The sequence below is a fragment of the Carcharodon carcharias genome, chromosome 16 (genome assembly GCF_017639515.1).
Source record: "Carcharodon carcharias isolate sCarCar2 chromosome 16, sCarCar2.pri, whole genome shotgun sequence".
Lineage (NCBI taxonomy): Eukaryota > Metazoa > Chordata > Chondrichthyes > Lamniformes > Lamnidae > Carcharodon > Carcharodon carcharias.
Window position 1 is genome coordinate 34,731,547 of NC_054482.1, and position 72,089 is coordinate 34,803,635.

Here is a 72,089-nt window from a genome sequence, read left to right on the forward strand (position 1 = left end):
CCTTGAAGGCAGCAGGACAGATAAATAAAGTGGTTAAGAAAGCATATGAGATGCTTGTCTTTATTAGTCGAGGCATAGAATACAAGAGTAGGGAGGTATGTTTGGAGCTGTATAAAATGCTAATTAGGCTGCAGCACTGTGTGCAGTTCTGGTCGTCACATTATAGGAAGGATGTGATTGCACTGGGGAGGGTGCAGAGGAGATTCACCAGGATGTTGCCTGGGCTGGAGCGTTTCAGCTATGGAGAGAGACTAGATAGGCTGGGGTTGTTTTCCTTAGAACAGGGAAGGCTGAGGGGGGACCTGATTGAGGTGTACAAAATTGAGGGGCATCGATAGGGTAGATAGGAAGAAACTTTTCCCCCTAGTAGGGGGGTCAATAATCAGGGGGCATAGATTTAAGGTAAGGAGCAGGAGGTATAGAGGGGATTTGAGGAAAAATTATTTCACCCTGAGGGTAGGGGCTATCTGGGACAAACTGCCTGGGGGGGGGTGGTAGAGGCAGAAACCCTCAACGTTTAAGAAGTACTTAGACAACACTTGAAATGCCATAGCACACAGGGCTATGGGCCAAGTGCTGGAAAATGGGATTACAGTAATTGGGGCTTGGTCACTGGCGTGGATGTGATGGGCTGAAGGGCCTCTTTCCGTGCTGTAAAACTCTTATGACTCAAGGGCAGAATTTTGCCCTTGATGGGCGGGCCTGACCGATTTGCCCGTGGGTGGGCAGACGATTCCTGCTGCTGAAACAGGCCCCGCTGCCATTTTAAGTGGGTGGGCCAATTAAGGCCCGCCCAGCGTGACAACCGAAGGGAAGTGCTATGCGCTCCGTGTGAGCGGGTGGGGGGCGGGGGGGATTCCCCAACTGCGAGAGTGCGCTCTTTCATGAATGCGTGCGAAAGAGCACACATCTCCCTGAAGCTAAGTGCTGTCTCAGGGAGAGCGCTGAAACCTTTTGAAACTTTAAAAATAGAAAAATTTTTAAAATCATTAACATGTTCCCCTCATGTGACAATGTCACATGAGATGGGACATGTTAATAAATTTCACAGAAACTTTAAAGTGTTTTAAAACCGCCGGTGGATGAGGTTTAATGTTTTTTCAGAAGCCCGCTGGGGCTCCTGGCCTGCCCACCAGCCTTAAGGTTGGACGGGCAGGGCCTTTAATTGTTTTAACTACCCTGTCAATAGCCTCAATTGGCCATTGACAGGTTGGTGGGTGGACAGTTGATCGCGCTGTCCCCCTGCCTTCCTGAATATTTAAATGGGGCGGGATGACATTGGGGGTTCCACCCGACATCATCCCGTGTCATTTTCACATCGATGATTGGGCCCCGCACCCTTCCCACCAATGGGAAAATTCTGCCCTATGATCCCATTCAGATCAGCTCACCCAGCACCAATCAGAAATTGATGATTGAGCTTTTCTCTGAAGCCCCTCCAATTACCCTGTGTGGAACAATTTGGTAGATTTTTGGTTTTGGCATAAAGGGGATATAAATGCAGTGGCCTAGAAATTTATTGATGCTGTGTCCTTTTTACAGGAATAAATCAGTTACTAAGTCCAATATGGGGGTTGCGGTGGGGGAAGACTCCAGTCTAGGCAGTCAGCTGGTGTCTGAAATTGGTGTTAGGCCCTTTGCCTATGGAAGTGAATGGTCTCTGCACTGTCTGAAAGAGTAGTGCAAGCAGATTCAACAGAAACTTTCAAAAGAGAATTGGATAAATACTCAAAAAGGAGAAATCTGCGGAGGCTGTGGGAAAGAGCAGTGGAATGGGACTAATTAGTCTGTTCTTTCAAAGAGCTGGCACAGATACAATGAGCCAAGTGGCCTCCTTCTATCGTGTCATTCTACGATTAAATGATTTTAACAATCTAATAAAGCACAGTTTAATGGGTCATTATCCCAATGTTAGTGGAAATCCTGATGCTAGTGATATGAAGTAAAGCCATTGGGCTGAAATGTTAACTCTGTTCCTCTTGCCTGCCCTGCTGAGTTCATCCAACAATTTTCTATTTATATTTTTATTATCTCATTGCTGCTTTTAGGACCTGCGATGTGTGAATTGTCTGACTCACTTGCCTACTAGACAAGAAAAATAAATCATTGACTGCAAAGCGCTCTGAGACATCCTGTGGATGAGAAAGGCATTAGTTCTTTCCTTCATTCGCACTACTTCTCCCTCCTCCAATCCACTGCATGAGCTCATTCTCCCTGGTTAGCACTTGGTAGAATAAGGAATACCAGGGCTGGAGTGACATAAAGGCCAAAATCAGGAACCAGTATGTTGGGTGATTGTGGCCGGGGGGGGTGGGGTGAGAGGCTTCAGTGAAGATTTTGGAAACATTGAAGAAAGTAGCTGAGAAGAAATTGAAATAGTTTAGTGATCCCTTGTGGAGGGGGTAGAGAGAAAGAGGACACGTGGCAAGCTGTGCTGAGGATGATCCATCTCGGCCTCCTCTGGAGGTCCCCAGCATCACAGGTGCCAGTCTTCAGCCAATTCAATTCACTCCACATGATATCAAGAAGCAGCTGAAAATACTGGATACTGTAAAGGCTATGGGCCCTGACAATATTCCAGCAATAGCACTGAAGATTTGTGCTCCAGAACTTGCTGCTCCCCTAGCCAAACTGTTCCAGAACAGCTACAACACTGGCATCTACGCAGCTATGTGGAAAATTGCCCAGTTGTGTCCTGTACACAAAAAGCAGGACAAATTGAACCTGGCCAATTACCACCTCATCAGTCTACTCTCGGTCATCAGTAAAGGGATGGAAGGGGTCATCAACTGTGCTATCAAGCGGCAATTGCTTAGAAATAACCTGCTCACTAATGCTCAGTTTGGGTTCCACCAAGGTCACTCAGCTCCTGACCTCATTACAGCCTTAGTTCAAACAGGGACAAAAGAGCTGAACTCCCGAGGTGAAGTGAGATGAGTGACTGCCTTTGATATCAAGGCACCCTTTGACCGAGTGTGACATCGAGGAGCCCGAGCAAAACTGGAGTCAAAGGGAATCGGGGGGGGGAAACTCTCTGCTGGTTGGAGTCATACACAGCACAAAGGAAGATGGTTGTGGTTGTTGGAGGTCAATCATCTCAGCTCCAGGACATCACTGCAGGAGTTCCTCAGGGCAGTGTCGTGGGCCCAACCATCTTCAGCTGCTTCATCAATGACCTTCCTTCAACCATAAGGTCAGAAGTGGGGATGTTCACTGTGCAATCATCAATGTTCAACACCATTCACAACTCATACTGAAGCAGTTCATGTCCATATGCAGCAAGACCTGGACAATATCCAGGCTGACAGTGGCAAGTAACGTTTGTGCCACATTGTGTCAGGCAATGACCATTTCCAACAAGAGATAATCCAACCACCACCCCTTCAATGTCATTATCATAACTGAATCCCCCACTATCAACTTCCTGGGGGTTACCATTGGCCAGAAACTGAACTGAACTAAACACATGAATACTGTGGCTACAAGAGCAGGTCAGAGGAGCCAGGAATCCTGCAGCAAGTAATTCACCTCCTGACTCCCCAAAGCCTGTCCACAGTCTACAAAGCACAAGTCAGGAGTGTGGTGGAATACTCTCGACTTGCCTGGATGAGTGCAGCTACAACAACACTCAAGAAGCTGGACACCATCCAGAATAAAGCAGCCCACTTGATCAGCACCCCATCCACGAACATTCACTCCCTCCACCACCGACGCAAAGTAGCGGCAGTGTGTACCATCTACAAGATGCACTGCAGAAACTCACCTCCCGAGGCTCCTTCAAGAGCATCTCCCAAACCCACAACCCTCTGTCACCTGGGAGAACAAGGGCAGCAGATTCATGTGAACACCACCACCCGCAAGTTCCCTTCCAAGCCTCTCACCATTCTGACTTGGAAGCATATTGCCATTCCTTCACTGTCGCTGGGTCAAAATCCTAACAGCACCGTGGGTGTACCTACACCACATGGATTGCAGTGGTTCAAGAAGGCAGCTCACCACCACCTTCTGAAGGGCAACTAGGGATGGGCAATAAATGCTGGCCCAGCCAGTGAGGCCCACATCCAATGAATAAATGAAAAAACAACAGCTTTATCACTCCCGGGATCTCCTGTGTCAGAGTATTCTCATTCCTGTGTCAGAGCATTATTACTCATGGCTTTGCTGGGTTTGAATATTATCAGACCTGCAGTATTTTAAGATCCAATTTACTGAGAGCTGATGGCTGTATTTCACAGCTGTATAGCATCACGTTATCTGGCTACTACAGCTTGCAAAAAAGATCAAAACTGAAATTCTCATTCTCCCTGGTCTTCAGCCAAAAGTCTCACCTTCCTTGGTCGCTCCCCGTGGTCCCCAACATCACAGATGATAATCTGCAGCCAAGTTGATTTACTCTACATGACACATGACATTGAGAAACAGTTAAGTGCACTCTGTACAGCATTGTCCATGGTCCTGACAACATGCTAATTGTTGTGCTGAAGACTTGTGCTCCAGAACCAGCTGTAACCCTAGTCCATCTGTTCCACTACAGCTACAACATTGGCATCTATCTAACAATGAAAAGGGCAAGAATTAAAGAGAATTTATAATGGAGGAACTTTAATTACCTAGATATAGACTTGGATAGTAGTCATGTAAAAGGCAGAGAGGGGCAAGAGTTCCTAGAGTGACTTCGGGAGAATTTTGTACATCAGTGTGTTTCCTGTCCAACGAGAAAGGAGGCATTTCTCGGCCTGGCTCTTGGAAATGAGGTGAGACCAATGGATCAAGACCCATAGAAAAATATTCAGGAGAGAATGATCATAATATAAATAGTCGTTTGGTAGTATGGGTCTTTAGTATTGCTGAAAAAGAGACATGATGTTGAAGCTTTTCATCTTGCGCTCATCAGGACTGATTCACAAGAATATCAAATTGTAAAGGAAACAACAATTGATACCACATGAGAAGAGAGTGTTGATTGGTTGGCAAGTGGACTATGATTAGTAGAGGTGTTGTCATGGAGAATGCGCCAGTTAACTGATAACTGACCGTAAATTGCCAAGCTTTGTTTAAGTTCAAGCCAGGCAGGTTAACTCTAATGAGTCAAAGCATTGTCCTGGGGAATGAACAAGGAAATGGCTCTCACCTATTTTGTTTAGTTAAAGGCACAATATGTGTGCATGTTCTTTCTGTCTGCAAAGTGTATTAATATATGTAGCTTCTAGTACGTAAGCCACACTACCAGCCTGACTGAAAATCTTGAATTAGTTGTCAGCGTGATTCTGAGTGCAATCAGGATTGCTTTAGGTAATGATACCCAGAGTGTGACAGGAAGGGACAGAGTGTACAAACATTTTTAAAAAGCAGCATATGGGGTCAAAAGGGGAAAAATGGTTAAAAAGGCAAAATTAATGGCTCTTTACTTAAATATACGTAGCATTCGGAATGAAATAAATGAATTAATGGCACAAAAAGAAATTAATGGGTATGATCTTAAAGCCATTACGGTTATAAAGAGATCAAAGATGGGAACTAAATATTCAGGGATATGTGACTGTTTGAAAGCTCAGTCAGGAAAAGTGCAGTGGGGTAGCTTTGTTAGTAAGAAATGGAATAAGTATGATAGGAAGAAATGATCTTGGATCAGAAGATGTAGAATCCATATAGGGGGAGGTAAGAAATAACAAGGGGAAGAAGAGACTGGCGGGAGTGGGCAATAGGTCCCCAAACATAAGCTATACTGTAGGACAGAGAATAAATCAGGAGATAATGAGGGCATGTAAAAAAAAAGGAGTACATTAATCATGAGTGACTTTAATCTTCATGTCGATTAGGAAAATCAAATTAGCAGAGGTAGCCACAAGCAAGATCTCAGAATGCATTCAGGACAGTTTCCTAGAACAATATGTTGTGGATCCAAGCAGGGATCAGGCTATTTTGGATCTGGTAATGTATAATGAGGCAGGTTTAATAAATGATCTCAAAGTAAAAGATACCCTCGGAAACAGTGACCATAATATTGTAGAATTTAGCATTCAGTTTGAGAGTGAGAAAGTTAGGTTGGAAGCAACTGTGCTAAACTTAATTAAGGGTAATTACAAAGGAATGAGGGCAGAGTTCGCTGGAGCGGACTGGGAAAGGAGTTTAGCAGAAAAAACAGTTGATGACCAATGGCAGACGTTTAAGAAAATAGTTCATGACTCACAACAAAGATATATCCCAGTGACGAAGAAAGATTCAAGGAAGGGGTTAAACCAACTATGGTTAACCAAGGAAGTTAAGGATAGTATCAAAGTAAAAGAAAAAACCATATAATCTGGCAAAGAATAGTGGTAAGCCAGAGGATTGGGAAAGTTTTAAAAACCAACAAAAGATGACCAAAATATAAGAGAGAGAAAATAAACTTTGAGGGTAAACTAGGAAGTAATATAAAAACGGACAGTAAGAGCTTCTTTAAATATATAAAAAGGAAGAGAGAGACCAAAGTGAACATAGGCCCCTTGCAGAATAAGGCTGGGGAAATAATAATGGGGAACCAGGAAATGGCAGAGGAGTTGAATAAATACTTTGCATCAGTCTTCATATTAGAAGACACTGATAACTTCCAACGCTAAATACTCAAGGGGCAAAAGATGGGGAGGAAATAAATACAATAACTATTACGAGAGAAAAAGTACTAGGGAAACTAATGGGGCTAAAGGTCGAAAAAGTTCCCTGGACCTGATGGGTTGCATCCTAGGATATTAAAGGAAGTAGCTACAGAGATAGTGGGTGCACTGGTAGCAATCTTCCTAGATTCCTTAGATTCTGGATAAGTCCCAGAAGATTGGAGAACTACCAATGTAACACCCTTATTCAAAAAGGGAGGGAGACAAAAAACAGGAAACTGTAGGCCAGTTAACTTAACATCTGTCACTGGGAAAATGTTGGAGTCTGTTTATAAAGGATGTTATAGCAGAGCATTTAGAAATACATAATCTAATCAAGCAGAGTCAGCATGGCTTCATAAAGGGGAAATCATGCCTGACAAATTTATTAGAATTCTTTGAGAAGGTAACTAGCAGGATAGATATATATTTAATATATTTTGAATTTCCAAAAGATGTTTGACTAGGTACTGCACGTTAGGCTACTTAATAAGATACGAACCCATGGTGTTGGGTGTAGTATATTAGCATGGATAGAGGATTAGATAACTAATAGATGACAGAGAGTTGGGAAAAGGGGGGCATTTTCAAGATGGAACCTGTAACTAGGGGAGTGCCACAGGGATCAGTGCTGGGGCCTCAATTATTTACAATATATATTAATGACTTGGATGAGGGAAGTGAATATGCAATTGCCAAATTTGCGGATGTCACAAAAATAGGTGGGAGGGCAAGTGGTGAGGATGACAGAGTTTACAGAGATATAGACAGGTTAAGTGAGTGGGGAAAAAAGGGTCAGATGGAATATAATGTGGGAAAATGTGAGGCTGTGCACTTTGGCAGGAAGGATAGAGGAGCTGAATATTATTTAAATGGAGAAAGACTGCAGAAAGGTGCAGCACAGAGGGATTTGGGAGTCCTCATACATTAATTCCAAAAAGCTAACAGAAGTTCAGCAGGTAATAGGGATGGCAAATGGAATGTTGGCTTTTATTTCAAAGGGAATGGAGTATAAAAATAGGGAAGTCTTGCTAAAACTATACTAGTTAGACCACACATAGAATACTGTGAACAATTTTGGTCCCCTTATCTAAGGAAAGATATATTGGCATTGGAGGCAGTCCAGAGAAGATTCACTAGGTTGATCCTGGGTATGGAGGGATTTTCTTACGAGGAGAGGTTGAGTAGGTTGGGCCTGTACTCACTGGAGTTTAGAAGAATGAGAGGTGGCCTTATTGAAACATAAGATTCTTAGGGGGTTTGATGGGATAGATGCTGAGAGGTTGTTTCCCTTTTTGGGAGAGTCTAGGACCAGAGGACATATTCTCAGAGTAAGGGGGTACCCATTTAAAACAGAAATGAGGGGGAATTTCTTCTCTCAGAGGATAGTCAATCTGTGGAATTCTTTACCGCAGAGTGCTGTAGAGGCTGGGTCATTAAGTATATTCAAGGCTGAGATAGACAGATTTTTAATCAGTAAGGGAATCAAGGGTTTTGGAGAAAAGGCAGGAAAGTGGAGTTGAGGATTATCAGATCAGCCATGACCTCATTGAATGGCAAGCAGACTCGATGGGCCGAATGGTTTACTTCTTATGGTCTTATCATCTAATGTTGTCCAATCGTGGAATCACATCTAATGTTGGACACTATGTTTTGAATTTTACAAACACGGGCTGGTTGGGTACAATCTGTACCCTGCTCATTGTGAAGAGTGGCTGGGATATGCTGTCTGACGTCATCCACCAGCCAGGACGTACGACCTACATACCTAGCATTACACTGGCACTGAAATTCATACACCATATTACATATTTCTGCAATCGGCAGAACATCTTTTTGGCTTGACGGCAGCATCCTGTTGACACATGCTGTCACAATGTTTCATCCTGCACTCAGTGGGACCCGTGTGATGACAAGGGACTGGCAGCCAACATAAATGGGAATCCAAAAGTCTTCTATAGGCATATCAACAGTAAAAGATGGTAATAGGAGGTGTGGGGCCGATTAGGCACCAAAAAAGGGATTTACACATGGAGGCAGGGTTTTTAGAGATTGCTTAATCTCTAACAATCAAACCGCCCAGGCTTCTTGTCAGGCAGACTTCAGAACAGGTCCCCATGACCCCCTATTCATTTTATTCTAAAATAAAGACATAAGCCAGAATTTTACGCCCCGTGGGCAGGCACATGCCTGACCCCTCTGGCCGCCAAATAGCGTGAGATGATGTCGGGCGAGCATCCTGATGCCATCGCGCACTCGCGCAATATCTCGCTCGGCGGGCACACTCCGCAGTTGGAAGTGTGCCCGTCAACAATTAATCGGGCAATTAAGCCCATTAAGGAAGCAACTGAAAGCGATTGTTTTTTTTGTGGCCCGTCCACTTTTACAGCTGGTGGAAGGGCCAGTCGGCCTTCACATTTTCACTCAAACTCAATCCAGGGCGGGATGAAATCTCCATGGGGAAATAAAATGAAGGGAGATATCTGGGGACTGGTTTTTCAGGAGGTATGATTTCAGATGCTTGATTGTGATTCATGGGCATATTGAGCAGCGTTTTAGCTGTTTTGTTTATTCTGTGGAGGTCTGCAGCTCCCTGGGGCAACTGTCTGCCTTCAGGGAGCTGACTGGAAGCGGTCAGCAGCAGCCGTGGTGACATAAGTGCTCACCCTCTCCCCTCTCCCCTCCCCACCCCACTGGCGGTGCTGAGCCTTTCTCACGCCGTTAAACGGCCAGCCGGAGCGGAGCCATGGCCAGAGGCCCAACGCTGCCAGGGGCCCGTTTCCCGTCTGCTCCCGGAACTGCTGATCACGTGTGCCCAATGAGAGAAAAATCCGGGCCACGCTTCCAAAACATAGCAATCTTCTAAACCTCACAATTGTAACAATAGAGCCAACAACACTCACATCCCCAAAATGAAGAAAAATACTTACAATTTTTTTCTCTCCACCCCACCACCCCCCCCCCCCCCCCCTCCAAAAGTCCGCACTGCACATATCCCACAACTCCTGGCAAGAACTCCGCCTCCACTAATCTCCAGGAGGGTGGCGACAGGAACTGGATGCTAGCCCTCACCGTTAATGAGCGGCCTGGGGTGATTCTGTGCACGTTATACGTGCCCAGCGGACTCAGAGCTAAGTGACTGGATGGTTTATTGTTAACTGCCTGGCGCAGTCTGTGGATGCTGATGGTGTTTGTCCTGTCACTTGGTGCAACACATCTTTTCTTCTCCGCCGATGCTGCCGGACCTGCTGAGTTTTTCCAGGTAATTCTGTTTTTGTTTTGGATTTCCAGCATCCGCAGTTTTTTTGTTTTTACTTCTGATCAGTAGATGGCAGCAGCAGATCAGATCTGCCTGTGACACCTCATTGTGGCCATGAGCAGAGGATGTTAAGTCATCAAGCTTTTTCCTTTTTCACGCCCTTTAAGAACCCTGCTATGCATCCTTACTGGGGTAATATTTTAGAATCGGCAGTGCCGCACCGGCTTAGCCTTCTCCGAATGGAGCCTGAGCAGCGAGGGACTGCTTCACACTTTTGGCCCAGGGGGAACTGTAATCTGGACAGGAAGTATGAGTGGCTAAGCAGTCAGTTTACCATTCCAGCTAACAGCAAGAATCATCCATGACATCAGCAGGCCACTGGGCAACATGAGGCATCACAGCCAAGCCTGCCTTGCTCGTGGTCGGACATACAGGCTGTGCAGAATGGGCTGGGGCTCTGATTTGATATTCGCTAGTTTGATACAAGGTCACTGTCGCCTTCACTGATTCTGGCTCAAACAACAACCGGCCTCCTGCTATCAGACCCAATACTGCAATATTACAGGGGTTGGGGGGGGATATCAGCCAAGGCCAGGCAGTGACTACCCCAGTGAGAGTCAGCACCTTCAAGAGAGGAGGGGAGTGGGGTCCATGGAACTGTACCCCAGTGAGAGTCAGCACCTTCAGGAGGAGGGGAGTGGGGTCCATGGAACTGTACCCCAGTGAGAGTCAGCACCTTCAGGAGGGGAGTGGGGTCCATGAAACTGTACCCCAGTGAGAGTCAGCACCTTCAGAAGAGGAGTGGGGTCCATGGAACTGGACCCCAGTGAGAGTCAGCACCTTCAGAAGAGGAGTGGGGTCCATGGAACTGGACCCCTGTGAGAGCACCTTCAGGAGAGGAGGGGAGTGGGGTCCATGGAACTGTACCCCAGTGAGAGTCAGCGCCTTCAGGAGGGGAGTGGGGTCCATGGAACTGTACCCTAGTGAGAGTCAGCACCTTCAGGAGGGGAGTGGGGTCCATGGAACTGTACCCCAGTGACAGTCAGCACCTTCAGAAGGGGAGTGGGGTCCATGGAACTGTGTCCCAGTGAGAGTCAGCACCTTCAGAAGAGGAGTGGGGTCCATGGAACTGGACCTCAGTGAGAGTCAGCACCTTCAGAAGGGGAGTGGGGTCCATGGAACTGTACCCCAGTGAGAGTCAGCACCTTCAGGAGAGGAGGGGAGTGGGGTTCAGGGAACTGTACCCCAGTGAGAGTCAGCACCTTTAGGAGGGGAAGGGATTGGGATCCATGGAACTGTACCCCAATGAGATTCAGCACCTTCAAGAGAGGAGTGGAGTGAGGTCCATGGAACTGGACCCCAGTGAGAGTCAGCACCTTCAGAAGGGGAGTGGGGTCCATGGAACTGTACCCCAGTGAGAGTCAGTGCCTTCAGAAGGGGAGTGGGGTCCATGGAACTGTACCCCAGTGACAGTCAGCACCTTCAGAAGGGGAGTGAGGTCCATGGAACTGTGTCCCAGTGAGAGTCAGCACATTCAGAAGAGGAGTGGGGTCCATGCAACTGGACCCCAGTGAGAGTCAGCACCTTCAGAAGGGGAGTGGGGTCCATGGAACTGTACCCCAGTGAGAGTCAGTGCCTTCAGAAGGGGAGTGGTGTCCATGGAACTGTACCCCAGTGACAGTCAGCACCTTCAGAAAGGGAGTGGGGTCCATGGAACTGTACCCCAGTGAGAGTCAGTGCCTTCAGAAGGGGAGTGGGGTCCATGGAACTGTACCCCAGTGACAGTCAGCACCTTCAGAAGGGGAGTGGGGTCCATGGAACTGTGTCCCAGTGAGAGTCAGCACCTTCAGAAGAGGAGTGGGGTCCATGGAACTGGACCTCAGTGAGAGTCAGCACCTTCAGAAGGGGAGTGGGGTCCATGGAACTGTGTCCCAGTGAGAGTCAGCACCTTCAGAAGAGGAGTGGGGTCCATGGAACTGTACCCCAGTGAGAGTCAGTGCCTTCAGAAGGGGAGTGGTGTCCATGGAACTGTACCCGAGTGACAGTCAGCACCTTCAGAAAGGGAGTGGGGTCCATGGAACTGTACCCCAGTGAGAGTCAGTGCCTTCAGAAGGGGAGTGGGGTCCATGGAACTGTACCCCAGTGACAGTCAGCACCTTCAGAAGGGGAGTGGGGTCCATGGAACTGTGTCCCAGTGAGAGTCAGCACCTTCAGAAGAGGAGTGGGGTCCATGGAACTGGACCTCAGTGAGAGTCAGCACCTTCAGAAGAGGAGTGGGGTCCATGGAACTGGACCTCAGTGAGAGTCAGCACCTTCAGAAGGGGAGTGGGGTCCATGGAACTGTACCCCAGTGAGAGTCAGCACCGTCAGAAGGGGAGTGGGGTCCATTGAACTGTACCCCAGTGACAGTCAGCACCTTCAGAAGGGGAGTGGGGTCCATGGAACTGTGTCCCAGTGAGAGTCAGCACCTTCAGGAGAGGAGGGGAGTGGAGAGAAACCAGCCTTCTAATGTTGAAATGGAAATTGACTGGGAGTCCTGTTTTCCTCATTGACTTAAAGGTTAAAAGCTTTCCTTGGTGAAAGAACTACTGCTGTTCATAGGACATCAACAAATCCTTAAAGCTCATCACAAGACTGAGCAGGAGATTTTGTGCAGCAGGTTTTTGTTTCAATGTGTTTTTGCTTTGCGTGTTCAGCTGGCAGAGACTGACGATTTGTCAACTTTCACTATTATTCTGCAACCAGACATCCTCCGCTGTGTGAAATTGGCCTGACTTTAGCACTTTTATTACACTAATAAGTTTGCTCTTAGCAACAAAAGCAACGCTGTCAATTTCCTAGGGATGTGAAATTGTAAGCCCAGGGGAATTAAAATTGTCACGCTTTCAATGAATACTTTTCATAACTGAGGTATTGCTGGAAGATTGCCAGCCCTCAGGAATACCTGAGTATCAAGCATGGATTGAGGAAGTGGCCATGCTGGTGCCAGGGCGGCATGGGGTACCTGTCACTGTGCAGGGGTAGAGCATGAGGAAGCAGTCTCCTATGCTAGTTGGTGTCTTACTCCTGTTAAATCCATCAATGTTCGATAGCAATCCTTGCAAAAAAATAACAGGGATTCACATAATCAAGCAAGTAACTAACTATCTGAGCGTAACAGGTGAAATTTCACCTCTATGTATTTCCAGTTTGAGAAGGTATCGGGATTAGGTCTCAATATTGATTTACGAAGCATGGACTTGAATATGCAGTGGCCATCTCGATAAACTCAGCCTACATAGCACAGGAACCACATTAACCTCCTTACTCACAGACATTTTATAGTGACTCACAGGACTGGTGAAATTTTAGCTGCTGCTTATAACTCATGATTCAACAATTATTTCCCAATTATCATTTTAGATTTCCATAGCTAGACTTTTACTTATAAGTAAAATTGTGTGAGATCTCATATATTGTGGTAGGGAAATCTGAATGACAACTGGAATTGTACCCCAGTGAGAGTCAGCACCTTCAGGAGGGGAGTGGGGTCCATGGAATTGTATCCCAGTGAGAGTCAGCACCTTCAGGAGAGGAGGGGAGTGGGATCCATGGAACTGTACCCCAGTGAGAGTCAGCACCTTCAGGAGAGGAGGGGAGTGGGATCCATGGAACTGTACCCCAGTGAGAGTAGCACCTTCAGGAGGGGAGGGGAGTGGGGTCCATGGAACTGTACCTCAGTGAGAGTCAGCACCTTCAGGAGGGGAGGGAAGTGAGGTCCATGGAACTGTACCCCATTGAGAGTCAGCACCTTCAGGAGGAGACCAATACTGTATCTTTCTTTGAAAGGGGCGTTGAGAGGGAATCTTTTTCTTTTCCGCTTAGTCAAATGAGAAACCGATTTATATGGGAGTTTTTTGTTTGTCAGACTGGTGAATTAGTCATTCACAGATACTTGACCCACTGCTGTTGTGAAGTCACTTTGATGACGTTATGGCAATTGGTAGAAACAGTGGGGCTGATGAAGGAGTAGATATCTTCCTGTGGATGTATTAACTCCACCTGCTCCCCTTGTACAAAATGCTAGAACAGGCTTTGATATTCCTTTCCCCATCGCAGCCTGGCCCATCAACACATCATTCTCTATGTTACCTCCTCCGTTGGTGAGACAGAATTTGGTCTGTTGCATTGATATGATGTCATCCACAACCTCTGGATGTTGCAAAACACTTTGCAACCAATTCAATGATAATGTAAACGTTACAGGAAGAATATCAACCACTCTGTGCACTGCTAGGTCCCATCAACAATCATGGTCTATTACCACACCATCGGTTTTACTAATGTTTTCAAGGGGCAATTCCCCAGACACAAGAAGGACCCCCCCCCCCCACCCCCACTCTTCATTCAATCGTGTCACAGGATCTTTTAAGTCATCTTGAGAGGGCAGATTGGGCCACAGTTTAATACCTCATCCACACGACAGCCCCTCTGACAGCGCAGCGCCCCCTCAGCACTGACCCTCTGGCAGCGCAGCGCCCCCTCAGCACTGACCCTCTGGCAGCGCAGCGCCCCCTCAGCACTGACCCTCTGGCAGCGCAGCGCCCCCTCAGCACTGACCCTCTGACAGTGCAGCGCTCGCTCAGCGCTGTGGTGAACTGTCAGCCTGGGATATGTGCTCAGATCGCTGGAGAGGGCCTTGAACCCATGCCCATGACTCAGGCACAACAATGCTATCAATGAGCGAAAGTTGACAGAACGCTCTGTGGTCGTGGGTTCAGTCCTCACCGAGGCTGTGTCGATGCTGTAATCTGAGACAAGTCACTGATTTATTTGGTAACTGTATCTCTGCAACATTGTCTGTCAGGCAATGTTTTCTATGGCTGAAAGAGACTCCAGACCTTTTAAGCTATTTTTCTCTTTGATGCTAATGGAGTCCTGATCCAGTTCAATGTCCTGCATGGGAATGATAAAGGAAGTATTTTGGAAGTGAAATTCTGCTTGTGAATGTACTGGACATGATGGCAGACCTGTATTACCAGTGTGTGTGTGTGTGTGTGTGACAATCAGTGTAAAGTCATAGAGCAAACGCCTGGCAATTGATTTAATATCAGCCGGAGTTTAAAATCAATGAGGACCTTTAAAAAGCCGCGATTGAACCAAAGGTGCGTAGAAAATAACAGTATGAAAAGTGATTCTTTATAATTCAGCAAAGTCCGGAGATTAAAAAAAAGCTGTGTGTTGCGGAAAGTAAGATTAGTGGACTTGATGATCCCTCTCGGCTTGTCTTTGCCAGCTGCTGATGTATATATTTTATTTCTGATTCTTATGCAATGCAGCAGGTCCCCCTCGCCTTGTTTTTGCACAAGTCTCAGGCACCTACCGAACTGGGTGGGGGGGCGGTGTGGAGGAGGAATGGAAATTTCCCCCAAGTCCCTGCGTCCAATGATGGTTATTGCATGAGGCGGATCACGAAGAAATCACGTTTCCCTGGCACCAATGAGCGTCCTCAAGGGGGGCAGGCTCCACATTATAAATGTCTGCCCCTCGCCCAACCCCCTCTCTGTAAAGTCCAGGCTGAATGAAAAATCTGCTACAGTTCGAAGCACAGCAGCTGCGGAGCAGCGAGAGAGAAGTACACAATATCTACAGAGAATTCTCAAGGTACTGAACAGGACCAGCACTGTGCAACAAACCAGGCAACCCTGAAAGCAAGGGACAGGAGTGCTGCATACTAAACATGTTTGCTGAGTTCGTCTTATTACTGCCTTGTCTTTCAGGCTGTGGTCGCTTTTTTTTTTGTTTTTCTTACGGAGTTTGCAGCTTGTCTTTAGGTCCCCGTGTGTGTGTTGTTGTTGCTGCATTTCTTTCTCCTCCTCGGTCAGCAGCTCCCGGCGATGAAGTAAAAAGAAAATGTATTTATAATAATTGGGCATTTTGTTTTGTAGTCTATTTTTGGTGGAGGATGCGGATCTCTCGCTGTTTGCTGTTTCTGGTAAAAAAATGCGGCAATATCAAGCCGACGATTTGGCGGAGCCTACATGTAGGTTAACGAGTAGGGTTTAGGAGTTGTTGAGGATGGATGGATGGACGGATGGGGGAGGGGGATTCGGAGGAGGGGTGGGTGGGTTTGGGATTTTGCATGTTGCTGATTTGCATGTCGGGGGTGATCAGTGTCGGCAGGAATTGGGGGTGGGGGTGTTGCATGTTGTGAAGAGAGGGGAGGGAGCTATTTGATCAGAATGTACCCAGGGGCTGGTTTGCATGCTGGGCTTTAATCCATGTGGTGGTGGTGATGATGGTGATGGTGGTTATAAAGGGCTGGTTCTGCATGGCTCTCGCTCAGGGTTGCTGCCGGAGTTTGCATGCCCAGGGCTGGTTTCCACGCTCCCCAATGAGCCGCTCTGCCATGTGCAGGGCTGGAGGGCGCCAGCTCCTGGTCCCCCCACAATCTCCCACAACACACATCTGCACCTCTGTAAGTCGACATCACTGTTTTACTGAATCTATCCAGTGTGTGGTGGGGGTCCACATAACACCGATTTACACCCGCCGTGTAATTCATTATGTTCCACATTCAAAAGCCCCGCAGAATCTCTGCAGTTGGGGGCACCAGGAAGAGGGGAGGGGGAGAGGGGTGAAGCAATACATTGGACTTGCAAAATTTATGTCACTTCTCTTTTATTTTGCACCTCCTGTTTTTATTTTGGATTCAGCTCCGCAGAATTTGTGAACCTGGGGCTGGAAATTTTCATTTCGTTTCCACTTTTCTCTCTCCGTCCCGTTTCTTCTCAAATGGACATTCTATTGGGATTCTCTTTTTCCCCAGGTTGGGCTTTTATTTTATATTTGAGGAACAAGCAAACGCCGGCTAGATGTCTCAGCCCCTGTCCCTGGAGCATTGCAGTTTAAGATTGGTTTCTGTGTGTGTTGTCTGTATGTCTCTGCGCGCGGTTTTCATTTTCTTTTGCAATTGCACTGAGTGCCATGTGGCAACTGCTGGTTAATGTCCTCCATTTCTTTGCTGCTTTTTCTTTCTCAACCCCTCCATCCCCCTCCCCCCCGGCTTTCCCAGACGTACAAAATGGCCACTTCAGCCAGCGCCAATCTCAGCAAAATCGTCAAGAACAACTACATGGAGCTGCCCCTGGATGGCAAGATTCAGGCTATGTACATCTGGGTCGATGGCACGGGAGAGGCGGTCCGCTGCAAGACCAAAACACTGGATAAGGAGCCCAAGACCATTTCAGGTATGTGCAGCCCTAATGCCTGACTGGCTGGCTGGCTGGCTGGGGAAATTCCACCAGCTCTCACTAAAAGCATTAGTAACTTCACTAACGCAGAGTAATAAAACATGGACCTGCTGTTTGGATCCTGGATTGAAGTCTACAAATCCTGGAATGCAAAGTTCATGAAATAAAAAGTAACTGTTAATCCGGTCATTAGACAGTGGTCATGAAAGCCGAGGTAGTTTTTAATCTTTTGCCCTCCAAATTCCATTTGCCCAGTGATTTGACCTTTTTTTTTTGGAAAATGGCTTTTTGACTGATGCCCTTGAGTTTGTTTTCTTTGTGGTTTTTCTTTTTTTTTGTGCCAATTTTCACTTTGTCCAAGCAATCATCTTCATGTGAATGTTAGCAGGCTATTTAACTACAAGGGGCATTACCACTTCCAAGTCTGGTGCTCTCCTTCCTCCCTGATCTCCATTGAGGTGCACTTTCTCCAGTAACTTACTGGGTAAGTGATCAAGAACAGGAACCTTGTCTGCCAACCTTTTTTGCTCTTCCCAAGTCCTCTGTGCTGAGCTGGTAGACACATCGTTCTGCAAAAGCCTCTTGATACCTGGCTGTTGTGCATGCATGGCTTAATAACTGAGCTGTTCTGATATAAACATCAGGGAAACATCTGGGAGGGAGGTCAAGCACAAACTAATTTAAATCTTTAGCTCTATACTTTAGTCCGATGTATCAGAGTTAAGTCTTCAAGGCAAAATGAGTGAAGCTTAACAGCCTTACTAACATTGTGCAGTATGATCACTGACATTTTAAACTTGGCTGTTCTGCACAATCTAGCCTGGGTACAATATCACCTCCCATCCATGTAACTGCTGCTGTTGCCATGGTGATTATTATCACAGTTCTAGTCCTATCTAAACTGGTAACGAATGCGCTGTTAGTATAAAACTAAGCATTTCAAATTATTTTCATGTAACACAATTTTGTGAATTGTAATTATTTCCACTGCTGTAGTACATGGCTGGGGGCCTGTGGGGAGACAGTGTGATTTTTGGCATTGTCTGCTTTAGCGACCTGATTCCAGGCATTGGCCTGCCTCAAAAGTTCATTGATGTGGGGAGGCTTAATTGTTTGTATGAGGTTTGCAATTAAGATGCATGAATCTTACTAATTTTCTCCATGTCATGGAATGAAATTGAGCTTCAAAAGCAAAATAGCTGTCTGTTGGCCCCAGATTTCTCCATGATCGCTGAAGCAATGCTAGTTGCTCCTCATGAATTAGCTTTGGTGCTTGTGTGATTTTCTTTGAGTTGGGAGGGCTCTTCTTGACCCTGTTTTCGCGTTTAGTTATTTTGAAGCTTTGTTTATCCTCTTCCAGAACTCCCAGAATGGAATTTTGATGGCTCAAGTACATATCAGTCGGAGGGGTCCAACAGCGACATGTACCTCATCCCGTCTGCCATGTTTCGGGATCCTTTCCGTAAGGATCCGAACAAGCTCGTCCTCTGTGAAGTCCTCAAGTATAACAGGAAGCCAGCAGGTACATGTTGAGCATTGTCTTCACTTAGAAGCTGAAGCAGCACTGAAGAGAAATTCAAAGAATCATACAGTTCAGGGCATTGACTTGTATTTATATAGTAGCTCTGATATAAGAAAGCAACATGGAAGCATTATAAAGCACAATTTGTCACCAAGCCACATAAGGAGATATTAGGGCAATGGCCAAAAATATGGGAGAACTATTGGGGTTTAAGGAGTGTCTTATAGGGGGAGAGGATTAGGGAGGGTTTTCCAGACCTTGGGACTGAGGCACAGCCACCAAGAGCGGAATGATTAAAATCAGTAATGTTTATAGATGAGACCCTCCCAGCTTCTTCGGTCTTCATGTAAATAAAGATCCCCACCCCTGATGTCATTCTGGTAAATCTCTGCACCCTCTCCAAGGCCTTGTAGAAATTTTCCATCCCAAACTGGTCAGCCGCATTGTCCTGCCGTAGCTTTGAGTGAAATTACTAACCCAGGACAGTTTTGTGCAGCTGGTACATACCCACTTGTCGACTGTCTCAGTTAGCCCCAGAAGACCATTGCAACCTATTTGCCATTCATTTTGCTGCTTAGTAGTGAGTGTTCCATATGCAAATCTTAGGCATTACCTGACCAAGATTTTGAACCAAATTGTCCAAAGGATACCCAACACTTGCAGAGAAGTTTTGCATGTGAATCTCTTGGTGGGAGTGTGTGTGTGGAATTAGGTGTCCGCATTGACTGGGATACATTTGAACCAAAGAGCTCATTCATTAAACTAATGTGTACCCATTTTGTTTCAGTTTGTCAAAGTGTGCATCAATGGAATTACTTGTTTCCTGTAGAGGGGAAGTTGATCACTAACTTGGATGATACAAACTTTTTGTTTCTACAGAAAGTAACCTTAGAAACTCATGCCAGAGAATAATGTCCATGGTGGCAGATGAACATCCATGGTTTGGAATGGAACAAGAGTACACGTTGCTGGGAACAGATGGACATCCCTTCGGATGGCCTTCCAATGGGTTTCCTGGACCACAAGGTGCAGTATCCCTTCCATATTCACATTTCCTTTCGATCCTGAGCAAGAATGTCTGGAAGATGCTACAGTTAGCAATAAGACTTCAAATGAGCTACAATTGCAACATGCAAGTTATTTTAGGCATTTGAATCTACTCAATAGAGGGAGCAAAGATGAAAGGGCGGAGAGAATAAATGGTAACTCAGTCTAGTAACTGCTGTAGAAAACAAGTGGCTATTCTGTCTTTGGAGAATACTTGGAAGCCAATACGAATCCATCTCTGAGCAGTTGGAGCAATCTTTAGAGTATCATAGAATGCTAAATTGTGCGAAGGTGACATTGAAAGATATTTTGGTGTTGGGTGGTCTTAAGGGAAGTCTGCTTATTTCTTCCCGTGACTATTTTTGGTAGGACAGAATTTGAATATTGTTACTAATTTTCTGGTGAAATCTGTAATTAATGGGGTTACTATTTTCCCTCTAGGGCCTTATTACTGTGGAGTTGGTGCAGACAAAGCTTATGGTCGAGATATTGTGGAGGCTCATTATCGGGCTTGTCTGTATGCTGGAATTCATATCTCTGGTACCAATGCTGAAGTGATGGCTTCTCAGGTAAGAGAAAGGTGTGGGGTTGCAGTTTGGATTCCTATTACATTTGTGAGCTGCAATTTTAAGTGGTGCCATCTCCTTAGGTCCAGCAGTGGTGCCAGAGGACTGGAGGATTGCAAATATTACTACCCTTGCAGACCAATCAGTTTTGGTAGTGAGGGGGCTTTTAGAAAAAAGTAATCCAGGAGAGAATTAACAACCACTTTGACTACTGAGAACTATTAAAGCAGAACCAATATGGAATTGAGAGCAAGTTGTGTTCGACTAACCCGATTGTTTTTTTTGAGGTAACAGAATGGTCAGGAGGGGCAGTGCAGTTGATGCTCTGCATATGGACATTCAAAAGACATTTGATAATTTTGTTATCAAAACTCCATGGGATAAAAGGGGTAGTAGCAGCATGTGTACAAAGCAGGCGAAGAGATAGGAAACAGATTAATGGAAACCTGAAATAAAAAGTGGAAAATGCTGGAAAATTGCAGCAGTCCTGGCAATCTCTGAAGAGAGAGACAGTTAACATCTTGCGTCTGTATGACTTCTTCAGTGATAAGAAACAGAATTGCGGTGAGCTGCTTTTCAGACTAGAGGGAGGTATTACCCAGAGTTCAGTATTAAGACCATTGCTGTTTTTGATAAATGTTAATGACTTGGGGGTACAGAGCACAGCTTCATAATTTGGAGATAGCACAAAATTTGCAAGTATAGTGAACAACAAGGAAGGCAGGAACAGTCTTGAAGCGGTCATGGACAGACTGCTGGATTGGGTTAACAGGTGGCAGGTGGAGTTCAATGTAGAAAAGCGAAGTGATGTATTTTGGTAGGAGGAATGAGTAGATGGTATAATTTTTTTGTGGGAAGAGCAAGATCAGGTATTTGCAAAGGTCTATGGAGGTGGTAGGACATGTTAACAAGGCACCTGGGGTCTTGAACTTTATAAACAGAAGCTTTGGGAGGTTATTCTAAACCAGTAGAGAACACTGCTTCGGTCCCAACTTAGAACATTGTGTCCAATCCTGGGCATCTCACTTTCAGAAGAGGTGAAGGCTTTGGAGAGGGTACAGAAGAGATTTATTAGAAGGGTTCTAGGTGCTAATAGATTACAGTTACACAGACTGGGAAGCTGAGGTTAACCACCTTGGAACAGAGAAGGCCAAGAGGAGATTTGATTGAGGCACTTAAAATCATGAATGTTTCAGATGGAATATAGAAAGAGAAACTGTTTCCAATGACAAGGGTCGTTAACCTGAGAAACCTGGTTTAAGGTAATTATCGATAGAAGATATCCTGTGAAAAATCTTTCTGTGCAATGCCAGGTTAGGATTTGGAATGCACTGCCTGAAAGGCTGATGGATGCAGCCTTCCAAAGTAAATTGGCATAAATACTTTCAGGAGGTAAAATTGGGGATATGGTAAGGAGTGGGCAAGTGGGACTACCTGAATTGCTCTTTTAAAAGAGCTGATGTTGATCTGATGGCTGTGGCTTCCTTTTTTTTCTGTGACAATTCTATAGCTGAAAAGTGAAGTATTCAAGGATATGGAGTGTGACCAGGATCTAATTTCAATTTATTGGCCGGCTGGGGTCGGGCGGGAAATCAGTGCAGACTTCATGTGTTATGTGAACAAGGTTAACCTTTGACCATCCCTAACTGCCCTTGATGGGGCAGGTGGAATGTTTCTGTGCTAGATGGTCTGAAAGCGATGGCTGGGCAAGGTACCTGTTCAGACTGCAGATGTGGTCATTGTGAGGCCTGGTCAACTTCTGTCTTCAGGCTCATTAGAAAAAAAGCACAAGGCCTGCTAACTTTGTTTTGCTACAGCTAAGGATCCTTTTAAATACTACCAGTAATGCCCATCTCACACCTGGGCTGACTGCTCTTGGCAGGCTTGTGGAAATTTCAAGATTGAGATTGATTTTTTTTTTTAAATAAGACAATTAAGGGAGATGGAGTTGAGGTAGTTGAATGACAGAAGAGGTTCAATGGGCTGAATGTCCTGCTCCAGCTTTTAATGTAACTGGCAGTTCATACAGGTAGTGGACCTAATGGTGTCCAGGTCTTGACTACGTGATTTTGCAAAAACTAGTGAGATACTGCCTGCTTCTGCTGAGGGTTCGGGCCACTTGAAACAAGCTCCACTGGAAAGTCAATAGTGGGTGACGCATGGCTAGTTAGCTAGTCAATCCTTATGGTTATTTCAATCCTGATCATACTCATTTTTGTCTCATTTTTTTTTTTGAAAGGGATAATTGGGCAATAGAGAGACAAATCCCTCCATACTGTCATCCAATTTTAGGTTGAACACACAGCCAGGAATGTCACAGGCAGTGCAAATTCTCCCCCATAAGCAGGTTTTCTAGATAAACCTGGCTGTAATTTTTTTTTTTTACATACTGCAAAATAACATTCCAGCTTTGAGGGCTCTGCAGTGGCTTTGTTTACTTTTTGAACTAATCATTGGTTTCACCTTTACAGTGGGAGTACCAGATTGGACCTTGCGAGGGCATCAAGATGGGTGACCACTTGTGGATTTCGAGGTTTATTCTACACCGTGTGTGTGAGGACTTTGGTATCATTGCTAGCTTTGACCCGAAGCCCATTCCTGGCAACTGGAATGGTGCTGGGTGTCACACCAACTTTAGCACTAAATCTATGCGGGATGAGGGTGGATTGAAGTGAGTATCAAATATTACATCTAATGCTTCATATTAAAAATTGAAATTTGAAGTTGTCTGGCACCATTGATATTTTTGTGCCTATGGAATTGGGGAACGAGTGTTTTTTTTAACATACGTATACAATTTAGGAGCAGGCCATTCGGCCTCTTGAGCCTGCTCCATCGTTCAATAAGATCATGGCTGACCTGAACCTTTCACCCCCTTAATCCAAGAGCCTATCCAGCTCTGTCTTAAAAATATTCAGACTCTGCTTCCACCACCTTTTCAGGAAGAGTTCAAGAGACTTGCAACTGAGAGAAAAAACATTTCCCCTCTTATGCCTTAAATAAGCGACCCTTTATTTTGGGACCTCTAGTTCCAGTTTCTCCCACAAGAGGAAACATTCTCTCCACATCCACCCCTCAGGATCTTATAGGTTTCATTTAGGTTGCCTCTTACTCTTCTAAATTCCAGTGGATACAAACCTAACCTGTCCAGCCTTTCCTCATAAGACAACCCACCCATTCCTGGTATTAGTCTAGTACACTGCTTCCAACACATTTACATCATCCTTTAAATAAGGAAACCAGAACTGTACACACTACTCCAGATGTGGTGAATGAAAAAACCATATTTAAGGGACCACTTCCCTGGATTGTGGGCTATTGTAACCTGAATTACTTTGTGATTTGCTCTAGGACTGAGCAAACGGAATATGATTGAGAGGATAATAAATTATACTTGCAAAGTACTAATGCTCCCTGTTGATGGCAGCATTTGGGATACAATATGGGTGAGATGGGGAAAGAAAGGAATGTGGATCCAGCACAAAGTAATAAAACTGTTTTCCATTTTTTTAGATTCATTGAAGAATCAATTGAAAAACTGGGCAAGAGGCATCAATACCACATTCGTGCTTATGACCCTAAAGGAGGGTTGGACAATGCTAGGCGTTTGACAGGCCACCATGAAACATCAAATATCAATGAGTTCTCAGCGGGTGTTGCCAATCGAGGCGCCAGCATCCGAATCCCTCGATCTGTTGGCCAGGACAAGAAAGGTTACTTTGAAGACCGCCGTCCATCTGCTAACTGTGACCCTTATGCAGTCACAGAAGCATTGGTCCGTACGTGCCTACTGGGCGAGACTGGGGACAAGCCTGTTGAATACAACAAAAACTAATCCCAGTGCACTAATGGACCTAGCATTTGTAGCAGTGATACCTTTTTTGAAATGTGGGACCTTAAGGTCTCTACTCCTACACTGTACAGGTGCTAAAGGTGGGGGTGGCAAGGGGGGGGTGGTGAAGGTGGCGTCAGAAGAGTTTGGATTGTATTTCAGAGTATAATTTTTTTTTATCTGGAAAGTGAGGAACGATACTTGGGATAGGACAACAGACTGTTCTCTTATTTAGAACAGTTAACATTAACTCTTCAAGTTGACTGGTCAACTTCAGATGGACGATAACCTGTAACTTAATACAGTCAACATTGATATTAAAGCAGGGCTTTTTTATTAAAATGCAGCATTAATATCTTAGTCGGGTGACACATTTCTCATTTTACTAACTCTTGGATCTGTGCAGATCCACAAATATTACTAGTTCTGTAAACTACACAATTTCACTAACTTTTCATGGTAGTTTGCATTCTTTCCTGAGATATTCTGCAGTGACAGAAGAGTTGTTCTGTGAATGGCTGGTCTAGCACCAGGAAGGAACTTTGGTGACCATTGGTTGGGACTCTGACAAGTCCTGTAATTAAGTTGTGTTGAGAACCTACCTTCAAAAATGGGAAGTAGGGATGCTGCAAGATCAGATTGGATTTGTAACTAATGTACTGCATTCCTGTACAATTTAATCTTCACTTGGTATAGTCTGGCCTGCTAATTTACAGTGGTCTTGTCATTGTGATAGGGTCCAAGGGCAGCTTAAATAGATGCCTTTGTTTATTGTATATTACTTTAATGACTAAAACCCCTCAAGGAAGGTGTCCTTAAAAATCAAAAATGTTCAGCTAACCTCTAGGGAGTTTTGCAAATGTTTGTAAAAAAAAAAATCTGAGTTTTATGACACTAGCTGACTGGATTCTAATCTTTGGGGGAGAGCAGGAGGGGTTTGAAGAGAATGTGACTGGCCTTTCCTGTAATGAGTTACTGTTCACTTGTCACTTGACCTTTTCTACTCACACTATTTTAGGCATTGCAGGGAAAAGTTCAGTTGTAAATTTGTTTCCAAGTTTTATTTCTGTAGTCCCTGCCTAGGTACACTAACTGTGGAACTGGCCCCTCCCAGAACTACAATTTTGTGCAAAAGTTTCTGAAGCATGCTGTAAGCATTGATGTATTTTTTTTTACCGTATTTTGATGGTACAGATTTGTTTCAGGGTTCAAGTTTGCTGTAGACTTTTTTAAACTTTTAAACTAAGAAAACAAATAGAATCTTTTTAAATTGCTGTCTCACTCTGTCTTGTATTTTGAATTGTCATTGCTTAAAATTTGAGTAAAGTGGTTTTTACTCGATTGCTTTCCGTATGAAACAAACTCTGCAATACACGTGCTGGTTTGAGTGCTTCAAGATGTGGGAAGTTTGTGTCCTGTGTGCTGCCTGGCTGCAAAAGAAGCAATTTGTCTTCAGGGCCTCTTTCTCTAAAATAAACCGCCTATCTACAGTGTTGGATTTAAACAACTAACCCACGGCCTGGGTGAAATCATTTCAGAAGGCAGCTTATGCCAAAACCGTTGCTGGCACCAGTGCTCAACCTGCTGCACATTTGGTTAATCGAAGTGACTGCATAGGCTGATATTTCTCGATTAGCTGGTTTGTCTTAGTTACAAGTTGAGAGTTTCTCATTGAGGTCTTCATTTTCTCACCTGCCATTTCTGGTTTGTTTTCACCCCACCCCTCAAGAATATTTCCACCCAAATTCTCCCTTCAAATGACTTCCCCTTTAACCTGTCCTGTCACATCGCGTGGCACAAAGTGAGCAATAGCCAACTGGCTCTGTTTTTAATATGCCTAATTTTCCAATGATTTTGGTTATCTTTCATCTGTTACAGTGCTCAGCACCACGTACTATGAATAACTTGGGTTATCCATAGTGTGACTTTGCTGTACTTTGGCAAATTTGTTCAGTTTTTTTAAATTCTATATTGGACTACTGTTGAGTTGGCATTGCTTATCTCCTTCTATCTTGACTGGCTCTTTTGAACTTGAACTGCAGTCAGTACAACCCATAAACCAGTCACAATGCAGCATTCACTGATTTGGAGTTGGGTTGTTCAGGTTCATGTGGGTGACTATTAAAAAGCTATAAAACAGCTCACAAAATCCAAGCATGTTGGTGGAGGAGCACAAGATGTGGAAGAGAGCGTGATGTCCAAGTGGAGGTCCTGCATGCAGAATGGAAGGGTACCCCAATATCCAGAACTCTTACAACTCTCTATTGTGTGAGAAAGCAGCCTGAGCTTAAGTACGTGGCTGAAGACTGAGCATGAATATAACTAGCAGTCATATTTAGACTGACAGGAAGGGAGGTGTTAGCTGTAGTTCCTAACAGCCCTTTATGGCCAAGTGTTGCAGGTCATAATTGACAAAATAAACTAGTTGACATGGACCAATGCACCAAACCATTAACCAATAAGCATGCATGTGAAATACTGGAATTCACTGTGTAGGGATGTGAAAGGAAGCTGAAGGTAACAGATTTACCCAAGTATATACAAATTGTGCCATAATAACCTCTGAAATGCCACCGGTGAGATTCTACAAAACTAAGCCAGCCATGATCACAGGCTTAATGTTTCACTCCACAGTGCACTCTCAACACTGAACATCCATACAACAGATACAAGTGGCTACCTACACCACAGTGCAGACCCTTAATACTCTTGGAGGAGGGAGTGGCAGACATTACTCCACAGGGGGACTGTACATTGGAGGGCAAAGCTGGCAGAAGCAAATTGTGGGTTTTGTAGTAAGTATCTCTAACACCATATCAAACATACTTGAATGTGACTCGGGTACCAGGGAGGAGTGACTTTTTGGAGTGCATTACATTCTTGGTGCAACGCCAACAAACAAGGTGCCAGCTGGGTGCAATGGGCACTGGCTGCACTGCAGGAAAACGCCTATTCATAATATACCACTTCTTTTCCAGGAGTGACAAAACCCCAGCACTGAAGAATCTGACCCACTGGAGAACACATGACCTACATCGGGTTTGTTTTTGATCAGAAACCCATCGACTACTCGACAAAACCAACGCAGGAATCCACAAAGGTTCTGTTTCTGCTTGCCTGTTAGTGGGATTCCCTTGGATTTAAGTCTAGGATGATTGGATACTGATTGGTCACAACCACGATTTAATGACCAGTATACTCACACACTAAATGCAGACAGTGATAATAGTGGAAGTTAAGCAGCTACAATGACACCGCTCATGCTGTTCACTTGATCATCCAGCACCAACCTATCTGTTTAAAAGAGTGTTGGCTTGCAGAGTTTTGTCATCCTGCACCAGTTTATTGCCCAGCAAAAGACCCTGCCCCAAAACCAACAAGTGAAGGAAGAATTAGCCCCGAGGATTGAGCTCTGTTACTGTTACCAGTGAGGCTGAGGAGCTGGTGCATGAAACATAAATAAGACATTATTAACAGCTGAAGAATTTCTGGGTGGAAGTAAAACAAAATGATTGATCCTTTTGCATTGTTTCTAGACCCTCACTTCATGAGGCCAGCTTTGCACCAGGATAATGTGAGTATGAAGCTGTACGCTGCCTGGCTGTGCCTGAAGATAATCTGAGTAGTGTAGAAGAGCCCACCATCAAGGCGTGCTTTTCACCCACCTGAGGTAGCAAGTGTCTGCACACACTGTAACATCAGGGTAAGTCTCATGAATGTTTTCACAGCTGATGTGCAGGTTTCTGGGACTCCACTTCCAGTAAATCTTAGTGCACTCGTAGATAAATATGAAAGATGGACACAAAGGCCTCTGACTAAATGTTACCTAGCTGCCATAACCATCTCCCTCCTGATGATGATCCAATTAGCAATCCCATTAGGTCAGAGTATCACTGATATGACATCCAAGTTTCTCCGCTACCTCCAAACGCATAGCTGCCTGACCTCGCAGACCCTTTCTCTCCAGGAAACACAAGAATAGACTTTCCCAGCAGAAGCATTGTTTTCAGGTGGCTCCTCCCTGCTGAACTAATCTCTCTCTAACCTTTCTTCCTTGCCCAGCATCTGCCTGCCTCCATCCATGAATCTTTTGCTGCTCTTTGATGATCTCTCCGTCATGGGCCTGCAATCGGTCCACACCTGCTAGCATCACTAACATAACATCACTAGCAAAATCTCTGAAAATCAGCTGTGTCTTTCAACAACACTGCTGCCCTTTGGATGCCCAGCTTCTCCCTTAAACAACCAGTCCCTTCCATCCAAACCTGTTCCCACTGGGAACACTCACTTTCTCCAGGTGAAAGGTGTCACTGTGGGAACCTTATATGAATAAAAAAGCAGGCTGGAAATATGTAGCGGGTCAGACAGCACCCAGTGGGGAGAGGAAGAGAGTTAGCATTTCAGATTGGTGATCTTGCATCAGATTTGGAAGCAGTTAGCGATGATACAAATTTTTATCAAGTACAGAGGTGGGGAGGTGAGGAGAAGGAAAAAACAAAAGGAAAGGCCTGTGACAGGGAGATTAAATAACAAAAAAGATGACAGTGCAAGGCAAGAGGCAGTGCTAATGGGTCAAGTAAAAGCTTCCACTCAGCTTCATTGAAACAGTGTAAGAGGCCGAGGTCAATGTAGGAGTGGGTGATGAATTAAAATGACAGGTGCCCGAAAGCCCAGGGTCATGCTTGCAGACTAACAGGGGCCGCAAAGTGGTCACACAATCTGCATTTGGTCTCTCCGGCGTAGAGGAGATTGCATTGTGAATAGCAAATAAGAGTATATAAACTGAAAGGAATACAAGTAGCTCCTGACCAAAGGTTCCTGAGATTGGAGAGTGGATTGATATGCATGGTCTATTTGTTACCCTGTACCTGCGTGTTCACAGGCAATCCAAAAAAATTGTTACAGGCCAGATTTTTGCTGTAACAGGACATCTCACAGCATCTGTTGTTAGACTAGCCCCAGCAACCTTCAATACAAAACTATTCTGTCAAAGATGCTGAAAGTATGAAACAGTAAGGGAAACTGGGCATTCATACTGGATTGCAAGGGTCAGCCAACAGTGTATTCTCCCACTGGTCCACTCTTTCCCATTGCACTGCAGAACCTTCCCCTTCAAGTATTTATCCAATTCCAATTTTGAAAGTTACCATTGAATCTGTTTTCACTGCTCTTTCAGGTAGTGCATTCCAGATCACAACAACTCGCTGAATCTAAATGGTTTTCCTCATGGCTCGACAGTTTCTAAAGTGTAGCTTCTGGTCTTTATTTTCATTTGATGGTTTGAGAAATAGTCAATTAACTTTTTGTTATGGATTATCCCTGTTTTACAGACTACCCTGTCCAGAACATCTTTTCCTCTTGTAACTGGTGCATCATTCAAAGTACAAAATGTCAATCTTGACATAGTCTCATCTCAGAGTCCATTCATGGGTTTAAGCTCCAGACTTGAGCATGTATATCTCCATTCTGTGTCAGTCCATTACTGAGGGAATACTGCACTTGTCAGAGGAAATGTTCTCCTTGGTGTCCCAGCCAATATAACCCTCAACCCACATCACAAAGACAGATTGTCTGGTTACTTATCTCATTTCTGTTTGAGGGACCTTGCAATGTGCTGCTGTTTGCCTACATTGCAACAGTGACCACATTTCAAAAGCATTATCGACCCTTCAGCCATTGGAAACAATTTCTTCTTATTTACTTTATCTAAACCCTTAATGATTTTAAACACACATCCATCAAATCTCATAGCTCTCTCTAATCTAAAAAGAACAGTCCCAGCTTCTCCAGTCTATCCACAGAACTGAAATTCCTCATCCCTGGAATTTTTCTGGTAAATCTTCTGTACCCTTTGCTAAAGTGCGGTGCCCAGAATTGTTCACAATATTCCAGTTAAGGCTTAATCAGTGACTTCCACAGAACTGAAATTCCTCATCCCTGGAATTTTTCTGGTAAATCTTCTGTACCCTTTGCTAAAGTGTGGTGCCCAGAATTGTTCACAATATTCCAGTTAAGGCTTACTCAGTGACTTTTATAGGTTATAAACCTATATATACCTATATAACTTAATGCTTTTTGTTCTCTGTGCCTCAATCTATAAAGCCCAGGATGATTTATTAGCTGGCCCCAACCGCCTATTCTTAACCATGGACGTCCAATCCCTCTACACCTCCATCCCCCACCAGGATGGTCTGAGGGCCCTTAGCTTCTTCCTCGAACAGAGGCCCAAACAATCCTCATCCACCACTACTCTCATCCGGCTGGCTGAATTTGTTCTCACACTGAACAATTTCTCCTTAAACTCCTCTCACTTCCTCCAAATAAAAGGTGTGGCTATGAGTACCTGCATGGGCCCCAGTTATGCCTGTCTCTTTATGGGGTATGTGGAACATTCCTTGTTCCAATCCTACTCAGGCCCCCTCCCACAACTCTTTCTCCGGTACATCGATGGCTGCTTCGGTGCCGCTTCATGCTCTTGTCTGGACCTGGAAAAATGTATTAATTTTGCTTCCAATTTCCACCCCTCCATTATTTTCACATGGTCCATAACTGACACTCCCCTTTCCTTCTTGACCTCTCTGTCTCAATTTCTGGTGATAGACTGTCCGCCAATATTCATTACAAGCCTACCGACTCCCACAGCTACCTCGACTACAGCTCTTCACACCCCGCTTCCTGTAAGGACTCCATCCCATTCTCTCAGTTCCTTCACCTCTGTCGCTTCTGTTCTGATGATGCCACTTTTCAAAACAGTGCTTCTGATATGTCCTCCTTCTTCCTTAACTGAGGTTTTCCACCCAAGGTAGTTGACAGGGCCCTTGACCATATCTGGCCCATCTCCTGCGCCTCTACCTTCACACCATCCTCTCCCTCCCAGAACCATGAAAGGGTGCCCCCTGTCCTCACTTTTCACCCCACCAGCCTCCACATTCAAAGGATCATCCTCCGCCATTTCCGCCAACTCCAGCATGATGCCACCACCAAACACATCTTCCCTTCACCCCCCCAGGCGGCATTCCGCAGGGATCGTTCCCTCTGAGACACCCTGGCCCACTCCTCCATCACCCCCTACACCTCAACCCCCTCCCACAGCACCTTCCCATGCAACCCCAGAAGGTGCAACACCTGCCCCTTTACTTCCCCTCTCCTCACTGTCCAAGGGCCTAAACATTCCTGCACTCCCCTCAGTTTAGTCTACTGCATTCGCTGCTCCCAATGCGGTTTCCTCTACATTGGAGAGACCAAACGTAGACTGGGTGACCGCTTTGTGGAACACCTTCAGTCTGTCCACAAGCATGACCCAGACCTCCCTGTCGCTTGCCATTTCAACACTCCACCCTGCTCTCATGACCACATGTCCGTCCTTGGCCTGCTGCAATGTTCCAGTGAAGCTCAACGCAAACTGGAGGAACAGCACCTCATCTTCCCACTAGGCACTTTACAGCCTTCCGGACTGAATATTGAGTTCAGATCATGAACTCCATCCTTCACCCTCACCCCTTTTTGATCCCCTTTTTTCAATATTCATTTTTTACTATAGATATATTTTTCCCATCTATTTCTATTATTATTTTTAAAATGTATTTCCATTCATTGTTTTATCCCCATCTTTCAGCCTATTTTGATCTTTTCTCCCACACCGTCCCCTCCCCTCCCCCCCCTCCCCCCACCGTGCCCTGTGCCGTCTGTCACTTGCTCATCCTGCTTCTATTTAATGTCACCATTAGCACCTCCTTTAGCCAGTATCACAACCATCAACACCCCTTCCACCTTTTGTTTATGAAATCTTTGTTAATCTCTCCTTTGTCTCCTCCTATCACTGGCCTTCTATCCAGCTTCATCTGTCCCAATGCCCCCACCTTAAACAGTGTATATTTCACCACATTTCTACTTCTCCTTAGTTCTGATGAAAAGTCATACAGACTTGAAACGTTAACTCTGTTTCTCTCTCCACAGATGCTGTCAGACCTGCTGAGTTTTTCCAGCATTTTTTGTTTTTGTTTCAGATTTCCAGTATCCACAGTGTTTTGCTTTTTATCTTATGATTTATTAGCTGCTTTGCTAATTCAAAGGCTCTCCCTCTCCTTGCATCCCTTTTGTAATCATTTCATTTAGCTTGTGCTGTCTCTCCTCACTCTGCCTACCCCTCGGTTTTCTGTGTTGAATTTTTTTTCCATCAGCCTGGCTATGACCTCTTGAAGATTATCACTATCCTCCTCACTGTTTGATGTGCTTCCAAGTTTTGTGTCATCTGCAAATTTAGAAATCGTGCCCTATTCCCACAAATCCCTATACGAGAAACAGCAGTGGCCTTGATCCTGAACCTTAGTGATATGTACGCCTCCAGTGTGTATCTCCCTCCAGTCCGAAAATCAGCCTTTTACCTCAGCTCTGTTTTTTGTCTCATAGCCAATTTTGTATTCATGTTGCTTCCAACCCTCTCATCCCATGGGCCCCAATTTTGCTATCAAGCCTAATGTGTGATATCTAATCTAACATCTTTTGAAAGCCCATAGACAGAAGATCAACTGCACTACCTCAATCCACTCTGTTACCTCATCAAATGCTTAATCGAGTTAGTCAGACACAATGAGATGGAACTCTAGCCTATTCTGCCTGATATAAATTTCTCTAACTGGTCACTTAGCAACATCTAAATTTAATCCTCTCCCCCCTCCCCCAATTTATAGCCAGGCTACCCACACTACAAAGCTCAGTTTTCTTACCCTAAACAATTTTCTGATTTATTTGCATAGCCTTTGAGTACTAAGGAACCAACCTCACCCTCTGGAACCCATTGCAAATATAAAGCCATCCTCAGGCACATATAGCAGAGTCTTTGAATATTTTTAAGGCTGAGCTAGATGGATTCTTGATTGACAAAGGGGGTGAAAGGTTATCGCGGGTAGGCAAGAATGTGGAGTGCAGGTTCCAGTCAGATCACCATGATCCTATTGAATGGCGGGGCAGGCTCAATGGGCTGAGTGGCCAACTCCTGCTCCTAATTCATATGTATGTAGGGCAGACACAGAGTCAAGCCCCTTCTGCACTGTCCTGTTAAGTTGTCCTGATTTCAACTTTGGAGATCACCATTTCCTTTTTTAAACTCTTGCTTTTTGAATACTTCTCTAATTCTGTTTTAAATTATGTCACAGTCTCTTCCTTAATGGCCCCTTGTGGTAAAATATGACATCAGGAATTTACAGCATGAAAGGAGAGGCCATTCAGCCCAGCGTGTCTGTGCCAACCAACAATTGACCATCCAGCCTTTTCAGCTCTTGTTCTGTAGCTTGTAGGTTTTCGCACTTGATCAAGTACTTTTTAAATGTAATGTGATGGGGGTTTCTGCCTCTACCTTCCAGACAGTGAGTTCTAGATCCCTAACACCCTCAATTCTCTTCTAAACCTCCAATCTCTAATCCTAAACTTATCCCCCTGATTATTAAACCGCAGCCAAGAGGAATAGATCCTTCCTATCCATCTATCTTAACCCCTCTTTTGTATTATTTTATACACCAATTAGGTCTACCCTCAGCCTCTGCTGTTCCAAAGAAAACAACCCCAGCCCATCCAATCATTCCTCACAACTGAAATTTCAGTCCAGACAACGATCTCATAAATCTCCTCTGTACCCTCTCTAGTGCTTTCCGATAGTCCAGTGCCCAGAGCTACACACTGTACTCCAGTTGTAGGCTAACCAGTGTTTTTGTACAACTCCCTGCTCTGAGATTCTATACTTTGACTCATAAAAGTAAGTACCCCTGAGAAGCTTTCCTGGCACCCAGATCCTTCAGGGATCTGTAACATACTCTGAGATCCCTCTGTTCCTCTGAATCCACCCGTTTATTGTGTATTCCTTCGCCTTGTTAAATTTTCCCAAATCCATAACCTTGCACTTCTCTGGACTTGCTGCAATTCTGTCCACCTGACCAGTCCATTGATATCTTCCTGCAGTCTACAGCTTCCTTCCTCACTATCGATCACACAGTCAATTTTTGTATTGTCTTTGTGTAAACACGTGGAAAAACTCAGTTGCGATCTCCACAGAAACCAATAACCTCGAAAAAGATATTTGAGCTTCCAGTGACTGATTTGAAAGGATCACAGGACAAGATTTCAAATGTTAAGACTGTTACTGTAACAAACAAACTAAAAACAACAATTTCCAAACACCGTTCAGTTTGAAACTTATAGTCTAAACATACAGAAAAGAATCTCCCCATTTAACTCCTGTTATGCCCTAGGATCTGTGGTTACTGTTATACTTTACACTGCACCATTAGTGGACACTTCATTTTTCCGGAACCAGTCCAAAGCTATTCTCCGCTCCCAATGGCCTGCTTCCTTTTCCCTTCCCCAGTCATGTAACTTCTGATCCCAGAACTGATTTTCACTGAGAGGGTTACACTGGAGATTCCTTCTCTTGGGCCCTAGCATGACAAATCTTGCAGCCTCCTTTATATCTCCTTGAAGTCGGTCTCTTCGATCTGGATGTGAGTTCCCACCTGCATTCTGTGCGGTGAGCAATAATGTCAGCATTTTCGCTGCTTCAGGTACAGAGCTAGCTGCCTCTAGCTCCTGCTCTCTCTCTCTCTCTCTCTCTCTCTGTCTCTCAGACTGTTGCAGACTCCCTCAGGTCTGCCAGGTTCAGTGATAGCTTAGGAAACCCTATAACCCCATACAACAGTGGCTTTCTATGGACTCTTCCCCTCGCAAAGCTCATTTCCATGGTAACATGAATGACATGGGTCTTGTATCCAGGTAGAAATGCTAATCAGCTATCCTTGAGACCCCCAACTCCATTATATCTTGAAATTAAATTAATAGTTTAAAAATAAATTAACCATTTATAAACCTGACATTTCTAACACCTCCCTTTGTGACTTGGAGACTGTCTTCCCACAGTCAGCAGAGATGCTCTTGCGATTGCCAAAGCTGTGACATCCTGCACTTTCTCAACAAGTCTGTTGACTGGGGCCCCTCTTTTCCCCAAAGCAACTAAGCCACCCAGAATTCAGAGCCAGTCACATGAGCCCCTTCTTCCATTTTACCTTCAACTAAAGTGACAGTCCCAGAACATAACAATCTTATAAACTTCATCTTTGTAATGACTCCCATTCCTTACATTTTTGTGACGTGACCATCTCTTACAGTATTTTTATGCTCTGAGTGAATTGATCAAATTTCAGGGTTGGATCCTTCTCCTTTTGGCAGATTAGCATCTGAGTTAGACTTCTGTGACTTGCTTTAGCCAGGCTCTTACTACTTGTACTAGGGAGAAAAAAATAGGGCCTCTTGGCACACTGCCACTCATGGAGTGAAATTGGGTGATGGTGCGTCATTTTAAACGAACATGCTTTCTCAACAGGGAGTTAGAGAACAGTGTGAAGTCAGGGTCGGGTGAGGTAGGGAACAGCATCAGAGAGAGTGAGATCACCACCTAGGAGAGATCCCAGATTTATTGATGCTTAAGTCCTTCAAGCAGAAATAAGGTCCAGAAGAGACAGTTTTCTGGGCTATGGTCAGTGGTCCCACAAAATTGATGGTGTGGATGCCATGGAGGGAGGTGAAAGAGGCAATGAGTGCAAACTCCACCAGCCTCCCAGCTGCAAGAGGTTTAGTGACCTTCACAAGGTTGGTTAAAGCAAGTCAAGGCACCATTCCCAACGTGCATCATAACCTAGATGACCTCTGCAAATAATAATCAACCATATTAGCTCCTAACCCCTGGGAGAACACATATTGTTTGTCACAAGGGCTTTTACTGAGTGTACAATTGCATATCATGATGATAACAATGCTATGAGTGCACACAATACAGGGTGATAAGAATTGTCCTTGCTAGTGACATTACTAACTCTGTGTTCTTTCATTTCAAAGGAAAAACAATAACTTGTAAGTAGTGCCAAAGTACATCTAACTAAAGGAGAATAATCAACCTTGAAAACATTGGCCCCAAATTGCTACGCTCGTTCTCCAGCTGTAACTTTTGAGGGAGATTGGAGGAACCCTGGAGAAACAGAAGAGACTTAATTCAGAGGTTTGGTAGATTTCCTACTAAAATTATCGATCAAGATTGAGTCAATCCCTGTGGAGATTCAGGGCCAATGAGGGAGAAGCTTTTCAGCGAGCAGAAGGAGGAGTAAAAAAGGCTGCTGGAGACGGGAAAATAAGACATAAAGGCAAGGAAGACCTCAGATTGTTTCAGCTTGATGTGGATTGTCAGCCTATAGCAATAACTATACACTTTGCTGCTCCGACTTCCAGGAGCCATGACAGTACAACACAGCTAAACAAGTGTCTGCATTTTCAAAATCTTAATGGATATCTTGGAGGAAAAGGCCATCTACTCAGGTAAAGGAGTAAGTAAAATATTAACATCTTCCTCAACACTGTCATGGCACCTCGGCTGCCCAAACACCAGCCCAGATATACCCACTCAACAGGAAGCAGGGTGAGCCAACAGGGGCCTTTCAAATTACAAAAGGTTTTGATCGAGTGGATAGAGAGAGAATGTTTCCTCTTGTGAGTAGGAGAATAATTCAAGGCCATCAATATAAGATAGTCATCAAGAAATCCAACAGGCGATTCAGAAAAGTAAACTTCTTCCCCCAGAGAGTGGAGAGAATGTGGAACTCGCTACCACAGCAAGTGGTCAAAGAGAATGGTATAGATGTATTTAAGGGGAAGCTGGACAGGGATATGAGGGAGAAGGGAATAGAGGGTTACAATGATAGATTTAGATGAGGAAAGATGGGAGGAGGCTCAAGAGGAGCATAAACACCAGCATTGTCTGGTTGGGCCGAATGGCCTGTTTCTGTGCCATATATCCCATGTCATCCAATGTCACTGGGTGAAGCAACAGGCACAGTGAGTATAAGAACCTGGCAGTGGATGAGGGGGAGAGATTGACCACCCTCAGATACAAAGACAGATCAGGGAACCAGTCTTTAAAAAAAGGCAGACTGACCCTAGGCGCAGGTAGTGGAGATTAATATACTGAAAACAACTGTACAGAAGTGGGAGAAATCTACTCCATAGATCTACACCATATTACAGGGAACTCCTCATGGTTGTCAGAACACCCTGGAGAAAGTGTTAGTTCAGGGGATTCCTGAAACAATGCCACAGGAGGAGCAGTATTGGATTCTGGAGCAGGCAGATGGCACTGCCCCATAGACACACTTTCATAGCCCCAGTCAAGGTTTGGAAGCTCGATCAATCAATGGTAACGGTCAGTAACATGTCACGTGCTCTGCCCAGCTCCATGTCACCACCTCCACTCTCTCGAAATGACCAGACTGCTTATCCAACATCCAGTGCTGGATGAACAGAAATTTCCACCAACTGAATATTGAGAAGACCAAAGCCAATGCCCTTGGTCACCACTCCAAACTCTGTTCTCTAACTACTGACTCCATCCCTCTCCCCGGTAAGAGTCTGAGATTAAACTCGTCCGTTCACACACTTGGGGTCACATCTGACCCTGAGATGACCTACCGACCTCATATTCGTGACATCACTAAGACCGCCTATTTCCACCTCCATAACATCACTCGACTTCACCCCAGTCTCAGCTCATCAGCTGTTGAAGTCCTCACCCATGCCTTCGTTACCTCTGGATGTGACTATTCCAATACACTCCTGGCTGCTCTCCCACATTCTACCCTCCGCAATCGTGGGGTCATCCAAAACTCTGCTGCCCGTGTCCTAACTCACAGCGAGTCCCATTCCCCTGTCACCCCTGTGCTCACTGACCGACATTGTTTCCTGGTCAAGCAACATCCTGATTTTCCAATTCCCATCCTTGTTTTCAATTCCTTCCATGGCCTCACCCCTCCCTATCTCTGGAATCTCCTCCAGCCCTACAACCCTCCGAGATATCTGTGCTCCTCTAATCCTGGCCTCTGGTGGATTCCTAATCAGAATCGCTCCACCATTGGTGGCCCTGCCTTCAGCTGCCTGGGCCCCAAGCTCTGGAATTCCCTCCCTACACCTCTCCCCCTCTCTCCCTCACTTTCCTCCTTTAAGACACTCCTTAAAAGCCTACCATAAGCTTTTAGTCACTTTACGTAGCTCACTGCTTACATTGCTTTATAACCCTCTGTGAGAAGTTTTATTATGCTAACAGTGTCTAGATATGTAATATATAAATAAACACTAAATGGTATAATATAAATATAAGTGGAAGCTGGTCCCTCAGGGATAGGAGCCACACTGAGATGAGAGTTGCCTCTGCCTGTGAAGGCATCAATGTGCATAATAAAGTGATCAACATCACAAACTAACTGAAGTCAATGAAAAGTAAAACCAAGTGGGGTGTAAATGTGGGTGAGTCAGGTAAGATGATCAGCTCCGTCTTCTGTAGCTTTGTCCTGCTCCTTTCAGTAGTGGGGCATTAGGGAGATTCCCTTGGGAAATACATGCCCCCTTCACAAAAGCCACCAGCAGAAGGCTCCAGAACGAGAAGCAACTGAGAAATCATGAATGTGGGCGATGTTTCCACAGGCTGCAGTCAGAAAGTGGCCTTTGTGGCACCCGCTTTGTGGGTGCTGCAGTGTTGCTGATATCCGCTTACACAGTGGAGCAGAGTTTCAGGTGAACAGGATGCCCATGGACAGTTTCCAGGAGGAGAAACCTAGCATTTTTGTGTGCATTTCAGGTGGTCAACTCTACTGCACCATATTAACTTGTTTAATCAGCTCAGTGTTGCCTGTAAGTGAGAAGCAAAGGAAGGGAACTCCATCTTTTTACTGTCAAATGATGACCATTTGTGTGCTGTGAGCCTGTATCTATTAAAAATGCTGTTTGAGTTAACCAAGCGGGTTTCATGCCGAGTCTTCATGGCCAGCAGAGCGTATTTTATCCCACTGGAGCTAGGTCTCGAGTGTAAGGATAGCTTTCTAATCTGCCACATCACCCAGAGCCCTGAAAAAAGGCTTTGAAACGCAAGCAGACCTGCAATTTCTAAAAGAACGCAGGAAATTTTCCTATTGTTGCTTTGTGGAGGTTGTGCTTGGCTGGTGTTTTCTTTTAAACAGGTTCCTGGAAATAGGAGCTGCACCATTATGAAGCAGCTGAATTTCTGTAAACAAATGAATAGTTGTGTTTGGATGGCAGTGGAGGAATCCCAAGCAGCCAGCTGACGCCATGGCAACAGTACTCTGACTCAGCAACCACTCCTCTTGCAAGAAGGAACAGTTACACATTAACTGAACAGCTATGTGAATCGTGTCCAGCATCAATCGGTGAAGCACAGATTAGAGAAACTGGCAGCTAGCCATCAAACAGATATGGACTAATTCAAGAATGACACACACACACGTGCACACGTAAAGACTCATAAAATGGTTACAGCGCAGAAGGAGGCCATTCAGCCCATGATGCCTGTGCTGCCTCTCTATAAGAGTGAGTGCCACTCTCTTACGTTTTCCCTGTAAACCTGCAGATTTTTTCTAATCAGATACAATGAGATCAGGAAACAGCTGAAGGCCCTGGGTACTGCGAAGACTATGGGCCCTGACAATGACCAGAATCTTCAGTTCAGTGTGCGGGCCCGCCGCCCACGTGCTAACGTGTAAAACAACACGTAGTGACGCCGGGCGTGCGTCTCAACCTCACCGCGCATCATTCAGACCCTCAGTCCGGCAGGCGGGCACCGGAGTCAGCTGTCAAAGGCCTGCTCAGGCCATTAATAATCTAATTGAAGTGATTGTCAGGGCTGCCTGTCCGGCCTTAAGGTTGTCGGGCCGGTGAAGAGCCCAGGCGGCCTTCACATTTCTCATCAAACCTCATCCACGGGCGGGATGAGGATTCATGAAGGGTTTATAAATTAAAAACAAATTTTTATTAAAATTCATAAACATGTCCCAGCTCATGTGTCACATGAGGGGACACATCTGAATAATTTTAATTTTTTATTTTAAAAATCTTTTGAACTGAAAATCTCAGAGGCAGCTCTGTGCCTCAGGAAGATTTCTGCATTCTTTCAAGCGCAGGCCCCGACTCTCCCTCCTCCCCACACCCGCACAGGGAGCGCTCAGAGCACTACCGCGTGTGTGTCATGCTGGGCGAGCTTTAATTGGCCCACCCACGTTAAATGGCGGCGATTGGCTCTTCACACACCCGACGGGAAGAAAATTCTCCCCAATATTCCAGCTATAGTACCCAAGACTTGTGCTCCAGTACTTGCTGCGCCCCTAGCCAAGCTGTCCCAGTACAGCTACAACACTGGAAAATTGCCCAGGTATGTACTGTACACAATAAGCAGGACAAATCCAACCCAGCCAATTACCGCCCCATCAGTCTACCCTCGATCATCAGTAAAGTAATGGAAGGGGTCAACAACAGTGCTATCAAGCAGCACTTGCTTAGCAATAACCTGCTCACTGATGCTCAGTTTGGGTTCTGCCAGGGCCACTCAGCTCCTGACCTCATTACAGCCTTGGTTCAAACATGGACAAAAGAGCTGAACTCCCGAGGTGAGGTGAGAGTTACTGCCCCTGACATCAAGGCTGCATTTGACCGAGTGTGGCATCAAGGAGCCCGAGCAAAACTGGAGTCAATGGGAATCAGGGGGAAAACACTCCGCTGGTTGGAGTCACACCTAGCACAAAGGAAGATGGTTGTGGTTGTTGGGGGTCAGTCAGCTCAGATCCAGGACATCACTGCAGGAGTTCCTCAGGGTAGTGTCCTCGGCCCAACCATCTTCAGTTGCTTCATCAATGACCTTCCTTCCGTCATAAGGTCAGAAGTGGGGAAGTTCGCTGATGATTGCACAATGTTCAGCGTAATATTCTTGGTATTGTTGGACTAATGCAGAATATTTGCAGATACTGCTGAGATATGTAAAACACTAACTTATTGGAACGCATCTTACTGTGAGCTACATCTTACCACGAGGTTGTACAGGGGACAGCATGTGACATTATATCACTTCCTGTGATGATGTTGCACTGTGTCTGATTACCATTTCACACAGTTAGAATAAACCCCTTACACTACTTTTGGAGTGGAGTTGAATGACAGTTCAGAAGTGCCTGTCAGATGTCATAGTTGTTTTCTAGCAATGCTTTCACAGTACACACAACTTCACCAGTAGCTTGAGGGTATCTTGGTGAGCTGGTAGTATGAACAGACCCATATGATGCTGTGAACTTTTTAAAATATTCACTGGCAAACTGTGGCCCTTTGTCCAAGATTACAAGGCCTGGGACTCCATGTGTCACAAATACCTCCTTTAGCGATGTAATCACTGCTTCAGACAGAATCTGCAGCGGTTCAAGAAGGCAGCTCACCACCACCTTCTCAAGGGCAACAAGGGATGGGCAATAAATGCTGGCCCAGCCAGCGAAGCCCACATCCCACGAATGAATAAAAAAACGCTGCTTGACTTCTATCTGTCCACTACAATCAAGAACATCTCACCTCTGAACTGGTGTCCACCCTAAGATGTTCCCGTGGTCTTCATGGGCAGGAGGATGGACATCAATGGTTCTCTTGTCTCCTGATGATGAATAACACAAGTAATACAGCTTGATATCATCTCTTCCAGTGACTTTGACAGTCCTGGCCACCAAACAGAATATCTTGCTCTGGCTCCACATTTTGTGATGCCCATCTGTCCTTAAAGCAATCATTGCAGTACATGCAGTCTAGGAATGACCACTCTCTCGTCATAGATGAGTAAATCATCAACTACATTGCAGTGCCCTGTCTGTCATTCATATTGTCTGAGAACGGGATTGTCTGGCACGTACGCTGGCCATCCTTTGGCTCAGTTCTCTCTGACCTCAGCACCTTCTTCATCACATTTCTGTGCATCTCTGATTTCATTCAGTTGCTGAGTTGTTGCTGGTGGAGTTCGATACGGGACAAAGTCTACTGCTTTCCTGGATCATACTCTGTCTTTGCATCATCATTCTCAGTCTGAATCGTTGTACTCGTGGAGGAAGTTTTGCTAACTCCTGAGAAGTTAAGGATGTTGCTGAGGGTTTCACAGAATCACAGGATCACAGAGTGCAGAAGAGGCCCTTCGGCCCATCGAGTCTGCACCGAGAAACACATTTGTGATCTGTCTCTATATTGAAGTGAAAGCGAAGAAAATAATCTGCAAACTTCTGATTTCTCTATCACCGCACATCACTGATCAGCCAGTGAATGGAATGCATAGTAAGCTGATCTACAATTTCCATCCATCTGTATCTGAAAGAATACAGCTCCCAATCCTTACTTTTCTGTTCATTCTTTGGGATGTGGGCATCACTGGCTAGTCCAGCATTTATTGCCCGTCCCTAGTTGCCCTTGAGAAGGTGGTGGTGAGTTGCCTTCTTGAACCGCTGCAGTCCATGTGGTGTAGGTATACCCACAGTGCTGTTAGGGAGAGAGTTCCAGCATTTTGACCCAGCGACAGTGAAGGAATAGCGATATATTTCCAAGTCAGGATGGTGGGTGGCTGGGAGGGGAACTTTCAGACTTAGAAGAGTTAAGAAAATGTAGTTGCACAGCCTGGGCATGGATGTTAATCACTTGTACATAATGTTCACTATTGTCAATAAAGTCTCAACAATGTCTCTCTGCCTATGGCTCCATGTTCTGATGAGCAGTATTCATATCACTCAGATGTGAAACCTTTCTGCAGAAGGTAAAGGCAGGTGTCTCCGTCCAGGACCTCTTCCCTGTGCTCTGTGCAGCCTTCAGACCAAAGTGATGGTCCAGCCTCACACTCCCTGGAAACATTACTGATGCCTGCACCTCGGCGGTGCTGGTCATTGCTGCCAGAATGTAGTGGGCAGGTGGCACAGAGTTCCATCATGCTCTCTGTGTGCTCTCAGTACCTTTACAGTGGGGCTGCCCCCATTTCTTCAGCACCTGTGACCAGTGACGCTGTGCTCCTAAATGGCTCAGGTGCCAAAGACAAAGCATCAGATGCTTCTAAAGTTTCATGGCTGTGTCTCTATGATATGACCCTGATTACAGAGCACAAGGGAGCTGCTCTCGGCCAGACAGGAGTCAGACATTCTCAGAGGCTGTGTGAAGATCTATGGAGTGTCCTCACTGTATGTTGTCATCATCCTCCTGCGATCGAGTGACTATTAGGGCCTCCACTGCATCTCCGTGACAGGAGCATTCTCACAGAGGGTATTGGCACTGCCATAATCCAGACTGGAGTCAAACGTTCCCAGGTGTGATGTGAGGATCTATGGAGTCTCCTCACTGCATGTCGTCATCATCCTCCACAAATCTATGAGGGCCTCCTGAGCACGCTTGCCTCATCTGGCCAGTGAAACAACCTCATTGCTGTTATCATTCCCTTCAAGGACCCCCTCACCCTCATCCACATCAACGTCCTCCTCATTGAAGGAGACCTCCAGCTCCTCCTCAGGCAGCTCCACTCCCTGTTGGAATGCCAGGTTGTAAAGGGTGCAGCAGACGACGATGATATGTGACACCCTCTGTGGGCTGTATTGCAGGGCTCTACCAGACCGGTTCAAGAACCTCATCTTCAACATCCCGATGGTCTGCTCTACCTGGTTGTGAGCTGCAGCATGAGCCTCATTATAGCGTCGGTCTGCTGCAGTCTGAGGCCACCACACGGGTGTCATCAGCCACGGCCTCTGTGGGTAGCCCTTGTCCCCGAGGAGCCAATCCTGTAGCCTCTGTGGATCCTGGAAGATTTCAGGGATCTGAGAGTGACTCAGGATGTAGGAGTCATGGACACTCCCTGGAAACCGTGCGCAGACCTGCAGGATGTGTTTGTGGTGGTCACACACCAGCTGCACATTCAGCGAGTGGAAGCCCTTGCGGTTGATGTAGTTGACCCTGTGTTATGAGGGAGATCTGAGCACCACATGAGTGAAATCGATCACACCCAGCACATTTGGGGAACCTGAGATCCGGGAGAATCCAATGGCCTTTGCATCCTGGCTGTCCTGGTCCCGGGCGAAATGCACGAAGTTATTGCCCTCGAGAAGATGGCGTCTGTGACCTCATGGATGCATTTGTGGGTGGTGGATTGTGGGATCCCACAGAGGTCACCTGTGGAGCCCTGGAAAGAGCCACTGGTGTAAAAATTGAGCACCACTGTCACTTTCACAGCTACTGGCAGTGGATGCCCTCCATGTCCCCATGGCACCAAATCCTGAAGCAAGTGGCAGATGTGAGCAACCAGTTCCCTGGACACGCGCTGTCTTCAGTGACCCTGGTTCTTGGTCATCTACAGGAATGACAGGCGGTGTCTATAGACCCTGGGTGTCGCTAGGCACTGACCAGCGACAGCTGTGGCTCTTCAGCAGCTTGTGTGGGAGCCCCATCCGCCCCTTCTTCCTGAGGGTGCTGCTCCTCCCTCTGCCCACCCAGGAGCCTCTGTCTCCCTCTTCCCCTTTGTCTCCGCTCCCTGTCAGCCATGAATCATACAGCTGGGTCACCGGCCTCCATAATCCTGATGTACTCCTCCTGCAGGATGAAAGAGAGAGACATTTGGTTAACATGGGTGCACTAAGAACCTGTCCTGGTTAAGTCTGAAGGCCCCTTACCACATCCCGGAGAGTGCTGTCCACCACTTGGATATCCAGAGATTAGTGTCCTGATTGGTTGCCCAAAACCCCACCCTCCTCCACCCCACTCCACCTGACTGATTGGCAGCAGCTTTGCCCATTGGACTGCAGGCTGTGCTCTCAGCTCAGGCACAGACATTTTCCTAACCCACACTGCAAGGCTGCTCTGTTAGTTTGGACCATGGAGGAGACTGGTCCAAACCGGGATGATGACATTGCAACGGGCTGTGAGCACCTCCAGCAGCGACTGCTCCATGAGCAGCTTTAGTGAGGAGATTGCACAACGTGTGCAGCTGTCCAACTGTTCTGCAGCCCTTAAAACACTCATTAGTTTGCAGTCTGTGGCCAAGGGATGAAAAGCTCTGGAGCACTTGGTGGGACTTTGATGTCTCTGTGTTGCTTGAGTGGGCAGATAAGCTAGAGGCCCGACTCCAATCATATCAATGTGGCTGTGCCTGAACTGTCTCAGCAGCAGAAGAATGGTCACTTTATACACAGTGTCCCTAATGTCTGGCTGCTTCCCTCACCCACCCTACAGCCCACCCCCCAACCCACTATCCCACACGTGCTTGTGCACCACCTTCAACTGCAGGGCAGCCTTTGCCACCACCCACCCCCCCCACCCACCCACACTGCACCTCAACCCTTAAGTCCAACAGGAGATCCTCATGAGCGTTCCATGATGTTTTTGTGCACTCACCTCTGGGTTCCCCTCAGAGTGCTGCCCGCCAAGTGCACCCCTTTTAAATAGTGTTGTGAAACACATCGGCATGGTGGGTGGGGGGCTCGGTCCGGCGGCCTGGCCTTATTATGATATGCTGATGTATTACCATGAGGAAACATGGCCTGCCATCAAAGGCTGAGCGGACAAATCGCAGGCACAACATCGTGAAACCGATTTTTGGCATTCTCGCCATATTGCCTGCTCGCACCACTGAACACACCCAACACCAGCGGGCACGGGCGATTCTGCCCTTTAAATCCTCTGCTGTACTATAATAACATTTACATTGCTTTATTCAAGGGTAGATTTGTCTTGGATCCAATTTACTGTTTTAGGCAAGTTCTATCATTGCTCTGTTTTCACCTGTAGTTGTGGAGCACTGACCAAGACAGGAAAGATTTCTGGCTCAGGAATAGCACTTCAGTCTCTGAGCTTGAAGGTTGTGGGTCCAGCCCCATTCCAGCGATAGGTTGCCATGGGAAAATGAGGAAAACTTTTTCACCTGGAGGGTTGTGGGGGTCTGGAACTCACTGCCTGAAAGGGTAGCAGAGGCCCCTCAACTCATTTAAAAGGTGCCTGGCTATGAACCTCAAGTGCTGTAACCTGCTATGGGCTACGGACCAAGTGCTGGAAAGTGGGATTAGCCTGGGGGGCTGGTTTTTTTGGCTGGTGCAGATAACAATGGGCCAAGTGGTCTTTTTCTGTGCTGTAAATTTTCTATGATTCTATTCTAAATCTCTCTCCAAGGCACTGACAAATCTTTTTTCAATTGCAAAACAGCAGCATAACACAGCTGACTGAAAAGTATCCTTTAAATATTTATTAATTTGTGGGCCAAAATTAAAAATATGAAAATATTAAAGATGGAGTAATTTTCCTTTGAAGTGCTGAACACTCAAGGGAGGGAGCTCTCCATGTCATCCATCTGAGGTCCTGTCTTATTACCCAAGTCCACTCTCTTGCTGAAAATCTTTCCACCTGTACATCTTCTGTCAGTATTGAACTGCAGCCATGGTAATGCACCATGGCAACCAGCACTCTGGAGAACAAGTACACTTGTATAATAGTGTGATATAAACACATTGCAAGTCTCCATGGAGTGGTTTTGGTGTTTCAGGAACATGGTGATAATGGCATGACTGATTGTGGCTGAGAGTGGACCTCTGGGTCCTCACACAAACAGCACAAGTATGAGAAACTGACAGTTTGGTTCAGGACAGAAGGAGGTCAGTCAGCCCATCATAGCCACCCCAGCTCTTTGGAGAAGCTATCCAATTAGTCCCACTCTCCTGATTTTAAAACTTGACACCAAGCTCTATAAAGAGACTTTTGACCAGATGACCAAAGGCTTGGTCAAGTAGGTAGTAAGAAGTCTCTCAAAGGATGAAAATGAGGTAGGGTGGTGGAGAGGTGTATGGAGGGAATTCATGAGCTTAGGGACTTGACAGCACAAGGCAAGGGCACCAATGTTTATAAGAGAATGAAGGGACTAGATTGTGTCCCAGTTTACAGATTAAATAGCCTAGGTTAGGGAGGACCAGCTGTAAGGTGGTGCCTAGGCTGGCAGCTCATACAGCGGACACTGATTTGCTGAATTCCTTCAATTATTTTCATGAGCTGATCAGAGATGTCAGCTTGGATTTGGGAAAAGCTGGTCTGAATGTTACCCCCGGTTTAGGAAACTGGACATCAGGCCCAAATGGGGGTCCCGAGCCTGCTCTTGCTGGCAGCGAGACCGACACAGCAGTGTTCCCAGAGGTGGCTGACTAATTGGCTGCCTTCATGCTCACCATCTTATTGAGGACTGGCGGGTGAGCTTTCGATGCTGCTGGCCCAACCAGTGTCTGAGCCCTGGCAGCCCCACTGGGAGAGGTTGGTGCTGCTCAGGCAGACAGGAAAACCTCGAGGGCACCTCAGCACAGAGCCACTTGGAGAGGGGTAAAAATAAATGAATAATACAGAGGGGGAAGGGGGAAGGGCCTGTGGGACAGGTGGAGACCATTTGGGGGCCACAGGGACAGCCTTTCCTTCTTGTCAATCAGGCATGGAGCCTCCAAACCTGATGATCCCACAGAGTGGCCACCTTCATCGTGATGTTGACTTCCGCTGGTGGCATGAAACAGCTCTGCCACCTGCCAGATCCTGGCAAACTCCAAAAATTGTCTCTAATTGAGACCTTAAATTGGCTGGCCAGCTCCATCCCAGATCTGTATCCTATCCAGCCCCTGGGAAACTTCCCCAGCAGTGAAGATTTGTTAGGGAGCTGCCCCAATATGCCTCCACCTACTTTCCTGGTCCCTCCACCTCCAATTCTATGTCTACAGGGTGAAGAAAATCCTACCTGTTGTGTCTGGCCTAGCTGAAATTTTAGAGGTCAGGAACATGTTGTATGGGAGCATATCTATGGATGTTGTCTAGATGGACTTCCAGAAGGCATTTGATAAGGTTCTACATAACAGAGTATTAGCAAAATTCTGGGCCATGGTTAGAAATTGGTTTGGAAGTGGGAGACAGCGAGTTAGAATAACGGTAATGTATCCTGATTGGCTGAATGCAACAAGTGGTGTTCTCAGGGGTCCAACAGAGGCTTTTCGTCATTTATATGACTTGCATGAAGAACAGAGCGTCAGAGAGTTATATATCTAAGTTTGCTGTTGGCACAAGGTTAGGAGGCACAGTAATCTGTCTGGATGGGGGATGGAAGTTAAAAGGATGCATTGATAAATGATGTGAGTGGGTACTCTAGCACACAAGCGTAAGAAATAGGAGCAGAAGTAGGCCATTCGGCCCCTCAAGCCTGCTCCGCTATTCAATAAGATCATGGCTGATCTATTTGTATTTCGAGTTCTACATCCCCATCTAATCCCGATAACCTTTGATTCCCTTGTCTAAAGACAATCTTTCTACCTCTGCCTCAAAAATATTCAATGACCCCATCTCCACTACTTTCTGAGGCAGAGAGTTCCAGAGTCACACAACCCTCAGAGAAAAAATTTCTCCTCATCTCTGTCTTAAAAGTGCCACCCCTACTTTTAAACCAGTGCCCCCTAGTTCTGGACTCACCCACAAGAGGAAATATCCCTTCCACATCCACCTTGTCAAGGCCATTCAGGATCTTGTATACTTCAATCAAATCACCCCTCACTCTTCCAAACTCCAGTGGAAACAAGCCCAGTCTGTCTAACCTTTCCTCATAAGACAACCCACTCATTCCAGGTATCAATCTAGTAAACCTCCTCTGAACCATCTCCAATATATTTACATCCTTCCTTAAATAAGGAGACCAAAACTGCACACAGTATTCGAGGTGTGGTCTCACCAATGTCCTGTATAACTGAAGCATAATATCCTTACTTTTATGTTCAATTCCTCTCGTAATAAAGGACAGCATTCCATTAGCCTTAATTACTTGCTGTACCTACATTCTAACTTTTTGTGACTCATGCACTAGAACACCTAGATCCCTCTGCACCTCGGAATTCTGCAGCCGTTCTCCATTTAAGTAATAATCTGCTTTTTTATTCTTCCTGCCAAGGTTAACAACTTCACATTTTCCTACATTATACTCCATTTGCCAGATCTATACATCTATATCCATCTGCATACTTCTTATATCTTCTACACAACATACTTTCCTACCTATCTTTGTGTCATCTGCAAATTTAGCTACCATGTCTTCACTCCCCCTCATCTAAGACATTGATGTACAAACCCCTGTGTTGGACTTCACTAGTCACATCCTGCCAATCAGACAAAGACACATTTATGTATCCAGCCAGCCAATCCTCTACCCACATTAATATGTTACCCCCTATACCATGTGCTTTTATTTTCTGCAATAGCCTTTGGTGTGGCACCTTACAAGTGCCTTCTGGAAATTCAAATACAGTATATCTGCAGGCTTCTTATTTAAGTTTAAAATACTAGTCTTAGATCCAGTCCTCTCCCCTTCAAACTGCATGTAAAATTAAATCATATTGCGGCCACTGCTACACAGGGGTGGCTTTACCCTGAGGTCATTAATTAATCCTGTCACGTTACACAATACCAAGTTTAATATAACCCGCTCTCTGGTTGGTACCAGAATGTGCTGCTGTAAGAAACTATTTCAAAAGCATTCTATGTACTCCTCATCCTGGCTACTACTGCCAATCTGATTTTTCCAGTTTATATGTAGATTAAAATCACCCATGATTATGGCTGTCCCTTTATCACAAGCACCCAATATTTCTTCTTGTATACTTTGGCCTACATTGTAGTTACTGTTAGGGGGCCTGTGGACCACTCTCACTAGTGACTTCTTTCCCCTACTATTCCTCATCTCCACCTAAACCGATTCTACACACTGATCTCCTGAATCAAGGTCACCTCTAGCTATTGCACCAATGCCATCCTTGATCAACAGTTCTACCCCTCCACCTTTACCTAGCTTCCTATTCTTCTCAAATATCATATACTGCTCAATAATCAGGACCCAATCCTGGTCACCCTGCAGCCACATCTCCGTAATAGCTATCAGATCGTATTTACTTAATTCAATGTGCACTATCAATTCATTCGCTTTATTATGAATGTTACGTGCATTCAGGTACAGAGCCTTTAGTTTTGTCTTTTTGTTACCTTTGTAACATCTTGTCTTGAATTCATGGTGCATTCTTAGTTTTTTTCTCTCTGTCCCTTCCTGCCATTCTCCAATGCTCATTTCCTATATTACTATTTTCCTCTTACCTTGTCTCTACTCTTTGATAGACCACATCTTTCCATATTTGATGCCTTGCCCCCACCATTTAGTTTAAAATCCTCTCCACTTCCATTGTTATGGGCTCGCTAGAACACCGGTCCCAGCAGGGTTCAGGTGGAGACCGTCCCAATGGTACAGCCAGCGCCTACTTTCCCCAGTTCTGGTGCTAGTGCCCATAAACTGGAACCCACTTCCCCCACACCAGGCTTTGAGCTACCCTGGGCCATGCCTCTAATTCTATGTACCCTATGCCATCTGTACAGGGCGACTGGGCAGCCAAGTCAGCGACGCACATCCCATGAATGAATATGTTAAAATGCAATGTCAGCTGTTGTGCTGTAGCCATAGGGGAAACACTGTTGGAGCACCAGGATAGGTAAACAACCATGCGACACAGGCATTAAGAGCTGGCACAATGGTCATTCATTACCGCTCCTGTTATAGAGTTGTTGGATGACTTTTTTTTGGATTTGATGTTGCTGTTAATAGTTGTAGCGCAATGAGGATCAAGAAACATAACAGACTGCTGGAAGACTATTGAATAAGGAGTGTAGTGATGAGGATTGTGAGTCTATTGACAATGATCAGAATGGTTCACATGGAGCACTCCTGGATAAATTGCTTTCTAAATGCTATAGTAGTCGGGGGGACAATGCTGCTCCTGCTCTTCCTCCTCTTCTTGCTGCAAGCATTTCTGGAGCACACTCATAGCCTGCTTCTTGGTGCAGCTTCTGTTGTGGATCAATTCTGCAGCTGTGCCTGGGCTCAAACAGGAGTTATAAACCAAGTCTGAAGATTATAAGCCAGGCTGTAACATAAGGAGCACGCTGGAGTGAAGCAAGCTTGGCATCTTCTCCTGTCTTGCAGCTACTACCCCTTTTTCCCCAGAACCATTGCTTCTTTCCCTTAGCATGCAAATTACCTCATAAGACTTCACCATTTCTCATCAGAACACACACCGTCCATTGGCACTCGTCTCCCAAGACAATTCTGCACACAATAGGCAAAGGATTAGCAGAGCAAGAGGAGGACCAGCAGTTTCTACAGTGCCAGACACCATTCACAGGGGTGGAGGGGTCGTGGTATACAGCATTGTAGATAGCAAAGCTGGAGAATACATGCATCAGAATGCACGTCCATCTCTCCCTCACACTCTCTGAACAACACCTGGAGGTGTACAGCAACACAATTCATTTGCTACTGCTCACCCGCGCCACCAGCTGCTAATCCTTACCCCAATCCTCTTTTCCCAGATTCCCCACTAGATTCCACACTGAAGATGTTGAATCTTCAACCCTGTCCGATCATCGAGCTGTTCAAAATGTAAAAGCCCACCGTGATGGTGGTGCGGAAATGTGGCCCCCACCATGAAGAGGGCACAGATCAGGTGGAAGCCACAGTGAGAGGAGGCCTAAGCGGGTGATGCACCATCCTGACCTCGGCAATGAGAGGCCTGGGTGACTGTAACTCCCGGGCCTCATCTGTACCCCAGCAGAAGGTGGCTGGGGGCAGGAACACTGTGTTAGGCAATGGGATGCCTGAAGGAATGGTTACTGGGACTCAGGTCAGTCATGAGCAGGAGGTTGGGAAGGGCCCGGTGATAGGGGATGGCTTAACCCTTCGTTGTGCTTCTGCTAACCCTCCAAGGAAAGTAGAAAGAAAGTAACACAACTCACTTTTTTGGACCTGTTCTTGTCTTGACTCTTATTCCTACTAGGCTGTCCTGTCAAGCCACAAAGACATAGGAAAGTTTTACAGGCCTCTGATCAAGATGGGCCCAATGACGTCAATGGGGACACACTTCCATATTTAAGGAAGAGGCCTAGCCAATTGCCAATGAACATTCATGTGGCCTGCACAGGAGAATGGGATATATTCGGAAACTGCAGTAAGAAAGCAAGTCTTGCCAGGTAAGTCGAATTTAACCATCGCCACCTCCCCCCAAGACTATGACATGTTTAAACTAACCCCGGTGATTATTGACTCATAGAGCCCACGAGAAACCTGTCAAGTGCACATTTCTATAGCAGCGAGTGGTCAGACAACCCGTAAAGAGGAATGCCAATCCTGAAGTGCATAGCAACTGACTGTGGCAAAATGGAGATAGGAACTGTTCCAGTGGCAGCAAAGGGAGCACAGCAAAGTGTGTGGTGCACAGGCCCAGTTACAGCTCAGAGTAAAATGCCCACCACAGAAGGAATTTGAGAAAACCCGGCACATTCCCCTCATCCAGCAGAGTACAAGCGTTGGTCACCAGCTCCCAAATCAAGAGGCACGGCGAAAAAGAGGTAGATAGATTCTGGTTTTAGTGCCTTGTGACAGCAGATGACTAACAGACTAACTCTACTGAGTTACAGAGTTATCCTACAGGTGTCCCCTGAAAACTCTTCCTGAAACAGGGTGAATGGTTAGCTGAGGCAGAGCAGAAACAGGATCGCTTCTCACTGCCTCCCCCACAAGTTCCTCTCTCCTGAAGCTTTCTGAAGACAAGGAGGTCTTGGTACCGTGCTCACTTCCTTCTGCAGCTGAAGTTCAGAAAGCCCTGCTGCCGGGGATTTTTTTCTGTTCTGTTAGAATCAGCAGCATTATCTAATTAATTCATTTAAATTAAATTTGAATTCCCCAGCTGCCTTTGTAAGATTTGAACCCATGTCTTCAGGGCCCGGGATTAATGATCCAGAGTCACAATTAATTAATTAAGTGAATCTGCAATTAAAAGCTCGTCTCAGTGATGTGATCACGCAACTATCGTCAATTGGTTCACTAATGTCCTTTAGGGAAGGAAATCTGCTGTCCTTACCTTGTCTGGCCTACGTGTGACACCAGACCCACAGCAATGTGGTTGACTCTTAAACACCCTCTGAAATGGCTGAACGAGTTGTATCAAATTGTTACAGAAAAGTTGAATAAAACCAGGCAGACCAAACAGCATCGATCTAGGCAACAGATTAGCTTATAACCGCATACTCTGCTCTGAAAGCTGCCAACTCCTCCTCACCAATATTGGGGGTTAGTGCCAACATTGGGACAGCTGTCTCACAGACTATTCAAGCAACAGCCTGACATAGTCATCCTCATAGTCATAATCATACCTTACAGATAATGTTCCAAACATCATCATCACCAGCCCTGGGTATGTCCTGTCCCACCAGCAGGACAGGCCCAGCAGAGGTGGTGTCACAGTGGTATACAGTCAGGAGGGAGTTGCCCTGGGAGTCCTCAACATTGACTCTGGACCCCATGAAGTCTCATGGCATCAGGTCAAACATGGGCAAGGAAACCTCCTGCTGATTGTTATGTACCGCCCTCCCTCAGCAGATGAATCAGTGCTCCTCCATGTTGAACATCACTTGGAGGAAGTACTGAGGACAGCAAGGGCACACAAATGTGCTCTGGGTGGCACTTATAAGTGGCAGCAATAACCTGCTCACTGATGCTCATTTTGGTTTCCACCAACGACACTCAGGAACACAAAACGAGACAAGGAGGACTGAGTGCCACAAGGAATGAGTGCTGAATCAGGGATTTTGTACAGTGGGAACTGGGTGAAGAAGGAGGGGGAAGTACAGCTTTTTCAGACTCCAGTAGCTGCTGTGTGTCCTTCTTTTGTCTCCAGGCTAGATGGTTTGCAGTTACTTTGGCTGTGTAAATGAAAAACCAATTAACTAATTAAATAAATAAAGTTAGGCAGACATTACAGGATGGTCGAGTGCTGTGACTGCATCTTGTGAGAATCTGTGGAATGGATTGCAGTTCCCGATAACCACATCTGCAGCAAGTGTCTGCAGCTTGAGTAACTTCGGCTCCAAGTTGCTGAGATCCAGTGTGACTTGCAGACTTTACGGAGCATCAGGGAGGGGGAGAGTTCTCTGGACACTTTGTTCCAGGAGGTGGTTACACCCCATGTGTTAGGCACAGTTAGTCAATGGTCAGGGGCAAGAGGGTGTGACTGTGAGTCAGGCAGGTCAGGGAACCAGCCTGTCCTGGTGGAGGAGACTCAGTCCTCAACCGTTTCCAACAGATACAAGGTCCTTTCCATCTGTGTGGATGAGGAGAGGACTTCAGGGTGGATGAGTGAACTGACCACGGCACCATAGCTGCAGGAGGTGGAGGGGAGAGTGAAAAGGGACGGTATAGTGATATGGGACAGTATAGTCAGGGGGATAGATACTTCCTCTGTAGCCATGACTGGTAACTCTGAAGGTTGTGTTGCCTGCCCGATGTCAAGGTTAAGGACATCTCTTCATATCTGGAGATGATCTTGGAATGGGAGGGGATGGATTGTGGTCCACGTAGGAACCAGTGACATAGATAGATCTAGGAATGATGGTTAGCTGAGAGAGTTCAAAGAGTTGGGGTCCAAATTAAAACACAGAACATCAGAGGTAATCACCTCTGTTACCTGAGCCACGTGCCAATTGGCTCAAACAGATTAGAGAGTTAATCACATGGCTCAAAGAGTGGTGTGGGAAGAAGGGGATTCAATTCATGAGGCACTGGCATCAGTATCAGAGAAGAGAGAGCTGTTCTGTTGGGAGGGGGTCCACTTGAACTGGGCTGGGACCTGTGTGCTGGCAAATTGTATAACTAGGGCTGTGGATAAGCCATTAATGTAGCAGGGGAGAGTGGGATAAGGTGGGCGCAGGAGGGGTGGAGGGGGGTGGTCTGGTGAAGGGGGATTACTAAACCCAAAGAGAAAAGCTGAGGTATCAGGACAATCTGGTGATGCAGTTAAAGACAAGCACACTGGACAGGAAGGGACAGAAAGTTTGTACATCGGCAACTAAGGTGCACACAGTATTTTGCTTTTATTATTATAGAATTCAATTGTATTATGATCACTATTTCCCAGCGGAATCTCATTTTACTATGAGATTACTAATTAACCGTGCCTCATTACACAATGCTAGACTGAAGCTAGCTTTATCTCTAGTTGGTTCTACAACATATTGCTCCAGGAAACTGTCATGAATACATTCTACAAACTCATCTTTTAGGCCACCCTTGCCAATTTGATTAGTCTAGCCTATATGAAGATGAAAGTCCCCCCACAACTATTACATTGCCTTTGTTACAAGTCCCAATAATTTCTTGTTTAATGCTCAATCCAATGGTATAACTACTGTTAGGGAGCCTATAAACTACTCCCAGGTAATAGGAAATTAAAAGATTCTTCCTGTGAATGTACAGAGCATCCACAGTAGGAAAGATGAACTAATGGCACAACTAGAGATAAATGGTTTAGATTTAATTGCCATTACAGAGACATGGTTACAAGGTGACCAAGATTGGGAAATAAATATTCCAGGGTACATAATATTTTTCAAACAAAGGAAGAATAACAAGTGAGGGAGGGTGCCCCTGATAAAAAAGGATGATATAAGGACCTTAGTGAGAAAGGATCTTGGCTCGGAAGATCATGATGTAGAATCAGAAAATATTGGTGGGAGTATCAAATGGTGGGGCAGGCTGTACGGCCTACTCCCACTCCTACCTTTTGTGTCCTTGTGTTCTCCTGACCTCATTACAGCCTTGCTTCAAACATGCACAAGAGAGCTGAATTCTGAAGGTGAGGTGAGAGTGACTGCCCTTGACTGAGTGTAGCATCAAGGAGCCCTAGCAAAACTGGAGTCAATGGGAATCAGGGGGAAAGCTCTCCACTGGTTAGGGTCATACCTAAGAAGTAGGTGGTTGTGGTTATTGTAGGTCAATCGTCTCAGTCCCAGAACATCATTGTAGGAGTTCCTCAGGGAAGTGTCCTAGGCACAACCATCTTCAGCTGCTTCATCAGTGACCTTCCTTCCATCATAAGGTCACAAGTGGGGATGTTCGCTGATGATTGCACAATGTTCAGCACCATTCACGACTCCTCAGATACTGAAGCAGTCCATGTCCAAATGCAGCAAGATCTGGACAACATCCAGGGTTGTGGATGACAAGTGGCAAGTTACATTCGCACCACACAAGTGCCAGACAATGACCATCTCCAACAAGAGAAAATCTAACCTTCAACACTTGCAATTCAATGACATTACCATCACTGAATCCCCCACTATCAACATCCTGGGGGTTACCATTGACCAGAAACTGAACTGGACTAGCTACATAAATACTGTGGCTACAACAGCAGGTCAGAGGCTAGGAATCCTGCAGTGAATTAACTCACCTCCTGACTCACCAAAGCCTGTCCACCATCTACAAGGCACAGGTCAGGAGTGTGATGGAACATTCCCCACTTGCCTGGATGAATGCAGCTCCAACAACCCTCAAGGAGCTTGACACCATCCAGGACAAAGCAGCCCGCTTGATTGGCACCACATTCATCAACTTAAACATTCACCACCTCCACCGCCAGCACAGAGTGGCAGCAGTATGCAATATATACAGGGTGTGCTTGCAGTAACTTGCCAAGGGTTCTTTGACACCATCTCCCAAACCCATGTCCCCTCCCACCTAGAAGGACAAGGGCAGCACATAGATGGAAACACCACCACTCCCAAGTTCCTCTCCAAGTCACTTACCATCCTAACTTGGAAATATATCACTGTTCCCTCACTGTCACTGGGTCAAAATCCTGGAACTCTCCCTAACAGCACTGTGGGTGTACCTACACCACATAGACTGTGAAGATTCAAGAACACGGCTCACCACCACCTTCTCAAGGGCATTAGGAATATGCAACAAATGCTGGCCCAACCAGCAACACCGACGTCCCATAAATGAATAAAGTGAGCACCTTTTTCCTAAATTTAAAAGCTACTTTTTGATTCCTCCCAACATATTTGCTGAATCAGTCTTTTTTTAATTCATCCATGGGGTGTGGGTGTCACTGGCAAAGCCAGAATTTGTTGCCCATCCCTAATTGCCCTGGAGCTGAGTGGCTTGACAGGTTGTTTAAAGAACAGTTAAGAGTCAGCCACATTGCTGTGGGTCTGGAGTCACATGTAGGCCAGACCAGATAAGGGCAGCAGATTTCCTTCCCTAAAGGACATTAGTGAACCAGGTGGGTACGATGATCAATGATAGTCTCATGGTCACAATTACTGAGACTAGTTTTATATTCCAGATCTTTTAATTGAATTTAAATCACACCATAGTGGGATTTGACCCCATGTTCCCAAAGTATTAGCCTAGGCCTCTGAATTACTAGTCCAGTGACATCACCACTAGCCACCATGTCCCCAATCTACTTTCTGTAGATCAGTTTAATAGTTTTTCACAAGATAATGGAAATTAGTATGGTCTCTGTAGTCTTCTCTTTTGTCAATGAGTTAAGCATAAAATGTAACATAGGCCCAAACCAGAAATGAAGAAGCAGGGCCAGTCATCCATTTGACCTGATTTACCGTTGTAAATCATTCCGATGGTTTATGTGGAGGAATCTTGCTAAAGATGGACATTTCACTTCCTGTCCTGTTGGCATGGTTGGAATGTCAAATGTGGAAATCAACCATTAAGAATTTGATAATATAAATTATGTGATTAGCAGAATTACAAAAGGACCTTAGTCTTATTAAATATTCAGCTAACATGGACCATAGACCATACATTGATGCATTCACTTGTTCTGAAGGCAGCATTGAATGTCCCATCATAATCCATTTATAACCACAGCGTGATCCTAATTTTTCAAATTTGTAGCTTCCTGCAATAGATATTGGCTGACTTTAATTGGAGATTTCTCTGGTTGGGGGTGGTGGGGTGGTGAGCTAGCTTGGATTCTCCACCACATCATTTGGGACACTAAACTATGCTCTTGATTTTTAGGATTCTGAATCCTCTTCCCCATTTCCCACCAATCTTTCCCCATTTACACTCTGGTACAAATTTAATGATCTGCCTTGGATAAAATCTCGAGTACAGCAATACTTGTCATTCCTTCCGTTTGTCTGAGCATTTCACATTTGGGTGTGGACTTGGCTGTCCAATATCTCATGATACAATAGTTAGGGTTATAACAATGGAATTACTGTGATCTGAGCCAGATATTCAAACCTCTCCCTCACATAGATTTGCAACCTTGTGAGGGACTAACCAAAAAGCAAACTGGCACTTAATTCCAGCAAGTGAGCATATGGGGCAGCAGTTGTGACCAGACTTGCTCAACTCATCGGTACAAATGGTCCTCAATACAGGACAACATGAGTAACAATATAGGAATAATAAATCACAAAATCACAGTATCTTCACAGTGCAGAAGGAGGCCATTCAGCCCATCGAGTCTGCACTGGCTCTCTGAAAGAGCATTCCACCTAGTCCCACTCCCCTGCCTTATCCCCGTAACCTTTCATATTCTCTCTTTTCAGGTAGCAATCCAATTCCTTTTTGAATACCTCGGTCGAACCTGCCTCCACCACCCTTCCAAGAAGATTGTTCCAGACTCCAACTACCCTCTGGGTGAAAAGATTTTCCCTCACATCATATTTACTCCTTTTGCCAATTATTTTGAATCTGTGCCTCGAGTTCTTGATGCTTTCTTGAGTGGGAACAGTTTCTCACTATTTACCCTGTCCATACCCCTCAGGATCTTTAATACCTCTATCAAGTCTCCTCTCAGCTTTCTTTTCTCCAAGGAAAACAGTCCCACCTTCTCCAAACTATCCTCATAGCTACAGTTCTTCATCCCAGGATTCATAAACACGCTATACTTCCTTACAAGTGGCCTACCCTGCTCGACATAAATAAAATAACTCCTAATTTTCCTCCTACATTCTCCTTGTGAGCCTGGGTAAAGTTTGCCCTTATGATGACTATTTTAAAATCTGTTTCTGTCCCCATCTCTAACTTTATTGTTTTTCTAGTTCACAAAGAGGAGGGAAGGCCATCCAGAACACCTCTTTACGATCAGAGGCTTTCCAACACAATGGGCAGAGCTTTTAGCTTGGTGGACAAGCACGTACCTGATCCGCTCGAGTGTTAGATAAAGCGCATTGATGTTGGCTGAGCATGCAAAAGTCAACACGCACTCTTGTGATATTTTGTTAGGCAGGCGCGCGATGGAGACGGAGGCGCATCCGCCATTAATCAAGGGGCCAGTTAAGGCCCTTGAGACACCAATTGTCTCCAAATTTACATAGTCCATATGATTTTTAGGCCGTCACATGGGCAGACAGGCAGGTGGGCAGGCCACAATTTGCAAAACCTCATCCACGGGCAGGATAAGAGAGGTCAGAGGCCTTATCAAAGCGATTAGTGAGGAGTGCAGGATATCACTTGCCTCTGTGAACAGGAAGCTTCATCTCGCTTCAGAGCTGCATTGAGAGTGTTAAGAGGCTTCAGTTCAGGACTCAGTGTTGTTTTCCAGGCCCCCGGAAGATTCACACCACGTGGGGCCTTCCAGGTAACAGACAGCCTTCCCTTTCCCTGGTAATGGGGGGTCTCAGCTGGAGGCACCTCCTCTGAGGAGGAAGAGAGGGGCAGAAGGGAGAGGGGGCCAGGTGTCCCTATGCAGCTTCCAGGGGAGGGGCCTGTGGGAGGAGAGGTGCAGGTACAAGGGACGAAGGGCCAGCAGGTAGTCCAAGGTGGAAGAGGCTACAGGAGACGCCACTATCCTGCTGCCAGGGTTTACAGGCGGTGATGCAGCTACCTCAATATGACTAAGGTGCAATACCAAAGGAGGCTCCATCTTTCAAGGGGAGACTGTGACCTCCATCTGTCAGATTATCAGCCCTGAGATCAGCTCTGACTGTGTGGGTGGACACCCCATGCCAGTGGCTCTGAAGGTCACATTGGCGCTCAATCTCTATGCCTCTGGCTCTTTCCAGGGCTCAGTGGGGGATCTGTGTGGAGTATCCCAATCAGCTGTCCACAGTTGTGTCGAGCTGGTGACAGAAGCTCTGTCCAGGTGGGTATTGACTTTCCTTCATTAACGTACAGACGAGGCCAGCCACGCTGAGCGAGCCAGAGGCTTTACAGCGATTGCTGGCTTCCCCCTTGTCCAGTGTGCCATCGACTGCACACATGTGGCCATCAAGGCACCAGCGGGTCAGCTGGGTGCCTTTGTCAACAGGAAGGGATTCCACTCCATGAACATGCAGATAGTGCGTGACCACAGGATGCTGATTCTACAAGGTACCCAGGCATCTCCCATGCCACTTACATCCTGAGACAACCCCAGGTGCCAAGGCTCTTCAGTGCTCCAGCCTGACTGGATGGATGGCTGCTGGGTGACAAGGCCTATCCCCTGAAAAAGTGGCTCATGATGCCTCTCCGTCACTCATGAATAAAGGCCAAGCAGCAGTATAACAGGAGCCATACCTCCACAAGGGCGGTGATAGAGAGAACCATAGGTCTTCTCAAGATGTGCTTCCGATGCCTGGACCGTTCAGGGGCAGCTCTACAATACCCCCGGAGTGGGTGTCACTGATAGTGGTTGTACGCTGCACTCTCCACAATCTGGCACTGGCAAAGGGGGAGATCCACTGGAGGAGGAAGATCTTGAAGCAGCTGCACAGGCGACAGATGATGAATCCAGTAGTGAGTCTGAGGTTGAGCACGGTAAGGAGAACGCTGACCTGGGTAACTCCCGGGAGGCAGGGACACCCGGGAGGCTTTGATCCAACGCTCTTCATCAGCTAACCTACCAAATAAGAACCACCACCACATGCCAGGGCTGCAGCTCCATACTCAAACCCTGACAGGACCATTTCCTTGGTCAACAACATACACTCTGTGGCTTTGCAATAAAGTTTCAGGAGACACAGGTCCATCATTACATCACGGCCTACCTTGCACCTACAGAACAAAGGAAGCACCCAGAGGCCAGTTGCACAAAATAACAACACCAGAAAATGCTGGAAAAACTCAGCAGGTCTGGCAGTGTCTGAGGAGAGTGAAACAGAGTTAACGTTTTGATCTGTATGACCCTTTTTCAGCTCTTCCAGACCTGCTGAGCTTTCCCAACATTTTCTGTTTTTGTTTCAGATTTCCAGCATCTGCAGTATTTTGCTTTTATGCACAAAATAACATTTCATTTACTTGTGAATATTAAACATTGCAGAAATCAAATGAATGCCATTAAAAAAAAGAAAAATAGGGGAGCCAAATGTCACCTGTGATCAGGCCATGTTGTGCTTAAGGTGCTTTAAGTTTTCGCTTGTGGGTGCTGCTACTGGGTGCCCCCCACCTTGCTGGCATCGGCACTGGAGGCAGCTGCTGACTCTGCTGTCTTGTTGGGCTTGATGACCTCTGGCCAGTGGAGCCCATGCTGCCCCCGTCTGGGAGGGAGAGGCCAGTCCCACGGGGCAGAATTTTACCCTTGGCGTGTGGGATTGCGGGGGGTGGGGTGGTGGTGTGAGGTGGGCTGTGGTCAGATCGGCAGCACTCTCTGCTTTTGTACACCAGTTATGGGTCAATCAAGGCATGGGATGTACGTGAAGGGGCAGGCAGGGGTGGGTGCGGGCGCATGATGTCCGCTGGGTCCAATGGTGACCTGCCAGCCAATTTAAAAGCGGCCTTGGCAGCCCCTGGAAGGCTGCCACTGAAGGGCTCTGAAGTGTTGGAAATGGAAACCATAGGGGGTGGACACGGCAGACTGGCAGGGCAGTCGGCCCGGTGTTTCTCGGATGAGTGCCTCGCTGCCCTCCTGGAGGAGGTAGCAGCCAGGAGAGAAACCCTTGTCCCCAGGAACAGGAAGAGGAGGCCCCCCCTCCTCACCAAAACGGCTTGGGAGGAAGTGGCATCCAGGGCCAGAACCCACAATGTGGTGAGGTGCACATGGGCTCAGTGCTGGAAACGCTTCAACAATCTCCTGCGAACGGGAAGGGTGGGTACGGTGTTAGCATGGGTCACCTTGCAGAACAGTTAAGAGCTGCCCATCCCCCTCCCCCCTCGGACCTCAGCGGTGTTAGAGTGTGAGTGGCAAATGTCAATGAGGCAGGGTCTGGCCAAGGGGGTGAGCCCTGGCTGCTTGGAATGAGTGCCTTGCGGCTCCAGGGTCATGAATTGGCTGTGTCCCGCAAGGTGCTCCTCACGTGGGGTTAGCCAGGCTGCAAGGGTGCTGCAGGTAGAGAGAGGACTAACCAATGCTGCTCTGTCCTTTCAGGAGAAAACATCCCATAACAACGCAGACTGGCGGGGGACCCCCACACTTCCTCATCCTCATGAGCAGGAGGCCCTGGAGCAGCAGAGCGCCATGCACCTTGGTCATGCAGCCACAGTGAGACAGGGGTGCCAGAGGAAGGTAAGAGTGCAGTGCACTGAGGTGAGAATGTCGGCTAGTGCTACCATTCCAGCGTAATCTGTATATTGATGTGAGCACGGACCTGGAATCCCCATTGATAATCAAAAGATGAGGACACCATGATGCATATCTCTTTCTCTCCAGGGTGCCAGGAGTGCACAGTGACGGTGTCATGACTTAAACTAATAACACGTCCTTCTTCTCCCTTTGAGGCTCACCAGCAGGCAGTCATCATGAGGACGCTGGAGGCCTACCCCTGACCCTGGAGGACCACCATGTTCACCACGCACCTGCCCACACTCTCTCCGTCAAGCAGGCACCAGCGCAGATACCAGCACCTCGGTGGGCACTCAGTGGTCTATCGGTGCTCACTGGTGATGGCACTTCACACTCGCTGGAGGTGCAGGCAGAGGCAGAGGGTGCCGGCAGTCAGAGGACTGCTGGGGACCAGGACAATGCTCGGCCAATGGCTGATGATGAGCCAGAAAACAGAAAGCGCTGGGGAAACTCAGCCAGTCCAGCAGCAACTGTGGAGAGAGAAGCAGAGTGAACGTTTCTGAGCCTGTATGAGTCCTCTTCAAAGCTAGACACAAATAGAAATCCTGTTTGTCTGATTACTGATTAAAGTTTAGTTCATTATCACTGAACCAGCTTCTACTTTTCTAAACACCTTCCTTCTAAACTCTGTACATACACTATACATTAAAACCCCAACTACTTTTTTTCCAAAATTAACTTGGTGGAATAGATGGCCAAACCTCTTAACTTACAACACTCTCCAGTCCTGAAGGCAGTGCCACACACTGAGGTAGGTCCCCCTGGGTATCATTAATCTCTCCATTAATTATCATTCACATGCAGAGCTGGACAGGACATGTTGGTCCAAAACAAAAACAGAAGTACCTGGAAAAACTCAGCAGGTCTGGCAGCATCGGCGGAGAAGAAAAGAGTTGATGTTTCGAGTCCTCATGACCCTGCCAGACCTGCTGAGTTTTTCCAGGTAATTCTGTTTTTGTTTTGGATTTCCAGCATCTGCAGTTTTTTTGTTTTTAGGACATGTTGGTGGGTGGCTCAACCGTGGGAGACATTGTTATTGAGTCTGATGTTAACTTCATTGGATCTCCACACACATGCACTTCGCAGTAGCACCCACGACATACTGGATAGGGACTCAAGCTAATTTCCCTTTCCTGTTGGATTTCCTGGTGTCTCGTAAGGAGCTGCATAAATGCAAGTTTTTTTGCTTGTTTTCCCTAGCCCAGAGATGTTCAGGCCTAAGCTGGCCCCTTTGCCACCCTACCTAGCAGTGAACAAACCACAGAGATAGGATACATTCTTCTGTGAACAGAGGCCCAGCCAGCCTCCATCTCACATTGAACAACTTCTCTTTTAATTCCCATACTTACTCTGAGTATAAGGTGTTGCTATGGGTTATATATTGGTTTGTCTAGCTTCAGAATGATCACTGACACATTAAGTATGTCCAAACAATAACTAGTTTATTGTGCGTGGTTAAACTTTGTACAGCTACACATGATTGGGTGTTTCACTGCTGAATCCATTAACATTCTCCCTCTCGACTCCTAATCATATGTTCTCTTACATCATCATTATGGGAGCTGCTATTTACATAATCCCACACATTAACCCTTAGAAACCCTAGTACCTATAGGTTCTAGCTTTTTAGTGGGATATGTGGAATATTCCTTGTTCCAGGCCCACATGGGCTCCCTCCCTCACCTCTTTTTTCAGGCACATTGATGACTGTATCAATGTTGTTCCTTGATCTCACCCTGAACAGGAAAATTTCATTGAGTTTACTTCTAATTTCTATCCTTCTCCCTCCTTCACATGGTCCATTCCTGACACTCCCCTTCCCTGCCTTGACTTCTCTGTCTCCATTTCTGGTGACAGGTATCAACTAATATTCACTATAAGCCCACTGACTCCCACAGCTACTTTGCCTATGCCTCCTCACACCCTGCTTCCTGTCAGGACTCCATTCCATTCTCCTAGTTTTCCATCCCCATCCCATCTGTTCTGATGATGTAACCGCCATACTAATGTTTTTTATCAACTGATGACACCCACACCCCCCCACCCTACAAGTGGGCCCTACACCATGTCCAATCTATTTCACACACTCTGCTCTCACCCATTCACCTCCCTCCCAGAACCATGATAGTATCCCGCCTTCCACCCCACTAGCCTCAATGGCTCATCCTCCACCTTTTCCAAAACCTCCCAGCCTGATGCCACCACCAAATGCATCTGCTCTGCCCTCCCCTCTCAGCATTCCAAAGGAACCATCCCCTGTGTGACACTCTGGTCCACTCCTCCCTCAATCATCCCTAACACCCCATCCCCTCCCCCCAGCACCTTCCCAAACAGGCACAGGAGGTGTAGGTGCCTGCCCCTTTACCTCCTCTCTCCTCACTGTCCAAGGCTGCAAACGCTCCTTCCAGTTGCCACAGTGATGCACTTCTTACAATTCAGTGCAGTGTATCCGCTGATAACAATGTGGTCTGCTCTATTTGGGGAGACCAAACACAAAGTGGGTGACCGCTCTCCAGAGCGCCTCCCAGTCCACAGGCCTTAGCCTGGGTTTCCTGTCACCTGTCATTTTAAATTCTCCACCCTGACCTCTCTGTCCTCAGCTTCTTGCAGTGTCACAATGAAGCTCAACATAAGCCTGAGGAACGGCACCTCATCTTTTGATGAGGCACTTTACAGTCTTCATGGCTCAACACTGAGTTCAACAATTTAAGACAATAATCCTCTGCCCAGTTTTGTTTCCTTTTCTTTTTGGCTCATTTTTCCCTGGTTTTTACTTTCAGATGACAGCCACCTGTGATTGTTCGGTCATTCATACCTCCTCATTGGTTTCTATTTGTCCTGTTACCACTTCATTTGACCTTGCACCAACAACTCTTTTGTCATTTAATCCCTCCTGCCTTCCAATGCATCACAAAGGCTGCCAGACAGGTATTTCCAGAAGTTCCTGTTTTTATTTTATTTCGAATACGTTGTGTTGGATTACCATCCCAGCACTACTTGTTCACCCTATCTCTTATCTACTATGGTCTTCTACAATCTTCCAAATGTTGCCTCTTGTATTTCCTAAGCTGCATATGCAACATCCTGCAAAGACTTTCATCATCCCGAATGCTCCCTGTACTGACAGAGAAAGACTTGCATCTACATAGCACTGTTGACATGGTAAAACATCCCAAAGTGCATCACAGGCAAGCTATCAGACAAAATTAGAAGCTGTGCTCAATAAGGAGATATCAGCAGAGGTGACAAAAAGCTTGACAGAATGTCGACTCCCTTCCATCTACATGATGACGGACATGGAGCAAATCAAACCATTGGGTCTGGGGTAGCTCCAAATGGCGCACTTTTGCAGATGGCTGAAGAGACCAATCCATGAGAGACAGTGTAATAAACTTGGAGTACTGGTCAGGTTCCTTGTAAGAAACAGTAAACTTTATTTACAGAGCTCCTGATGAAGTTACATGCTTGTTCCAAGACTGAGGCTAGAAAGCTCAGCTCCTAAGATGATCCGCACTCAGGGCAGATTCATCTGTACAGTCACATGATCCCCATAACAGTATGTAAGGTTTTACTTACAATTACTACACTCCTCCCCTCTTTAATTTTGTTTTAACTCCCTTATTTACAAAAATATCTTAACCCATATCATGTACAAAAAATATAGTGCATGCAATTATAGATTTAATCTTTGAGGAGGCTTTCTGATTTAGGTTGAATGATGCAACTCTACAACTTGTGGTTCTTCCATTGGATCGTCTTGATCAGGAACTGCAGCATCAGATACATCCTTAGACATGGCAGCTCACAATTACAAACTTCAACAGGGACATCTTTTTATTTCCGTTGGACTGTTTTAAAGAATTTGCTCTTTTATTTTCTGTGTGTCTGTGGATTAAAATTACAGTGGCTGTACCATGGACCCGAGATAGCAGACTTTGCTAACCACTTGCAGTCGGGTGTCATTTCGAGTGATCAAAGCCGGAGATGCAACATCCAAAGACCACGGTTTTCTTGATGCTTCAAGAGGCAGGTTTTCAGGAGCATCTTAAAGCAGAAGAGCCAGGTAGAGAGGCAGGGAGGTTTAGGGAGAGAATTCCAGAGTTGAGGAGCAGGCACCTGGAGGCACAGCCGCCAGTTAAGGAGCAAATAAATAGACAAAACCACTTTACAGACAATGTTGTCATTTTTTTTATTATTTCAAAGGACGTAGGCCAGCATTTTTATTGCCCATCTCCAACTGCCCTTGAGAAGGTGGTGGTGACCCTCCGTAATGGAGGAAACGCGGCAGCCATTTTGTGCACAGTAAGCTTCCACACTGTGATATCCACGATGTGGACAGTGACCAGTTAGCATGCTTTAGTGATATCGGTTGAGGGATAAATACTGGCCGGGACACTGGGGAGAAACCCCCTATTCTTCTTCCAATACTGGCTGTGGGATCTTTCACAACCCCTGAGAGGGCAGCCAGGGCCTTGGTTTAATGTCTCGCCCAAAAGGCAACACAGCACCCACTGAGTACAGTACTACATACTGGAGTGCTCGCTCAGGTTACTGACATCGGGATGCGTCTCGTTGATTTTGCAAATGTGTGAAAATTTTGCACTGAGATTTTGGGAAGGATAAGGAACAGTAAACTATTTTTATAATTTATAAATGTTTATCCAGAAAACAATAGCAACATTCGAAGGGTTGCTTCCAAATTTTATACAAGTCGAAATAAACTGCAAAAAAATAGATTGTGGTGGACACAGCACTGGAGTGGGAGGAATGGGTGGAGAAAGGACACGACCCTAGGGGGAATGATTAAATGTGCTCTGGTGCATTCTGAGAGCTAAAAACGAATGTCTCTTATAACCGTGTTACCATGGTAACATTCCGACTTTTGCAACTATAACATAAATGTGCCAATAAGGCAGTCTTTCATTCAGGTTTAAACTCTGTAATTGGCTGTAAACCATGATGCTAGATTAGCTTCACTTTACAGACTGCAGTGTCCTGCTGGTCTGTAATGATTCCGCTGCTTTGTACTGTCCACAGATCTCAGACCAACCATTCAGTAATGACCTTCGACAACAGCATCAGATTCTGAGTGTCAGTAAATCTTAAGATTCACTCCAGAACTTTTGAAAAGTCTGCAGTAAATCTGTTAAATTTAATTCAGCACATTCCGTTTGATTTAATGCAATTAGATTAACATATATTAGTTTAGGAAGTTTAAAGTATGTAAAAAAAATGAACTGCTTTGATGGCTGAATAGGTCACAGAGCTGTACAGAGAGGTAATGAGCTAATTAAACTCTCAACCCACACGGAATCAGTTGATCTCCAGCTGTAGTTGAGCTGCTACAATTTACCTCAGTGCCTCAAGGCTAGAGAAAGGGTCAAAGCATTGGCTAGACTTCACAATCCTGATCATTTTCCAGTGACAATTGCTCCAAGGACTATGAGGAACACAAAGACAGGTTCAGAATGCAAGTAGGTAAACGCCCAAAGTGTAAGAAATAAGGTTACTGGGCTACAGTCACAAATAATCCTGTGGGAGTATGAAGCAGTGACAATAGTGAAAACATGGCTTGAAAATGGTGAGGACTGTGTGCTTAATGTTCGAGGATATAAAGCGTTCGGAAAAGGAGAAAAGGGAGCTGAGGTGACAGTACTGATTGGGGAAGAGATTGTCGTGTTGGAAAGAGGGGATGTCCGTGAGGGGGAAAAGACAGAATCTATTTGGTCAGATTCAGAAGCAAAAAGGGGATGATCACATGACTGGGGGTATTCTATAGAATCCAAATAGTGAGAGAGATAGAGGGATAGAGGAACAAATCTGCAGGGAAATGACAGAGATGGGCAAGAACAATAGAGTGGTAATATTGGGGGGGACTTAAATTACCCAAATATTGATTGGGACAATGTTAGATTAAAAGGGAAGGAGGGAGAGGAATTTATGAAATGTGTTCAGGAGAACTTCCTTGATCAGTATGCTCTCAGTCCAACTAGAAAGGAGATATTGCTGGATCTGGTGTTGGGAGTGAAGTGGCCCAAGGGACCAAGTGTCCGTTGGGGAGCATTTGGATAAGAGTGATCATTGTATCATCAGGTTTAAATTAGCAATGGAGAAGAACAAGCAACAATCTAAAGTGGATGGTTTAAATGGGAAAAGGGCTAATTTCATTGGGATAAGAAGGGATAAAGCCAGAGTAAAATAGAACCAAAGACTGACAGAAAAATCCATAACAGAACAATGGGGGATCTTTACGGAGGAGATGTTTCAGGTACAAACTAGGTACATTCAAAAAAGGGTGAAAGGGAGGGGAACCAAAGTCGGGGATCCTTGGATGCTGAGGGAGATAGAGAATATGATGAAACAATAAAAGGAGTGTGTGTGATACATGTCAGGGGAATTCTTTAAGTGAGAACCAGGTCAAATACAATAGGTAGAGAGGGGAAGTGAAGAGGAAATAAGCCTGGCAAAGAGACAGAGTCTGAGAATAGAATGGCAGTCAACATAAAAGGGAATCCAAAAAGCTTCTACCAGCGTGTAAACAGTAAGTGGGTAGTAAGAGGAGGAGTGGGTCTGATTAGGGATAAAGAGGGTGAAGTATGCTTAGAGGTGCAGGGCAAGGCTAGAATACTTATTGGCCCAGAACATTCTATCTCTGGGGGTGGGGGGAGAGGGGGGTTGTGGTGGTCGTACTACAGAGGTACCCAGAAGATGCATTGTGGGGCCATCCCCGGAAGTCCTCACATAAGGACTGCAAAGAAATTGTGCGGGAAGTTCAAACTTCCGATGGACAATTATCCTGTCCTGGGAACCATCCGATACTCCATTTCAAAATGGAGACTTGGGATGGTTCTGACTGCCTGAGCTAAATAGTTACTCGCGTGTGTGATCTGCTCCTGAGGCTGCTTGCTATGTTCAAAAGCAAAATACTGCTGATGCTGGAAATCTAAAATAAAAACAGAAAGTGTTGGAAAAACTCAGCAGGTCTGACAGCATCTGTGGAGAGAGAAACAGAGAGAGAGTTAACTTGTCAAGTCCTTATGACTCTGCTTCAGAGCTGGTCAAACAGAGTCTTACGGACTCGAAACGTTAACTTTGTTTCTCTCTGCATAGATGCTGTCAGACCTGTTGAGTTCTTCCAGCTTTTTTCTCTTTTTACTCGCTAGGTTTCTTGGCCAGGGCTTCAATTCAAGTTAGTGAATCAAAATTCAGCACAAGGCTCTGCATTACAGTGGTAGTGTGTTACAGTTCACTGAGAGAGTCAAGCCACTGCATACAGTGTGCACTTTTCCATGCATATTGTAGTCTGGAGCTATGGGCAATGATGGTACAGGCTCCAACTCTTAACACCTGCCATTGGCGTGTGTTGGAAGGATTTACAAGTTGATGCTTAACCTGTTGGGCTGCATTATGAACACGCCTTCTGTAGCAATCAAGTCCTGGAGTGGGGACTTGAACCCAGAGGTTCTAGCCTAGAAGCTGATATCCTACCCACTGCACCGCAAGACCTCCTACATTCACCAGCAAGGTCACCTCAATAATCTTCACCACAATAATCTTCACAATAACCTTAATAATATCGTAGAATAACAGCACCATAAATTCAGTCAGTGGTTAACCTGTATTTATTTTGATTTACCTGGCTCTTTATCGGGCCCTCTCTTCTGCTCAGATAACTGTAGGAATTCTCCATACACTCAGCAACTGCATGTAGCTGATATATTTTCCGATGATGCTGTTACAACAGGACTGAGAAAAATACTCGGGATCACAAATCAAAAACTTAACCTGCTCACTAGCTGGAGGGATTATTGAAGTTCAGTTTTTCAGCAAATAAAAATATTTGTTCAAGTGTGACCTAACTGCAGTTGCTAATGGCAGGCCAAATAATTAATTGGCAAATAAGACAGAAACCCACATGTCAGATATCTTATTGGTATCAACAAAAAACATTTACTTGGACATTAAGGGCAGAATTTTACAGTCCCCACCCCCTGCAAACCCATAAATTTCTGCAAGTGACATTCCTACCACCGACCTGCCCACCCCCTGACCCGGCAGCTATTTTAGAGGGGCCAAGCATGACCTGAGGCCTCAATTCAAGCTGTGGGTCAAGTCAGGGACAGGGGAGGGCCCAGCAGGCTACACTGCTCAGGCCTCCCTCATAGGCCCCCTTTCCCGACCAAGGACCCCCAAGACCTGTCCCCCCCACCACCAGCATCCACCCTGAGCTCCCCCACCAATTACTGGCTTTTGCAAACTGGCCCCCAACCTCCTCACCACTGCCTACTGGGGCCTCCTCTCTGGATCCCGCTAAGGGGGGACTTACCTCCATCCTGGGCTCAACTCTTTGTTTCCTGGAACTTGTTGTAGTCCCAGCAATGGCCACAACTATTGGTGGCGCTGCCGGGACTAGTGAGCTTCTGGCCAATCAGATTGGCCAGCATCTCTCTGCAGGGCAGCCATTGTGGATCTGCTGACATTGGACAAATTGACTTCAATAGGATGAGACAAAGACTGTCCACTGTCAACCGGAACAATCTGTTAATGGATAAAACAACAAAGTGTCAATGGGAGGTGTTCAAATAGGAGTATAACGTGATACAGGAACAGTTTATAACCCTAAAGGGCAATAGTTCTACTTGCCAAAAAAGACAGCCACAAACATCTAGAGAGACAAAAGATGACAAATAGCTAAAAGAGAAAGCAGACAAAAATGCAAAAAATAGCACAGGTTCTGGTCAATGAGAAAGATGCAAAGAAACAGGAGAAACAGAAAAGCGTGCAAAACAGAAACAGATATTAAGAGCTACAAAAAGAGAGTATGAATTGAAACTTGCAAGGGAATCAAACACAAAAATCATTCACAATTTTATTAGGAAAAAGTGGGTGGTCAGGAGCAATATGGCCCCTTGAAAACCGATAACAGTGTTATTGACAATGAGAATAGGGAAATGATAGACATGTTAAACAATTCTTTCAGTCGCTGGGTGGTGCAGAACTTGAATATTTCTGAAAAGAGAGACACATTGTCAAAGCTTTTCATCTTGCACTCATCAGGATAAATGCAAGAATGCTAAATTTCAAACAATCACAATTTATACCTCAGGAGAAAGGGGTGCTGGTTTGTTGGCAAATGGACTCTTATTGGCCAAAGTGTTGTCTTGGAGAAAGCAACAGGAACTATAGACTCCTCAAGCTCCTAGGTAATTCAAAAAATGTACAAGGCTTGAACATATTCTTTTCGTTTGCATATGTATGTATGTGTATGAATGTATGTCACTTCTAGCAAGAGTAAGTGAGATTGACTGGTTATCTTAAATTGGTTGTTAGTGCAGCTATTAGCACACTCAGGACACAGCAAGTGCTGTCCAATCTCGGAATCATATCTAACAGCAGGTGTTTTATTTTGGGTTTTGCAAGCCTAGGCAGGTTGAGTATGGTCTGTACTCTGCCTATTAGAAACAATTGAAGGAATGTGCTCTTTGATTCGATCAGACAATCACTGGGATGTATGGTCTACATCACCGGCATCACACCAGCACTGAAATTCATACACTACATTGCTCAATTGTCTGCTGGGCAGAACCACAAATTAGCCTGGAAGGCCAAAGTATCTCAAAAATGTGAACAACAGGTTAAGGAAGCTGTTTCATGCTGCTACTATGCAGTGGCTATGTGTGTGGTATTTTCCACCAACAGGACGCTACCATCAGTTCGAAAAGGCATTCTCCCTACCACACA

The 72,089-nt window shown here is 45.8% G+C and overlaps 1 protein-coding gene across 3 annotated transcripts; it reads left to right on the forward strand.

Annotated features, from left to right (window-relative positions):
- Positions 1-9,727: 9,727 nt before the first annotated feature.
- On the forward strand, positions 9,728-25,431 carry LOC121288837 (glutamine synthetase, mitochondrial). Of its 3 annotated transcripts, none has more exons than XM_041207610.1 (8): positions 9,728-9,894; positions 15,819-15,913; positions 16,946-17,120; positions 18,484-18,645; positions 19,525-19,671; positions 20,134-20,261; positions 22,730-22,929; positions 23,772-25,431. In XM_041207610.1, exons 2-8 carry the CDS (start codon positions 15,836-15,838, stop codon positions 24,091-24,093), a joined length of 1,212 nt encoding a protein of 403 aa, XP_041063544.1. In that variant the 5' UTR covers positions 9,728-9,894; positions 15,819-15,835; the 3' UTR covers positions 24,094-25,431. The 3 variants fall into 3 exon arrangements, with proteins under 3 accessions (XP_041063544.1, XP_041063543.1, XP_041063545.1); XM_041207611.1 differs by lacking the exon at positions 9,728-9,894 and adding an exon at positions 15,426-15,534; XM_041207609.1 differs by lacking the exons at positions 9,728-9,894; positions 15,819-15,913 and adding an exon at positions 15,309-15,534.
- The last annotated feature ends 46,658 nt before the right edge of the window (positions 25,432-72,089 follow it).

Coding starts and splice junctions, on each gene's coding strand:
- LOC121288837 (XM_041207609.1), top strand. CDS start 15,370: ATGAGCGTCCTCAAGGGGGGCAGGCTCCACATTATAAATGTCTGCCCC. Junction 19,672..20,133: donor TGGGTTTCCTGGACCACAAG/GTGCAGTATCCC, acceptor TTTTCCCTCTAG/GGCCTTATTACTGTGGAGTT. Junction 20,262..22,729: donor CTGAAGTGATGGCTTCTCAG/GTAAGAGAAAGG, acceptor TCACCTTTACAG/TGGGAGTACCAGATTGGACC.